Source organism: Puntigrus tetrazona, chromosome 2, assembly GCF_018831695.1.
Source record: "Puntigrus tetrazona isolate hp1 chromosome 2, ASM1883169v1, whole genome shotgun sequence".
NCBI classification, from domain to species: Eukaryota; Metazoa; Chordata; class Actinopteri; order Cypriniformes; family Cyprinidae; genus Puntigrus; species Puntigrus tetrazona.
The window spans coordinates 9,661,215-9,731,616 of NC_056700.1; the positions used below are offsets into that span (position 1 = coordinate 9,661,215).

A 70,402-nucleotide genomic window follows, 5' to 3' on the forward strand; every position below is an offset into this window, starting at 1 on the left:
GTGTGTGAAATAATGAGTGATAGCCCATTATTCGAGATGTTTTAATAAACACTACCACAAAGCCAAAGCAGCACACATTCCTTCTCTGACATTTAGAACTAAACCTTATTATCAGATTTTGGGCTTGCATCAATAAAGCAGTTCCCCTGTGAGCCACGGGATGATAATCTCTTTAATCTGAGTAGGTAATCCAGCATCAGTCCGCCACACATCCCCAGGGGGATTGTCCCATCCAGCCTCACCCCCTAATTCAGAAGAAGAACAGATACTCTCAGGCTCCAGCATAGTATGTCTGTTATCCTGAAAAGATAAACAAACAAATCAACTGACTGCAGTTTGTCAAAATTGGCCAAAACAGAAAAGCCTTTTTGGCAAACTGGTGGCTAATTTGTATCTCATTCGTACATTTTTATGCTTATATCTCAGTTCATACAAAATCATCACCTTGTAGTTTTGTAATTTTCTCACGTGATCAAGTTGCTAAAAGGTGTTTTGATTGATAAAATGATTTAGTTTTTTTAAACCTGCAGCAGCCTTGGAATGCTGTATATATGTCCAAGGCGAGGAGTGCAATCAAATTTTTCATTCATTTTTCTGCAAGGCCTTATTTAATGCTTATAAAACACAATGTTCTTTGTCCTTGAGTCAAAGTTTTAATATTTCGAGCTAGAAGTCAAGGGGTTTGGGTTAAAATACTATGAAGTAATCTCAGGCATTTTTAAAAATAACCTGAATTTCAGCCTATAGTTTTCAGCCTATTTCTCACTGGCTTTGTATTAGATGTATTTTCTTGATGATCACTCTCAAAGAGTCTTGTTTATTCCTTTTAGGTTAATTCAGTTTCTTTCGGCTCCTTAACATTATCTAGGTGACCTTCCGGTGTACTAAACACACTACATTATAAAGCACTAGGTTTAATTGTGGTAACGATACAATACAATAATACACTACATATTCGCATCCAGAATAACAATTAATCAGTGTTTCATGTGGTTTTACATGCAGCCATATGGTGTTTTGTGCTGTGCGTCAAATTGAATATTTGGATGATTGAGTCACTGTATTGATTTTCCATAATCCCAGGAAAGCAAATTATTGCTTATCATTCTGTCATAGAGATTTGCTGAATAATCAACAAACGATTACCCAGAATGATCCCACTTAAGCTGCTACTTCCATGAGAACATGTGCTCATGGATCTGTTTCTTGACTTGACGTAGAATTCTCTCTCACACTAGTTTTATGGAGACATTCCAAAGATTCCAATGTTTAAGGAGTGTTTTATTTTATACCGTTCAAACTGTATTTCATTTTTACCCATAAACCTACCAATCACACAAAGCTACAGGCATTTTCAGATTTTCCAAAAACTTTAAGCTAAACAAAAATGTCCCCAGAAGAACACAGATTGTGTATATTGACATCTGTAATGTAGGATAAAACTGAATATTACATATTATAGTGCGTTACAGTAAACCTAACATTTGAGTTTGGTAAGTTTTTTTTGAAGAAAACAAGGCCGCATTTATTTGAAAAAATGAATATAAATATAGCGCTGTCCAACACTGTATCCAAATAAACATTTCTGTTTACAGAATATATATGCGTGTACTGTGTGTACCTACATATGTATGTATGTATATATATATATATATATATATATATATATATATATATATATATATATATATAAACAAATTTATACATGTGTGTGTAATTATACAATAATATAAAAATACAGTATGAGTAATATTATGGAATATTTTTATTCATGAGACTTCTGTGAGCATTTTAATATGCTGACTTGATGCCCAAGAAACATTTCTTATTATCAGTGTTGAGAACATTTGTGTGATGATTAACATTTTTGTGACAAAATTGAAATTATTTTGTTAAAAAGTCTTTTCTGCCACTTTTGATTATTCTTGCACATTCTTGTCGAACAAACATTTGAACTGCATCTACAGTATATATACCGTATCACCATTTCACATACAAGGTAATATTGTTAAAAAAATAACTGCTTTATAACAATTGTCTGAAGCTAAAAGAAAAGTCTTAATTGTAACGTCCGTTTCATAACACGCAGCTTTGAACATGTCCAGGCTTTCTGAGGATAGATGTTCCTCCTGATTAAAATGTGACATTTAGAGGTCATTAATAGCTCAAGAATCCAGCCAGGGCACAGAGACCACTCTCCCCTAACACACTTGAGTAAGTGTGGGTGCTGAGGATAGCTTTTACGGTGTTCCCACTGGTCATGCAGGGCATTACAGGGCATGTCACGGTGACAGAGACATCTCAGTGCGAGGAACAGGAGGCATCACTACTGACACTCCTGGAAAGCCACCGTTCTATCATGCCTTTAAAATACACTGAGAGTGAGTCAAAATGCTTTATTGGGATGATCTGAACGAGTTTGTGCATGGGGCTGATTGTAGCATGAATTTGAGAACTAAAATGCATGTATTGTGAAGCTATGGAGGGCTTCTAAACTGCATGTCCTCTTTTTTTGTTGGTGAATGGCATATCGAGGGGGTAGTATTTAACCTGAAATTGCTGTTTTAAGAGTTAAAGCTTTAGCTGTGCAGTTTGTTGTTCGTGCTAGCATTTTAATCTAATGTCTAATTATTAGCGATAATGTAATGTAGTGACTCTAATTTCTATTAATGTCTGTTAGCTGACCAGTCAGGTTTTTCAAAGACCAGTGCATATTAATTGATATAATGTAATGAGCATGTGTACATTTAAGACCAATGAGCGAGAGAGCCGAACTTTGATGTGTGATGATCCATGAACGCTCGCAGTCACTGCTACTCACTTTTTGACCCCTACTACTGTGCAAATGCCACCAACCATTACTGCCCTCATTGACAGGGCCCCCAGATGTCTCACAGCATTTCTAGAAAGAAAATGTCAAACTGTCACAGTACATTATCTGTATTTGTGTAGTAGATGAGTATAGGAGATATTTGTGAAACGTTTGCTTGTCAACCATGTATTCATTCGTTAAAATCGTTAATGATTATTTAATGATTCATATTTTTTTTAGATTCATATTTTTAAGCCTGGACCATAAAACAAGTAATAAGGGTCATAAAAAAGATTTATATATCACCTGAAAGCTGACTAACCATATATGTTTGGTTTGTTATGATAGAAGAGAGGGTGCAAAAAATGTAAATACTGAAAAAATGTAAAAATTAAAAATTAAGTTTTGATATATTTAAAGTAGGTCATATACTAAATGGAACATAATGGAACATGACCTTGGTTTTTTACTTTTTGATTCACAAAACGTATATATAATGGATTTCTATCATATTAAATATAACAATCAATTAAATTATGAGATGTACAAATTGTTTTTATTCATTTCCAGCTGCATGTAGTTGTGGATACAGACTAATTCTCTATTTCTATTCTCAGGTTCTTCTTTGCAGGTAACACACGGCCACCTGAGCTCTCCTCCGTCCCAGCCTCCTCTCAGCTCCATGGTGTCCCACCATCACCCCTCCATCATCAACGGTCTAGGGTCGCCGTACTCAGTCATCACTTCCTCCTCTCTGGGCTCACCTTCAGCCTCCTTGCCCACCACATCCAACATGGGCTATGGAGCACTCAACAGTCCACAGGTACAGCACAGAGAAAAACATCCAGTCTGCATGTCACATGATCCTTCAGAAATAATTCTAACATGCTGATTTAGTTATTTATTTGTGGTGGCAAAACCATTGTAGTTCATTGGTTAAAAAGAGTGGGAACACTGAAGAATATAATTATGTATCATTTTATTTAGTGGTTACATTTTATACATTTACAGAAAGTAGGAGTGCTCATAGATTAAAATCACAATACTTGGACTGTAGAAGGCCTTTGAATATTATTGTGGACAATCAGGCGCCTTGGAGTCTAAAAGGCTGAGAATCACTGCTCTATGAGACATTGTAATAATTATATCGCTATTCTGAGCACAAATTCTGCAGATTTTAAAGCCATAGTTCACCTCAAAAATTACATTTTGCCATTAATTGCTCACCATCATGTCGTTCCATACCCAAAGATCTTTGTTCATGTTTGAAACAAAAAGATATTTTGCATCAAAATGAAATGTACACACATGCATTATGGTTGTTATTTTTTCAGTAGGCTATTTATTCAAAAATGATTCCTGAAGCTTCATAAAATTATGGTTAAACCACTAATCACTTGGGCTACATAACAACGCCCTTACTGTCTTTCTGGGCCATTAATGTGGTAGTTACGTTGCAGTTTATGAATGGTCAGAAAGCTCTCGGATTTCATCAAAAATATCTTCATTTGTGTTCCAAAGATGTGTACTCCATATAAACTTATAACAACTTGGTTAACAATCACAACCTTTTTCTTTGCTTTGCTTTGGATCATTTGTGCCGTCTCGCGAAAGAGATAGTGGGACATCCACGCTTCCGATCAGAGAAACTTCAGCTGCAAGAGCGAAGCAGCGGGAAAATGCAGAATGCTCTTTTAATGCATCTCTTCTTTCCTCTGCAGGGCCTCCCTCTAGCTCGAGGGAGAACAGCCCATTCTGTTTAGTCTAGCCTAAAAAGAGCTAATGTAGCGTGACGGACAGCCCTAGTATAACCTTGGCTCACATGGAGAGAGATATCATTGCGTTGAGGCTCCTCTACAGCGGGAGCAATATGCAACACTTCGGGGGAAAGCTGTGGAAACCCGCCACACTATTAGCTGTGAATGTGCATGCGTGAACGTCTCGCCTGTAAGCAGGGACGCCTCTATAGAGGAATGCTTCTTGTGAGCGGGGGCCAAGAGCTTTGAATAATATATGGGCTATAGGCAGCAGATTAAAGGGAGAGAACATGGTGGTGGCTGCTGTGTATCACCTTCCTAGCATCTTTCTGCCTCACTGAACGGCTCACCGTTTCAGGATAACGCTCGCACAAAACGTTTGAAAAAACACATTCGCGTGAGTGTGAATGCATTTTTTGCCTTTACTGCTTGAACTTGAAAATGAACATTTTTGCCTGTTAAAGTTGGCATCTGAATGTACTTTCTTAATGCATGTTTGTGGTCTTTACAAAAAACAATCTATTTATAATCTTTTTTTTCAGGAAGTCGTAGCTTGCTGTCACTTGGGCTGCTGTTTAGTCGTTGTGGTACCGTTTGTAGGAACAAATACAGAAATGATGTACTGAAAAAGTAATATGCTTGTATGAGAACTGGTTGTAGTAACTGCATGTTAGTTGCAATTACATGTAGTTTACAGTTATCAGCATGCTTTTGGGCACTCTTAAATATGACACAAGTATGTTATGTGTAATTCAATGGATTATGTACTGCCAAATCTTCTGACACGCATTAATGATAAAGTAAAATCAATGGGAGGTATTTCAGTATATTTAAAATAGTTTTTAGGGAAGGAAACATGCTGTTTGAGCAAAGTCGGTACATTTTACTCTAATGCAATGACATTAACTAGCATCTTCTGGAAAAAAAAAATGTGAATCATCTCCTTGTCAAAATGGCCAAATCACAACATGAAGGTTAAGTGATGCGAGTAAAACTTAGCGAGAAAAAGTGCACTTTAAATAACCAGGTGATGCATTTATTTCAGAGGAATATTTGACACAGTTGGGTGACAAAATAACCATTTAAACCTCATACACTAGATAGTTGAGCACATAGTGCATATACATAATCGTATACATATGCATGTACATAATCGTCTAAAGTCATAAAAGTACTCTCTTTGAAAATACCCAAGTAACTTTCAAGATTCTAAGTACACCACAAGCGCACATTCAGGACACTTTTTTTCACAAGGGTTAGCAAGTTTACATTCAAGTCTGACTCTGTTCTGCTCTGTGCTTTAACTCCCACAAGCTTGTTGAATTATCTAAAAATCCATTAATTATACAGCATTTTTGCAGCAGTAGCCGGTTTGTTGTTGTGTATCATGTTTGAAGTCTCAGATTAGTTCACTGCTGGGTCGAAAGCTAAATACCGCTTCTTTGCGAAGTTTAGGGAAAGACAAAAAATTGCATGAAATATGCATCAACAATTGCAGAGCTCCCAGCTTCATTAAAAATACATATCCCATCATTGTATTAGAAAAGTTCGGCTTTTTAAAAACACTGTTGACCCGCAGGGGTTTAGCTGGTTTGTTTTCAGTTTCCATTCCCTGACCTTTCTATCTCTCTCAGGGCATGTGTGTCTAATTCTATAACAGCCGCCTGACCTCTACTGAACATGATCTTGTTTCGCTCATAAAACTTGCCATGCCAAAGAGTGACCGTTTGCTGCCACCTACTGGCCAAGACAAACTTCACTTACCCTTACCCAACACTTCCATTGTAATGAATTGCTTTTATTTATCGTAGCACTTCAAATGATATGTTCCATAGTTAACGTATTTCACTAAACGTAGAGAAACCTCTGTATCTAATATGGCGCAAAGCCACCAGAAAGTGAACGCAAAAGGAGTCGTGTCACGTGATCTAAAGAGGAAGTGCTCGGGTAACAATTAGATTGTTTAGGTGTTGGGAAACCACACACAGACGCAAGCTCACTTTGTTGTTCTTTACCCTCTCCTTCCTTACAGATGAACTCCATGAACAGTGTTAGCAGCTCAGAAGACATTAAACCTCCTCCAGGACTGGCAGGACTGGGCAGTTACTCCTGCGGCAGCCCGGGGTCCCTCTCCAAACACATCTGTGCCATCTGTGGAGACCGATCCTCAGGTGCGTACCCTCATAAACGTGCATGTTTAGTCACGCAGAGTCGACCCTCTCTTTAGCTGGAGCATGACCGACTTCTCTCGAGCCTGACTGGGACAGTTCACATACAAAAGAAAAAACTGTCATCATTTACTCCTCTCGACCTTGAATTTCTTTCTTCTGTGGAACCTGAAAGAAAACATTTGGACGAATCTTTGTCACCAAACAGTTTGGGCCCCTGTTCACTTCCTTTGTATTATTTGTCCGTACTGTGGGATTCAGTGAGACCTGAAACTGTTTGGTTACAAGCATTCTTTATAAAAGTCTTCTTTCGTTTTCCAGACTAAAGAAAGCCATTAGGGGTTGGGAAGAATTGAGGGTGAGTAAGTGATGACAGAATTTTTGGGTGAACTATCACTTTAAAGATACGATACGATCATGTAAAGTATGTTATCTTTGTCTGCCTATAGGGAAACATTATGGTGTTTACAGCTGTGAAGGATGCAAGGGCTTCTTCAAGAGAACTATCCGGAAAGACCTCACGTACACGTGCCGAGACAATAAAGACTGCCAGATTGACAAACGCCAGCGTAACCGCTGCCAGTACTGCCGCTATCAGAAGTGTCTGGCCATGGGCATGAAGAGAGAAGGTGAGCGATTTTAATGAAAGGGAGGCATTTAGGTGTTGTTTGTTTGTGGATTAATAGAAATGTTCTGCGTGTGTAGCGGTGCAGGAAGAGAGGCAGCGGGGTCGGGAAAAGAGTGACAACGAGGTGGAGTGTAGCAGCAGCTTTAATGAAGAAATGCCAGTGGAGAAGATTTTGGACGCTGAGCTCGCAGTGGAACCCAAGACTGAGGCTTACATGGAGTCCAGCACGGGCAACTCGGTGAGACACCCTGTGAAGCTTTGTAAGAAGCAATGTCCAGTAATATTATGGAAAAAAAAAAAAAGATTTTTAAATGAATGGTGTTCTGTTTAATGAATGTTAAAAAAAATAGTATTTATCCCTGAGATAACGGAGCTGAATAATTCCAGTCACACGATCCTTCAGAAATCACTGCAATGTGCTGATTTGATGCTCAAAAACATCTCTGATTATCATCAGTCTTAAAAATAGTGGTGCTGCTTCATTTTGTATATGATTTTTTTTTAAGACAAGACGGTTTATATATCAAAGTTAAAAAAAAAACTGTATTTTTTTTTTAAATGATAATTTGTAACATCGTAAATGTTTTTACTTTTGATCAGTTTATTGAATTTTTGCTCAATTAAATATATTCATATTTTTTAAAGATTTTGTTGAAAATATAACATTTAAACGATAGTCTACCAATAACAATCAATGAGAATTAATTAGCTGTCATATTTTTATGTTTTAACTCTTTTTGTTATATAAAGTCAGTATATTATTTCTTTTATTTTTATTTTGCCAATTATAGTTTAAATTGATCTTGCTTTAAATAAGATAAAGAAACAAGATTACTTGCAGTGCCTTATTATGGTCTTTGTCAGTTTGTCAAGTTGCTCTAAATCTTCTCTAAATGCTGTCTAAAGCAACTATTGAGATATTAGAGATTTATTTCATTATTTATTGCTTAATAAAAGATTGAACTTTTATCAAAATGGAAGGATAAACATACATTTCTTACACTACTCCCAATCCCTAGTACAAAACTAAATGACACACTCAAAACAACCAAAAAGCCCTCAGTACATAATTATAGAGTGTATGTCAGTTATGTACAGAATGAACTATTCGTCAGAATTTAGGAACCAAAGAATACGGCAGCCTGTCAATCAAATCAAGCCACGATCATAAAATATTTCATTTCTAATTGTGTTATTCTTTCCTATGTTCAGTACTTTCATGTGTACATATTTCTGATTCCCAGACAAATGACCCAGTGACCAACATCTGCCAGGCAGCAGACAAGCAGCTCTTTACTCTTGTTGAGTGGGCTAAGAGAATCCCGCACTTCTCTGACCTTCCTCTGGATGACCAGGTCATCCTGCTGCGAGCGGGTCAGGATCCCTCTCTTTACATGTTCGGTGCGTGTCTAGAATGTGTGTGCCGCTCTCACTGCCGGTGTGTGTTTTCAGGTTGGAACGAGCTGCTCATCGCTTCGTTCTCCCACCGTTCTGTGACGGTTAAGGACGGGATCCTCCTGGCCACCGGCCTGCACGTCCACCGCAGCAGCGCTCACAGCGCAGGGGTCGGCTCTATATTTGACAGGTCGGGTCAAACTCACCCTAGATGAATGTACGCCCAAAAGTGATATAGACATTTAAGCCACACTTAAAATGTGCGAATAAAACATAAAATAATAACTGAGTAAGATATGTACTGATTTACCACTCACTGACCCCTCTGCATTTTCAAAAATCTATTGCTTTGATTTGGTTTTTACCCCATATACTACTGAATCCTTGTATGATAAAGTCATAAATACATAATCATTTTTGCAGGGTATTAACAGAGCTGGTCTCTAAGATGAAGGACATGCAGATGGACAAGACAGAGCTGGGCTGTTTAAGAGCTATCGTCCTCTTTAACCCTGGTAACCAAGAGTTATTTCGATAAATCCAATAAGAATTTAATATATATTTAATTGTTACAATTAATAGATTAAGGCTGTTGATTTGAAGTTTACATTTTGAGATGGATCTTTTTAACTTTTTTGGGGTTTCTTAGCAGTGGAAGTCATCATAATTGTGTTAATATGAAGAGCGGTAAATGGGAAGAGTACTTCAAAGATAGCAATAGAAATAGCAATAGAAAAACACCATGATAGTGTATTTATTAAACAGAAAAATTGAGTGACTGATAGCGGCAGTCAGAAGAGAGAACAATGTCAAATTGACTGTTCCTCCCATAGAAACACCCAACTAGTTGTTGTTTTTTTGATTTAATGCGGGTAATATAATACATAGAATAGCGTTATAAATGTGTATATAATTTTTTAAAATGTGAATATGAAAAACGTTTGAGGATTTATGCTACCTGGTCTCATGGCATAAACATACCTTGATGCACCAACAAGCACATATCACTGCAGTTTCCAAAAGAAATGATATAATTTTCACACTATTACTTGAAAAATATCATGAATAATAAAACTGGTGCTTTTGAATGTTAGCGTCACGCATACTGTACCCTGCTTCGTATCTATGTGTTCGTATAGATGGCAGGTTTGTTCGGTAGCTCACGGAGTACAGAAATGTACTTGAGAGGTGAGGAGCTCCATGTAACTACAGTTTAACAAAACAGTTCAGATTGAAATTAGTTCAGATTGACATCACAAATGCCTTTGTATATCGGTTTTGCATTTGTAGGGCATTAACTTTTAACTTTTTAATATGTTTTAGCGTGTTTCTTTTTCAAACTATATATATATATATATATATATATATATGGATATGGATATGGTCTCATAAAAATTCTGTTATATATATATGTATATATACATTGCAATACTTAATTTTGTAATACATCATATTTTACAATATTGTGCACTACCCACAAAAAAGTGGAGAAAAAGAGATAGTTTAAACCCCCCCAAAAATCATAATTTTCCCTCATGTTGTTCCTAAACTAGATTATATGTTGAACAGCTTATATGTTGTGTTCCAAAGATGAAAGAACGGTTTGGAATGACTTGAGGGTGAATAAATGATGACACAATTTCCGTTGTACCATGCCTTTATAATGTACTTCTTTTGAGGACCTTTTCAACAACGAACAGTTTTAACCCAAACAGTTTTGACAGTGCAAAATGGTCTAATTGCAAATAATGAGAATTTCCTGTTCGGACAGCAGCATTCAGTTTCCAGTCCGGACAACGAAACGCACGTTTTCTTATGTTTTATGTAACTGTTCCTGTTTTAGATGCAAAAGGATTGTCAAACCCATCAGAGGTCGAGGCATTACGGGAAAAAGTGTACGCTTCACTGGAGGGCTACACCAAACACAATTACCCCGATCAACCCGGCAGGTACTCTGATGTTTTATTGATGCCACAGCACTCCTGCTCTTCTTTATTTCATGACAGACTTCGGCTTGTTATTAGTGTGAACAGATACAGTATGTAGGTCATGCAGGTGTAACGTGGGAGCCTTCTCTCTCTTGTCACTCAGGTTTGCGAAGCTGCTCCTCCGTCTGCCCGCTCTGCGCTCCATAGGACTGAAGTGCCTGGAGCATCTGTTCTTCTTCAAACTCATAGGAGACACACCTATAGACACTTTCCTCATGGAGATGCTGGAAGCGCCGCATCAAATCACATGACACAAGTCTTACCGCGTGTAAATACCCCCCAGCGCACACTTAACCCCATTATAACAAAAAAAGTTCTTATTTTGTACCAAGCACAATGTGAAAAACAAACGAACACACAAACGATTTGTATCGGTATTTTCAAAGAAAGAGACACCGTTGACGTAAATTGTAAGAGTACTGTAAACCTTTATTTTGTACATAGATCTGTGATAGATGCAGAAACTAAATGTGAAAATATTTAATTCAAAGCAAATCTGTATAAACAGTCACCAGCGATGAGTTTAGAATTCTGTGAAAATTAAAAAAAAAAAAGAAAGAAATGTTTTGTTGTCATCTTATTTTGAAATCATTTTCAGTGGAAGAGAAGCAGGTGCCTTAAAGAACTATAGTTTCACAATCCTTTGTCACACATTCTCATAATTCTAACAGGTAAAGAGATATATCATCATCATACTGTTATTTAGTTCTCTTTATAATCTATTATTATATATATATATTTAATGCATGTATTTAATTATAAAAACATGAAATTAAACGAACGAGTGAATTAAATTGAATTAAATATATTTAATGAAAATATTTGATATACAGTACACTACCATTCAAAAGTTAGGTAAGTGTTTTAAATAAATAAATTAGTGCTTCTATTCAGCGCATCATTTGGGTAACACTTTAGAACAGCTAACACTGTTAACTATCAATTATTTCCCTCAATAAATTCTCAATCGGCTGCTTATTAATAGTTAGTAAAGTAATATTGAGTTTGGGCAGGATTAGGGATGTAGAACAGGCTTACGTAGAATAAGGCATTAATATATGCTTAATTGGCATTAATAAATGACAAATATTCCAGTAATATGTATGCTAATAAGCAACTAATAATTGTAACTGTAAAAAAAACGTATTATGGTTTACACAAAAATATTAATGAGCACTGTTTTCTACAATCATAATCAGAAATGCTTCTTGAGCCTCAAATAAGCGTATTAGAATAATTACTGAAGGATCATGTGACACTGAAGACTGGAGTAACGGCTGTATCACAGGAATTATTATTCGGTTCTAAACATATAGAAGACTTTTATATATCTAGTTATACAAAAAACAGATTGGTCCGCACTATAGAATCTTTCTTTATTTTAAAGTAGGGCATGAAAACACATTTCAGCTAGTCATTATTTCAATTTATTAAATTACAAAACTATTTACTAAACAAATGCTAATTATTTAATGTTACATTGTTGTATGTAAAAAACAATGTCTGCTGAGTTATATCATGAGCCCAAGTGAGGTGTCACAGTGTTATTCGGGGTCTGTCTGATTCTAAATCAATTAATCTCTGACTCACCGGATGGGAAACTACTTTTTTTCCCCTAAAATTAAAACGCACTTGTAAAATGTCTGGAGCGGGCAGGAAAGGAACACCATTAATGCGTTTCTCAGCAGGCATGAATGAAATGTGCTTCTTTCATCTGTCTCTGTTGTGTGTCTAGACTGATGGTATTTATGGACCTGAAAATGCACTTTATGTGTCCGTTTGTTTTGATAACAATGCCATAACAATACGTGGATAAATGATTTCTTTATTTAACAGGCATACCACAGACTTCACAAAATGGCAAACGTGTCTTGTTTTACTGGTGATATAGGTGATCTGATTCAGTCACATGACATTTCATGCTCAATTGGGGTGTCACGTTATTATAGATTTGAACAAATCTGAAATTCCTGGACATTTACATTATATTTAACTAACGATTCAGGTCTGTACATGGGTGCCACTTATATACTGACACTGTATGTGAAGACAGATAGTTTTTTGTTCTTTGCTAAACATCCGTTTATAACTATGCACTGCAAAATGTTGCAAATTGAAGAAACCTCATCATTATCTGTATCTCTATTACCCCTTCGTCTTCACTAAATAATTATTTACTATATTACTGGATATTCAAGTCATCTGTGTGTGTGTGCATATATATATATATATATATATATATATATATATATATAGAGAGAGAGAGAGAGAGAGAGAGAGAGAGAGAGAGAGATTTCTGTTTCAGTATATATAATCAGTAAATAATCGAAAATCTTTCATGAGCACCAAATCAGCAAATTACATTGATTTGTGATGGATCATGTAAGATCCTTAAAGGGTTAGTTCACTCAAAGATAAAAAAATTAGCCTGTGTTTTACTCATCTTCAAAGCACTAATCCATTATATTAAAAACTGAACAGGCCCTTCCAAACCTTTCAATGAGACAAAGTGGGTGTTTGCTGTATTCAGTTCGGAAGACATGAAATAAAGCAGTGCATCTGTCATAAAACATCCCTCACATGGCTGAATAAAGGCCTCCTGAAGCAAATCAAAGCATCTTTGTAAGACAAAATCCATATTTCAAACATAATAATCTTTTCTCACTTCTGCTTGCTGTAGTAAGTGGACAACCAATGACATAGGACTTATGTGTCACGCATTTGTTTCTGGGAAATGTAGGAGAAAAGGAAACATAGTTTACTTTAGCAAACGTAAACCAGTGTCTTGTTGGCTCGTATTGAACTCCTACTTGTACTTGTACTTGTACTTGGTGCTCGTGACTGGTGTTTTGTTTTGTTGTCTCTCTGCTCTCGTCACTAATCACTCATACATCTTACTACCGAAACTCCAGTTGACCGGAAGTGACAAAAAAGTGTTTATTATGTTTGAAATATGGATATGTATCTTACAAAAATGCATGGAGGCCTTTAGTCACCCCAGGGCCACGCGAGGGATGTTTTATCACGGATACGCAGTTAACTAACTCCATAAATTGTCTTTTTATAAACACTAAACAAAAACACAGCGAGAACACGATCTGCCTCGGAGGTTGTGCTTTGTTCATTTTCTCTAACTTTGTTCAGACTATTAACAACAATGCCTGAACAGAAAACCTATCGCCTTTGCTGTCGGGGACGCGAGGACTAACGCGTCTGAATGGTGGGTGTCCCTGAGGCAACGTTGACTTTTTTTTTTTTTTTTTTTGAAGCGCATGACCAAACCAGAAGATTGAAATAATCGCTGCAGTGTGTTTGGAGGTGTGGTGCGCTGTTTAACATCTGAAAGACATTACTTCAGAGCAAAAATCACTTCCCATAAAGAGGATGTTTTCTCTCTCACTTAAGTTTCTTTTTGCGGCGCTTGGACGCTTTATTGCGACAGGAACCGAGAAGAAAAGCCGAAACATTTATTACACGGCACATATAGTTTTTTTAATGACTACATTGTTGGACTGGGTTTGATTTTGGGTATTAGGAGGCCATTACGCCAATGTCCTTCTCAGTTGAGCTCATGAATCAGGTTTGGCGGCTATGCGAGACACGACCGTGACCTCCTACATGAAACCAACTTTTGGGCCTGATCGAGTGACTCAGATTAAAACGAAAGAAACCCGAGAGGCCTTTTGTCAATAGTGCAAGCTTCATTTTCATGACCACGTTAGAAAGGTCAGACACCATCTGTGTCAACTAAATAAAGTCTGGAAAAAGCGCAGGCCCTCTGCAGTGACATGTTTTGGTTTCTCTCAATTTGATTAAAAAGCTTCGTTTTGACCGCATTATGAACATTCGTGCACTGAAATCCGGTATCAGAACCACTGGACGCTGAGATTTTAATAGCCATAATAAAAACAAATCAAGCAATTGTGGAACATTGAGATCCAAGGACATTTTAACAGAGGTCACTGACACCTCTGTCAACATTGTGGACTCGTTGCCGCTGTTGTCTAGTGTGTGTGTGTGTGTGTGTGTGTGTGTGTGTGTGTGTGTAGGAGGTTAGTCTTTACATCATCATGCTTTAATTGGGCTGTGGTGGTTAATTAAAGTTTCTAGCCAACAGGAGAAATCCAGCTGCCATACGGTATAAAAGAGACAAAGCGCTCAAGGACAGAACAAGGTGAGTGGAGAAAGAAGCTTCTCTTTGGTAAGTCCCTCTCCGCGAGCGGTCGACTTTGACGGCGACAGACTAACTTCGGCGTTTTGTGATCTATTTTTCAGACATACAGGTGTTTTTATCAACCCGGGCTGCTCTGTTGAGGGTTATCATGACTGGATCTGCTCTGGTTTCGTTTCTCCTGGCGCTGGCCTGTGTCCTTCTGCCGCTTTGCGCTGCTCAAGGTGAGTCGGGTCAGTTCTGGGTCTTTCCGTCTCGGTTCTGGTGGGCTTTCGGTTGGATTCAGCCCGTGTTGGTGTTTGCAGGCAGCTGTTTGGGGAGATGTGGCGAGCCGTTCACCCGGGGACAGGTCTGTAGCTGTGACTACAGTTGTTTCGTCCACGGCGAGTGCTGCAAGGATTTTGACGGTGTCTGCACTGTCGGTGAGACCCTCATCTCCCAATGACCCTTCTGCTGTATTACTAATCTACTTGTTTTTGAAATTTGAATAATAGTGAAATAATGAAAATAATTAAACTATGTAAGGACCAAAAAGTTTTTTTATTTTTATTTTAGAAATATAGTAAAATAACAGTAAATTAATCCAAAGTATGAATTTATGAAATGATTTAAAGATATATTTCATTTTTTGTAATTTAATAAAATCAAAATAATCCAAACTATTGATACATGTAGCGATCAAAAATATTGTAATTACACCATTGTAATCAATTGTAATTCATTATTAGAACCAAAGTAAAATGATATGAAAATAAAATAAATAAAATGATAAAAAAAAATTAAACTATGAATTTATGCTAATAAAAAAAAAAAAAAATATATATATATATATATATATATATATATATATATATATATATATATAGTAAAATGTTAAATACTTATTAATGCATCTGCTCAACTACCTAGTCTAATTAATATGTTTTATTTTATTTTTTAAAATTACTATAACAATTGCATGTGTTTTTATAAACATAATTATTCCATGTTATTTAAAAATAATCCAAACTATTGATACATGTAGCGATCAAAAATATTGTAATTACACCATTGTAATCAATTGTAATTCATTTTAAAATATATTTTTGAATTAGAACCAAAGTAAAATGATATGAAAATAAAATAAATAAAATGATAAAAAAATTAAACTATGAATTTAGAACCAAAGTAAAATGATATGAAAATAAAATAAATAAAATGATAAAAAAAAATTAAACTATGAATTTATGCTAATAAAAAAAAAAAAAAAATATATATATATATATATATATATATATATATATATATATATATATATATATATATATATATATATAGTAAAATGTTAAATACTTATTAATGCATCTGCTCAACTACCTAGTCTAATTAATGTTTTATTTTATTTTTTAAAATTACTATAACAATTGCATGTGTTTTTATAAACATAATTATTCCATGTTATTTATTCAAACAAAAGCAAATATTTTTAAAGTGGGTCCAAACTTTTACAGTCACTGCAGTGTATTACTGCAAACAGTTTCTTTGTGTATTTACATTTTATGCCTTATTTTTAAATATAATTTCTAAAACGCACTTTTTAATTTTTAAGCCTCATGATATTATTTATTTTTTACGCCTACATTTTATTTAAAAATAACAACTTTTTTTACTTCCTTTATTATATTATTTTATTTTATTATTTCTATTTTGTATTATTTTGTTGATCAGAAGTAGTTTTAATTATGAGGGCAAAACGTAAAGCAAAGCAACACAATGAGTCAAGACGTATAAATGAACGTGATTTTTTTCTTATTTATTGAACGTATTTATTTTGCGCTTAAGTTTGACCATGTTGTTAATTTCGAGGCTTTAGAAAAGCACGTATGAAACCGTCCGCCGCGTGTCATTGGCAGGTGGCTCCTGCAGGGGTCGCTGTGGCGAGGCGTTCCGGCGCGGGAGGCAGTGCCAGTGTGACTCAGACTGCGCTCTGCACGGCTCCTGCTGCCCGGACTACAGCGCGCAGTGCGGTGAGACGCGGCGCGGTCCGTCACAACTCTCAACAACGCAATAAATATTACGAAAGATGTATAGGCTGTACAATCTAAGTTTTTATTGCTGTAATGTCGTAATAATTCTTGTCTTCCTCAGATGTTTTCTCCCAACTGCAAGCTGCAAGAAGCTCAAAACCTAACACACCAACAGGTAGTAGCCTATGTTAATACATATTCATATACATAATACATATTTCATGTCTATTTTTGTATGGTTTGAACGTCTTAGCTGTTTTACCTGTTTGAGAAGCCTTTTTGGATATATATATACACACACAACAATATTAATTTATATATATATAGGGACCAAATAGTTTTGAGTCCCTCCAAAAGTGCATGACAGTGAGTGAGTGTGTATTTGCTGTGTTGTTTTAGATTATACTGAGGAGTGTATGGCGGCATGTCTCGCAGCACAGCAAAACCCAGATCTCATGAGAGATGGTAAGCTACAGTCATTTCACATTTACAGACTTACATTTATGGTAGATTATATGTAAAGTCCCTTATGCCTATCAAGGCTGCATTTGTTTAATGAAATGTACCGTAAAGCAATAATAGCGTTGAAAACCACTGCTATTTAAAACAACTTAGTGTCTAAACGTAATTCATTCCTTTGATGGAAAAGCTTAATTTTCAGCTTTAGTGCTTATTAAATATCTCTTACTATTATCAATGTTTAAAAGAGTTTTAAAGAGAAATAAGATGTTAAGATTAGCTAAAATATTAGATGAACTGGACAGCATTTATTTGAAATAGAAATAATTGTCAACATTATAAATGCTGTTACTGTCACCTTTGAAGTATTAAAAAAAAAAAAAATTATTATATATATATATATATATATATATATATATATATATATATATATATATATATATATATATATATATATATATTTTTTTTTTTTAGTAGCAGAATGAATAACTTTATGGCTCCCTCTGATGCCACATCACTTCCTGCTGGTGGCCCTCCGCCCCAGGACGTCTTTTCTCCTCTGACACCCTCTGATATATCCGGTAACAGCTTAAAAAGAAGGAACTTGTTTATAATATAACAGAAAGTTAGATGTGAGCTGATAATCAAAATCAAACCAAACGACATATATGCTCTCGCAGGCATCGGATTCAACCCGTCCGGGGGCCCTCTGCCAGGCTCCGGCCCTGCTCCTGCAGCGGGACCTTCCTCTGACGGTCCCCTGGCCATCCCTGTGCAGGTGTCCCTCTCGGTCAGCGGACAAGGAGACAGACCCAGCTCTCTGGCAGACATCGCTCAGGCCATGGCAGCCAGCAGCCCTGCAGCACCAGGTATAGACCTTCAAGACCATCTGGATGACAACCTTTCATGCTAAATACAACTGTTTAATTGATTTATTTACATACACAGAAATCTTTTACACAGCATGCATTTACTGGGTTAAAAATACAGCAATATTGTGATACGTTACAATATATATCAACCTTTAATTCTAAATGTTAAAATGCAATGTATTCATGTGACGGCAAAGGTAGATTTACACGAGGTGGTGCACAATTATTATTTATTACTGGTGCTTAATTATTAATATTGGCTTCAATCAGTGTTTTTAATATGAATAAAATGTTTTTACTGCTTAAATTTGTGAAAACTGAAACATTTATTAACATTACAAATAGAAAGTTAAATCTATAATAATAATCAGACCAAATGTTTTTTAACTTTATAAAACGGTCACTTGATCAGTTTAGCAATAAATAATAATCATAAATCATTTTAATCATTCCTTAAAATAGCAGTGTACCACAAAATAACTGCTTCCTAAAAATGGCACTGATAAGAGAAAATAATTTTTGATCCAATCAGCATATTAATGATTTCTGAAGGATCACGTGACGCTGAAGACTTTTAAATCTTCAAATTTAATATCTCTGTTTTAATGTCTCAAAAAAATACAAGGTTGATCAAGTGACTTCTTTCAAAAATGTTATCTTGATTATTATTTAAACTTTTGACCAAAAGAGTAAACTAGATATATTTGGGTTTTTTTTTAAGATGCCGACTCGAACCCTAATCTGTGCAGTGGCCCTGCCATCGATGGAATGGCAGTCCTCCCCAACAACTCCATCATGGTTTTCAGAGGTACAGCTTCTGTGCATATAGTGCAAATGTACATCACCACCAACATCACCAATTAAGAAAAGTGCTATCTCTCTCAGGTCACTTTTTTTGGGTGCTGAACCCCAAAACTAAAAGAGCTGGCCCTGCTCGTAGAATCACCGAGGAGCTGGGCGTCCCGTCTCCCGTCGACACGGCCTTCACACGCTGCAACTGCCAGGGCAAGACCATCATCATCAAGGTACTGAAGAGCACGGAAAACTGTCACGTGTTCGCAGCCCTTAAAAATACACTGAACTGTTGGTTTTCTCTCACTAAGGGCAACAACTACTGGAGTTTGGAGAATGGTGTTGTGGAAGCCGGGTATCCCAGATCTGTGTCCCAGGACTTCGGTGGGCTCACCGGTGAGATCACCGCTGCTTTGCCAGTCCCAGCCACCAGAAAGAGACCCGAGTCTGTGTACTTCTTCAAGAAAGGTGGAGCTCTCAGTGTCCTACATTTGGTTTGAATAATTAGAGGTTGCCAAAATGAGAAAATTCACCATAATTTGTGTTTTCTAATCAGGAGGCACAGTTCAGAAATTGACTTTTCCTGCCGGAAGTGCGCCAACTTGCAGCGGAAAGAGATCCAAAAACCCAGACAAAGTTCCAAAAAATGGCAAACAAGCAGGTAATCTGAATTTTTCAATACTATATTGGAGTACTTTAAGAAATCTCTTATAATGCATTGCAGTTATATAATTTCAGTATTATTTAAACGTGACCCTGAACCACAAACCCAGTCTTATGTAGCACAAATATATTTGTAGCTGTAACCGATAATACAATTTTATAAATGATATATTTTTCTTTTATGCCAAAAATCATTAGGCTATTTAGATCATTTCATGAAAATATTTCGTAGATGTCCTACCAAAAATATCAAAATGTAGTTTTTGATTCGTAACGTTTTTGGACCTTCAGATTTTCATATAGTTGCGTCTCATCCAAATATTGTCCTATCCTAACAAACAGTTCATCAATGGAAAGCTCATTTATTCAGATAAAGTATAGATCTCCATTTAAAAATAAATGTAATAATTAATAATGAATGCTTAAATAATTCATTAATATTTATTTTTTTTAGTTTGAATATTTACTATAACTTACTTTAGTAATTTTAATACTTCAACATTGTATCGCATTTAATTAGCAAAGCAACATTTCTAATATTTGTATTTTATTCCAGCTTTATTTCAAATGGAAAACATGAATAGTATTCATTTTAGTTCATTTCAACGCTGCAACAAAAAGAGATTAAAAGATACAAAAGTTATTTCATTTCATTCTAATTTGACAGCGATCCAGTTGTCAGGGGAGATCAACATCAACCTCAAAATGAAGGGCTTCCCGGCCCCTGTGACATCAGCCTTGTCCATGCCCAACCCCAGGAAGTCGGAGGGCTTCGATTACTTTGTTCTCTCTTGGCGTGAGTGACATTTTATCTTGCTACACTACACGTGTAATTAAACGAGAAGATCCAAATCTAAAAATGTCACCGATGTGAATCACATTTAAAGCAATCTCTGATTTACAGCTAAAGTCCTAAACGTGAAGGTTAGCGGTGATCTGCCCGCTTTGACGGCCCCTGCCAGCCACTCGTCCCAGCAGAACGACATCGGCAAGTGGCTCAACTGTGCCTGAAAGAGCAGCGTGAATCAAACGGCACCAGCAGCTGCATGGCGAGAAAGATTCTCCATTTATTAGCAAAAATCGTCGAACGTAGCGTCAGCATGAATACTCACAAAATATAAAACATATCTAAGCCACGTTTTAAAGCACATTGGAACGAAACATTAAAGAAAGTAAATGAGCAGTAGGTTGATTCTGGGTTCTTTGAAGAGTCGTGATCGGTGTTTCTGCTGGGCAGACGCTGTGAAGGTGGATGGATTTAGATAGGAGTGCCTCTGTTGAGTCCTCGACCCCGACCTCCGCGAGAGAAAACACCACCTACAGGACAAGACCCAGACAGACCAAATCAAATTTCATCAAAAGGTCTTTATAGACATCCAAATTCCTGAACAGTTTCTATAAAGCAGACCCCCAAAACGCAATCAAGCACAAACTGAGCGACGAAAAGCTTCTGTATGCACCTCAAGTTATCTTTGCTTTAATAAAAACGGAAAAGTTTTAAAATCCAGTCTGTTTTGTTGCTTTTCGTGAGAGTATGTGGGACTAATGAGATTATGAATGGATGGATGTAGAAACCGAGGAGTGAGAAATGTGCTCCAGACCTCTCCTGATGATCTGGTTCCTCCGGGGCGGCTGGTGCTGAGGAAAGAGCCGGCTTGCGGGTTTGGCCTGACCTGTGCTGCTGCTCGTGTCTAAAAAGAGGAAGAGAAAAAAAAAAAAGTGTCAATGATAAAGATCAAGTACTCTTTGTATTATGTTAGTATGTGTATATAAAAAAAAAAGTTAAAATGCATTACAAAATTAGTTTTATGATAAAATCTAAAAACTCAAATGTAAAATTAGAATAATTTTATTTTAAATAGTTTTTAAAGTGCCTAAATGCTTCATATACCTATACAGCCCTTTAATTTTGTAAAATATAACTGAAATTAAAATAACATTTTTCTGCTTAGATATAGTTTTGAAATATAATTCATTCCTGTGAAGAAAAACTGAACTTTTTTTGCATCCATTACACCAGTCTTCAGTGTCTCATGACCCTACAGAAATCATACTGATTTATCAATTTTGGCAACAATTTTACAGTTTAATATTTTTTGGGATCTAGGGATTTTTTTTAGGATTCTTTGACAAATTAAAAAAAAAAAAAAAAAAAAAAAAAAAAAGCTAAAAAAAAAAGCTAAAAAAGGTCTTTATTCAAGATAGACATTTTGTCACAATATAGACTATTTAAAAGTTTGGGGTGTGTGTGTATAAAAAAAAAAAAAAATTCCAATTATCAATACTGAGGTTTTATATACTTTGGGAAAAATTGCTTCAAAAATATGAACTAAACATTCTTTTATTCATTCATTTTAGACTTTATACCCCAATAAAATAAGAAAATGAATTTCAATTTAGACCAAATTGGGTCAAATGTCATTTTTAAACCCATTTTAAACCTATAAAACCTATTTTTAAAAAAGGAAACAAATCAAAGTGGTAAGTCTATGAGCGGTGTGCACCTGCGGAGCTGGACGTGGGCTCTTGACTAGTGGAGGGCAGACTGGCATCATCGGTCGGCTGCGTGGATTCCAGCTCCGGTTGTCCCTCCAGACATGCTTCACTGCTCGTCCTGCACACACACACACACACACACACACACCACGCAATCACTACAGACCCGCTGACAAAACCAAACCGCTCTGAAGTCAAGCATGAAACTGTCACAAGCCCTCACCCTTCACTCTCAGCCTCCCCCACAAAGACGTCATCTCCATCGTCTCCTGGGACAGCTTCTCCTGGTGCGGTCAGACCGGCGGTGGACGTGCTGACCATGGGAACCGACTGAGAGGCTGTCTCTGACACATCAGAGGGGTGGCTTTCAGTGAAAACGGTCACTGTCGACACAAATAAAGAGTTAGATTTGACTAAAAGAATCAAGAACCAAGCAAACTCGACCAGACGTCCTGCAGCTGGTCACCTGGAGCAGCCACTTGTAGAGGAGTGGTGGGGACACTCCTGCCTCCAGACTCTTCATCATGAGTGGGCAGGAACAGAGGACTTTCATACATGCCCAATCCTGAAAAAATTCAGGAACACTGTCAGGAATTATGCTATGTTTATTCATAGTAATTATAAGACTTAAGAAAATATTACAATTTATTCAATTAATTCTCAATAAAAGAAAAGTTGGAAATTCTGAATTTTATGAAAGCTGAACTGACCATCTAAAATGCAAAATTCACCAATTTAATATATTGTGAAAATGTACAGATTATTTAATTTTGCATACTCATTTTTTCCCATTTCCATCTTTTTGACAATGCTTATGCTACTTAAAAAAGCCCCAACATGAATAGGGATAGTTTTTGTTTTTAGAGTGGTTTTAAACAATTTTTTATCAAAAAAAATGTAGCCTTAGTGAGATTTTTTTTTTTTTAATTAATTTCAAAACTTTAAAAGCAGCTCATTACTAAATGATAAATTATATAGTAATAAATACTGTAAAAATATTGACCAGTGTTGCCAAAGAAACTAATGCTTGCATATAAAGGACATAAATGGCTCTAGGTCGCCATGAATTAATCAAGGTCATTCGGTATCAATGTGAAAGCGGCATTACGGAGTCGTGCTTGTACTCGCCTCCGTGTGTGGCCAGATGGCTCAAGTCAGAGTGAGAGGAGCTGGCCTGGGGCATCATATCCTCAGGAGGACCGAAACGGAAGCGAGGAACTCCGGCCACCTGAGGGGAACTGAGATGGAGGGATGCATCAATAATCAAGGTCTTTAATGATGTATCCCTTCATGCTATAAAAGATTAAAAGCTGCTGTGACTCACTGAATGGCCTCTGCGAAGCCATCTGTACGGTGTGGTACGACGAGGGTGGGAGTGCTGGGGACCATTCTGTCGTCGTCGTCAAAGAAGTGTTGCTGAAGGAACCACGGTACTCTCGTCAGAAATGAAGCACTAAAAATGCAGCACGTTTGTATCGGTTAAGCAAAAAACTAGTTCCCTCACCATGCTTCCGATTCCAGGCGTGAGCTGCGGTGCACGGCTCATCGAGGGTCGTCTGCTCTGTCCTGACTGCCTCTGTCCAGAAAAGTATGTGTTACACAGAAATGGAAGTATTTATGTAGAAACACTCAGAATTCGACGTGGTCCACATACCTGCATGATAGGGGGTCCGAGCTCAGGGACGGGGTGGATGTTGAGGCGTGGGGGTGGGGTGTGATGTGGTCTCCGTGGGGAATGGGGAAGACGTGGGCCCAGGGTGGTGGAGGAGGAGGAGGAGGAGGAGGTGGTGGTGGTGCTGGGGACTGGCTGTTGCTCTCTCACAGGCTCAGCGGGGAAGGCCTCCAGGGTGCTGACACTAGCTTCACCTGTGAACATGCAAGAAACTTATTCAGATTCATTATTCATAGATTTGTCACTTATTCCAACAGCAAAGGTGCCATAATGCACACTTTCATAGTCCAGACATCAGTGTTTAACCTCTTTTTGTCCCTGAGGTCTGGGCGAACTGAACAGGGAAACTGTGTTGGAGTATACAGTACTATTCAAATATTTGTGCCAATAGGATTTTATCTTTATTTATTTTTTTACATGAAATGAACAGTTTTAGTTTAAACATTTTTAAAGCTAGAATGTTAAAAAACAGCTTATACAAATAGAAACAGCTAAAAAGTAGCTAATTTAGTAAAATCAGCTGGTTGTCTAGTCTGATAAAAGTAACCGGTTTAAGCTTGTTTGGGTTTTTTTTTTAACAGGTCTCCCAGTCTGACCAGCTAAGCAGCTAAAACCCCTTTAAAACCAGCCTGATAACAAATATTTTCAACGCAGTCTGAAGGTCTGACCCCAGTGGATGTAGCCTTAAAGAGGAGGATATACTAGCTGCATTTTCAACATTAATAATCAGAAATGTTTCTTCAGCAATGGAGACTTAAGTAACATATTAAAACAGCCTTTTGCAAACTGATTTTGAACCAATTAATGCAGCCTTGCTGAGACTTTCAAAAACATTATAAAACCTATTTTTCAAATCAAAAACAAGTCATAGTGACCCCAGACTTATTTATTTATTTTGGATTGGCAGTGTATTGCAGCATTAGCATACAATCGTATGTTTTTTTATACCACTCTGAGAGTCTGCTTGCTTCTGGATGGAATCAGATGCTTCTTGACTCTCTTCATTGTCAATGCCTGGATCGGCCGCTCCATCGCCCTGCCAGCAACAACAAAAATCACATCAAAACACCCAGAAAAAAGGTCAACAGCCAAAGGATCACAATCAGCTCACAGAAACTTAACTCAAACTAACTCAAATCTTAACTTGACAATGTTCGCAGAGACAATAGAGCAACTTGTTCTCTGGTAACCAAATGGCTTTCGTTACAAAAGCAGCTTGCTAGAAAAGTAGGGGTCACCTCTGCCTCGTCTCCCTCGTAGGCCTCATTGGCATCTGCACTCCCGCTGCCTTCATTACTCTCCTCCGCTGCTTCCGCCATCCCTCCTTCACCATCTTCGTCATCATCATCATCTTCTGCATCATCGTCTTCGTACTGCAGAAAGGAGGGAGGTAAATATGCTAGAAATTACATACTTTCCACTTCTGAGAGAAACAGACCGACCTGTCCAGGCTCCTCCTGCTCCTCCTCTTCCTCCTCCGTGCCGCTATCGGTCTCGATGACTATGACATCATGCTTGTACTCCTCGGATGAGTCCTGTCCGCTAATTTGAGACTCTGAGGGTTGGGACTCGCTCACCTGATCCATCGGGACAGACTGAGACAAAGATTCTTCATCTCCCTCTCCTAACACGGGATACGCTTCCTGTGAGAGATGAACAGACAAGATCAGCTCACTGGTTGTTCACTGTCGGGATAAGTGGCTGTAGGGATAAGGGATAAAGTCGTGGTACCTCACTGGCATCAGGAGGCTGCTGGACTTCTCCTGTAGAGTCACCCATAGCATCGTTACTCTCCTCAGTGCCAGAAGCATCCTGCAAAAAGAGTGGGATGATGTATAACAGTCTTTTTTTAACAGCCAATGTTATAACCACCGTGAATGTTTCCTGCACCTCAAGTGCAGCATCTACAACAGACATTGTACATGCATTGAGTTTGTAAAAGCTGGAAAATTAGTGCTATCAGTGTATCCGATTTACAAACAAATGAAACGATTCCTTTTCCCTTTCAAAGCATTCTAGAACTGCAGTCAATGACAATTTTGTGTAAAGTTCAACAAACCACATTGTATCTGATCACTGTAACTTCTCAATGAGTGAATGCAAAATGTATTATCTTTTCTTTTTTCAAAAGTTCATGTTCATTCAACAATATTTGCTCTTAACTCTATATTTCTCAATATTTAAGAAAACAGTCTAACTGTTAGAGAATAACCAGCATTTAATTAATTTAAAACCCACATTAATTGTCCAACAAAAACAAACATGCAATGTTTTCGAACAAAATATTTTTCAAATTTAGAATATTTGGTTTTTGATAATTAACTCTACAATCCTAAGGATTGCAGTTCATTTGTTTAGTTTATTGATTATATCAGTAACATCATTTGGTTGTTTATACTGTTTTGTGCATGCATATTTATATTCACACATTTACATTCTGTTAAAAGTGTATGTGTAAGATACAAAGAAGAGGCTATTTGTGTTAATACATGAAATATATTTTATAAATGTATTGTAAGTATTTGAGAAATCTAACCTAAGTTTCAGAATGTATAATTTGTTTTAAAAAGTTCTTACAACTCTCTGAAACAAATGTGCATTTTGATAGTCTTATTCCAAAGTTCTGTTTTTTTAATGTTTCCATATTAAAACTACACTAAGAATAAACTGTGGATATATATATTTAAATGTAACTCTTCACAGTCAAAATTTCTTAAAAATAAAAAGCCACTCCCACAAGATGACAGGAGCACATGTACGTACACTGCTCACCTCCAGGCCCACTCTTCTTATGATGCGGAGCTTCTTAGTGATGGGTGGGTGTGTGGGGTCATCCTGTGTGGTGTCCGTCACCTCGGTGGAGCTCTCCTGCTCTTCCTCTCGCACTCGCTTAGGCAAAGATGAGCCTGCTGTTGCTGACACTGACAGAAGAACAACATGTTATACCTCATATTACTGCAGGGAGGGAGGGGCCAATGAAAAATATCCCATAGGTGTCTTTAATATCACAGTTACCATTTTCTTCTAAAATACTTTTATCATCCACTTGGCTAGTTATTGCTGACCTAAGTCAAAAATCAACTTGATTAAATATTTATTCTATCGATTTATATAAATCAAGTAAGACCAAGGACAGGTGTGAGTGTAAATAGTTATGATTTCTTCACACCTGTACCAAACACAGCAGTGGAAGTGGACGGCCTCTCCATCTGTGAGCTATGAACTGCCTCCATCATAGTGGTTGCTGGTTCCTGACTGGTCTGCTGCTGAGTGGGCTGGACGAAGGCGGTGGCTTGGCTCTGCTGCAGACTGAGGATTGGCTGTGTGGTCTGTATGTTAGGGCTGGTGGAGCGCACTGTGCCGCTGGTGCTGCCGAAGACCGTCACGTGCTCCACGGGACCCTCTGTGGACTGGAGAGCTGGTGGAACAAACCAATGCCAATGTACAACTTGTGTACTAAAATAGATCCTATCGGATGGCAAAGCTTAAACTCCGCCCATACCTTCCTGCGTTTCCACCTGTGTTGTGGGCATGACGGTGGCTGTGGGTGTGGGCGTAGTCACGGGAGCGGGTGTAATCATTGGCCGGATGCTTGCCCTAGGGGTGGACTTGCTCCCTGCGATTGGTGAAGGCTTGCTGGGGGCGGCAGCAACTGGCGTGGGCTTGATGTTAGCTGTGGGTGGCTCAGATGTGCTGGCACTGTTAGCAGATGGAATATACAGACAACATTTGACACGGCTAGTATAAAAAGATGCACAGCTGTCTTAAGCAGTTCAAAATCAGGTGGATGTAAAGCATTACCTTCCTCTGTCGGCAGCAGGTGTGGGTTTGAGAGTGATCTGGCGAGCATCTGATGACCTCTGTGCCTCCTGAACCTAGAAAAGATCAAAAGTACTTGATGAGCATTCATTTACTTAAATACTTAAAAACAAATAAAGCCTCGTCACGTAGGGCTAGGAGATATATATTTAAAGCATAACAGCAAATCCCATGAATTTGAATAAAGTCATATAGTACTCATACATAAGTTTCTACATACATAACGCATAGTATTTCTGTATAAATGTGTACAGAGGGCATTTGTGGTGCTGTACCTTGCTCTGGCCTGGCTCCTGAGCTTCATCTTTCTGATCTCCGTGTCTCTCCTGTTGCTCACGGAGCTCCCTCAGCTCTCTCTCCTGTCGGCTCAACCGACCTTCATACTGGGACTTGAGCGCACTCATCCTCACCTCCAACTCCTCTCTCTGCTGCTTCAGCTCCTCGTTTTCTTTTCGCTAACTGCTCCTTCGCACCTAAAACAAATTGGATAAAGGGATGTAGCTAAAAACCAATAGCCTCAAAACCAAGATTTGCTACTTGCTAGAAAGCGGTATGTGGCATTAAGCGGAAAGATATTTGCATCCTAAAGAGCACTTTACAGGGCAAAATTTTGCATATGCTGTTTTGCAAGGAGGAGCCTTTATCACACAAACGAAATATTGTAAATATGACCGTTTTTATTTTTTAGAAGTACTCTAACATATATGGAACATAAACCACTCCATTTATATATAAAAAAAGGAAATTAATTAAAATGCAACTTTTTTTTTTTTTTTGAAATCCCAGAGCTTTCTGACCCTGAATAGACAGCAACAGAATTAACATGTTCAAGGCCCAGAAAAGCAGCAAGGACATAAAATAGTCCATGTAACATGAGTTTAACCTTACTTTTACAGGTATACTATAGCTACAGGAATACTTTTTTTGAGCAAAATGTGCTTGTCACATGTTCTTGTTTACTAACTGTTGAGCTGGTTGATCTTCTGCTTGGCACCCATGAAGGCTTTCTTGGTCTTCTCCTCTTTATCAGCGATCTGCTGGCGGAGCTGCTCCTCCAGGTTATTCTTCTCCTGTAGCTCTGTTCTCAGACGGCTGAGCTCCGGCTGCACCTGTGCGAGCTGCTCCTGCAGGCTCTTCACTTCAGCTTCACGCTCCTGCACCGTCTGCACACCCAAACATCACCACATGTGTTTTGAATGCACTGCCGACAATCACGTTGCATTAGTTCATCACTTTTATGAAGTCAACAAACACTTCATAAGCAACCATGAAGGAGGACCAGGGAAAAAAACCAAAAAAACAAAACTCTTAAACTCTTTTCCAAAAAAGCCCAGTAAAGCCCAACATAACATTTGTCTCACTCCATCAAACTAACTTCACACCTCACTGTCTCAATAATAAATGAAAAAACAACACTCCATTACTCTCTCACTTCCTGGATTAAACACTTTTATTACAGTTATATAACATGGGCCAAACCAGAGAGAAGCCTACAACGGCAATGTTTTTCACTGTGTGCTGTGTACTTTTACAGCACAAAACCGGACGTCCCAGTGCTTTGAGGGATTATACAACTGTGGCTCTGTAAAAGCAATCATTGTGAGGAAGCATTAACTGTTTTAATATTTTAAAACCTTTATTCTAACGCAGACTCAAAGGATTAGTTCACCCAAAAATTAAAGATTAAATTTAGCCATTTATTCACATATAAATGTTTAAAAACGACCACCATAGCATAGATCAAATATGGTAAATAGAAGCTCAAACTAAGCTTTGTTCTTGTGTATCCCACAAGCACGTTTAAGCTTTCACAAGTACCCGAAAAGTTTATTCATGGTTGATCTTAACGGTTTTGAATGCGTCACATCTAATGAAGTCAAAACTTACAGTAAGTATAACCTGTGTGAACCTGAGTTCATGCATTTTTAAAGCATGAATGCATAGCAAATCCTATTTGATCCAGTTGAGGGATTCCCATTTTTTTTTATTTTCTGGGCACTTATGCAAGAAGGGATTGAGGATAGCCTTGTTTGTCAGAGCAGCACACGAATCCATAATGTACCTTCTGAATGTTGTCCAGCTGAGTTTCCAGTTCTGAGGTTCTGTTCTGTGTCTGACTCAGTGAGTTCTTCAGGTTTTGAATCTCCTGCACTGAGGCCTGACGGTCTTCCTGCTCCTGTGCTGGCTTAGAAGCAGCCTCTGCCACCATCTGTCAGCGAGATGAGACAAACTCATTCAATACCTTTTCATTAGTTAAACTGAGAAAAACTAAAATAATAAAAAATAAAAAAATACAAAAAGGAGAACCCCCATATGTTGCTGTGTACCTTATCATGCTGTTCTTTGAGCTCTTCGTACTGGGTTTTGTAGCGACGGCCAATCTTCTTGACTTGTGTGATGGTTTTGAGTTTTTCCTGGATGTCCATGGTCTTTACCTCCAGCTCCTTCTTCAGATTGTCCCTTTCAGTGGTGACCTTCCCAAGGCTATCCTGCAGGTTCTGCACCTGACTCTGAGCTGTGGTGATTGAAGCTTGGCTCCTGTTGTTTGGTAGGCAGGGAATGAAGCTTGTTCTCTTAAAACCAAACAAGAAAATCTCACATTTTAAAATGTTACATGATTCAAACTAGCTGCACACTGACCTGGCCAACTCATTCTTGAGTTTGCCCGTGTCCTCTATGAGCTGCTGGATGCGTTTGATATGGGCCTCCCTCTCAGAATGAAGCTTCTTAGTTTCCTCCTGATCGCTGTCCTTCTGCTGACTAAGCAGTTGCTGCATGACCAGTTAAACCAATGCATTAGACACTGACAACTAGACAACTGCCTGAATTAAACTGATCTTAAGATAAAATTAATATAAGATTCTACATATTACATTCAAGGTACAAAAATTTACAGGTGAGCAGTGAGATTTTAAAAACCTGTGTTCGAGTCTTCAAGCGCTTGACGTCCTCCTCGAGGAGTCTCTTCTCAGCCTGTAACATGCCACTCTTCTCACTCAGCTCAGCATTGGAGTCCTGCAGGGGCTTGATGTCAGTTTCCAGTTTGCGCACCTACAACATCATAAAAATCTCAGTCTCTTAAATCTGAAGAAATCCATGTCTGAAGCAAATATACAATCTATGCATCACAAAATGTTTGATCTGATGATGTATAATGGTTGATGCACACCGTGTGCTCTTCAAATCTTACCTTTGCTTGAGTCTGTTGCAGTTCATGCTCCAGTCTGTTCTTCTCATTCTTCAACATCTTGTTGGTCTCAGTTAGAGCACTCATACTCTCCACCCGTTTCATCATGTCTTCCTGCTGTGCCAAAGTCTTCGTTGCAACCTGTATATTTGAGATGTTAACCAATTTTTGAAAATCAATGAACGTTTAACACCCTGATGTTAAATACTTTCTCTTTATAAAACCTAAATATGCAGTAGCAACAAAATCTTTGAATAAAAATAAAAAAAATAGCATTGGCATGAATTTTGACAGAGCTATCCATTTTTGCCACTCAATAGAATATGCAGCAAAAAACTGTCTGAAAACTCTTAGGACCTGTAGTTTTTCTCTCTCTGCATTCAGGCTGTCCTGCAGTTCCTTCAATTCTCCCTCAAGGTAATCCATGCGCTGTTTATAGCGTAGGGTCTCAACCTCAGCCACTTCCAGCCGGGTCTCTGCTATCTCCTTCTCCCGCCGTACAAACCTTTTCAGAAAGAAAGGCAACATGACTGTTAGACCTTTCTTATTTACTATTGTAAGGCATTTTAACAGCATGTCATTCACTGAAAGGGTTGCGCTGTTGAGGGTTTTACCTGAGAATGTCCAGGATCTGTTCATGAGATTTGCCTTCCTCGTTCAAAGAGATGTTCAGACAGCTCTCTCTAGTGGTCTGCTGTTGGGTGGAGGCGGTTATCTTGCTGCTCAGGTTCTCCATCTGCTCATGGAGCATGGTGTTCTGCTTCTGGAGCTCCTCAGCTCTCTTTTGCTCTTTAGAAAGTTCTTCCTGTGGAGAAAAAGTGTCTCAGTCAAGTAATAGCTCAACAAAGACTATTAGGTGAAAGGCATAGTCCAATAAGTGATAACAGGATTTTTTTTTTTTTTTTTGGGTGAAGTCATTCTAAACCTGTATGACTTTTAGTTCTGTTGAACAACCAAAAAGACATTTTGAAGAATGTCACTAACTCTGCAGTCTCGGTTCCAACTTGTATAGACAAAAAAAAAGTAAATGGAAACCAAAACTGACATTAAATTTATGATGATCTCTAAGACTCTCTAACATATGTATGCATCAGCTGGTTCTAATTTGCCAACCACAAGATTTTACCTTTAGCCTCTTTTCTTGCTGTTCCCAGTCAACGCGGCCCTGACGCAGCTCAGATGCAGCTTTCTGAGCTTTCTCTTCAAGCTGCCTCGTGGTCTGTACTGACTGCTGTCCCTGTTTCTTGGCAGCCTGTAAGGCTTCCACATCAGCAGCATGCAGCATGAGCTCTCGCTCATATTTATTCTGAGCCTCTGCAGCCAGCTTAGCCTGAAACCCGAAATAAGACAGAAAAATCAGTTGTTGTGTGGAAAAGCAATTTAGTTGACCTGATCCAGAAGTATCACGCCCACCTGTAATTTGCTATCTTGTGTCGCTCTCTGTTCCTGAGTCACCGCTTCAGCAGCTCTCTGGAGGGCATCCTGTAACTCTGTCTGCATGTTGGTCATGCTCGTTTTCAGTTCCTTCACCTACACAATTGATTTCAATCTTCAGAACTTTCCTATTCAGACTAACTACAAAAAGAATGGAAGTGCCATCCGTGAGTTCCATACCCGTTCTTCAACGCTCTCCACAGCTTTCATCTTCTCCTCCTGGAGCTCCAGCTTTTCCTTTTCTGCCTCTACCAGCCGAGCTTCCAGCTGCTGGTTCAACTCCCGTGCTGACTTCAGCTGGGTGTCAGTGGAGGTGCGTGCCTGCTCAGCCAACTGTAAGTGAAACACAAGACAATTTTTTTTTTGTACTGCAGTGACTTATAACTTGCATTACAAACAACTGAACAGGCTGAAGTACATTAATACCTGCTTCTCTTTGTTCACAGACTCCTCCAAGCTGAGCACCACTGATCTGTACTGCTCTAGGTTGGTGGTGGTGTTCTTCAAACGCTCCTTCAGGTCAGAGTTTTGTTCTTCGGCCTGCTGTAGACGTGCTCGGAGCTCATCCACTTCTTGTTGAGGAACACCAGGAGCTGAAACTGCACATAACATGACCTTGAGTTACGCAGCGACTGACAATGACGCTCTATTTCAAATTTCAATCTCTGGGTGTACCTCTGGGTAACGTCCTAACAGGCTGTTTAGGCGCTGTGCTCTGGTTTTCGTTGTTGTTCAGTTGTTGTCTCATAGAGGTAACCTGCTGTTCAGCAGTTCTTAGCAGCTCTTTAGTCTTCTGATGTAGTGTTGACTGTGTCTCCAACTGCTTCTTAGCCTGCAGCAGCTGAACCTAGTCGACAGAAATGAGAGAAATGAGTTTTACCAACTAGTGGACCATTGTAACTCATCCCTACTAAAAAGGAAGTGGATTTTACAAGCTTACATCTTGGTTGCGTTCCAGTGCATGTCTCTGTTCCACTTCCTGCTCTAGTTTCTTCTTAATCTGAATGATCTCTTTCTCCAAACGTTGAATCTGGTTGTTGTAGCGCTGTTTGGTCTCAGTCTCAGAGCGCTCCATGGTAAGCTGTAACATAATGAGGAAGTTAAGAGAAAAAAAAAGCCCAAAGAGAAGAGTGCTCTGACAAAGTTGTTTGGGATACGTAGGCAAACTGTACCTGAATTGACTTGAGGTTGGTAAGCAGGAGGCTCTGGCCGCGCTGCTCAGTCAGGATGGACTCTTTCTCCTGGGTCAGTCTGTTCTCCACCTGCTTCAAAATGTCTTTTTCCTTACGAATGTTCTCAACACGCAACTGCAGAGAAAGGAAAAAGCTATATCAATGAATCTGAATACCTGATAATCTGAATAATATTTAATTCATTGTACTTTCTTCATACCTCGGCCATGGCTAGTTTCTCATTGGCTTCCCTTAGATCTTGAGTCATTGTGTGAATGATTTGCTCGTGTCTCTGATGAGTGGCAGTCATCTTCTGATTCTTCTCACGGAGTGCTTCAGTCTCTCGTCGAAAGGCATTCACATTCTCCTGAAGCATCTCATACCTGCCATGGACCATTTTAGTTTAATTAAGTCAACTTCAATGGATATTATATTTTGCTGAAGCAAATGCTGTGAAAAAGCTGCACATGTTTGAGCTCCAATTGGTCAAACATAAGTTGTTTAGAACACGCCTCCTTTACATACAATGACGACGCAGTGTTTTTTATTGTTGTGTAACCTTATATACACAAGAAAATCAGGACTATGTTGATTCTCCATTTCAGAAGTTAATTAGAATTCTATTTAGAATTACGGAAAGCCAACGCACATATGTTGTGTGTTTGAAATGTTGGCAAAAAAAGAAAGAAAACACACATGACAGCAACAGCCTACAACAAAGTGTACACTTATAGCTGTGGCTTTAGCTTGTTTTGCTCAAAATAAACTGAGGTTAAAACCTCAAAATGCAACTTAGGTTTCGATTGTAATATTGATATTTCAGGCAAATTGTGCTTACCGTTTGAAGGCAAACTCCAGCTGTGATGAAAGTTTAGCCTTCTGTGAGAGCAGATCAGACACTTGGCCACGGAGCCTCTCAATCTGTTCATTCAGAAGCTTGTCGTTTTCTGCCTTCTCCTTTTTATATGTTGTAAACGAATCATTAAGCTGTGAGAAGAAAACATTCAGTTTAATGCTTAATACTGAACGTTGAAATAAGAAAGGAGCATTTCACCCAAAAATGAAAGTAGTAATATTTTAGTTGAATTTGTCATTCTAAACCTGTAAGGATTACTTCCACAGAACACAAAAAGATTAATCGAGCACAATGTTTATGCTCCTCTTTTCCATTCAACAAAAGCATACAGGTTTTGAATTGAAATTATTTTATTTTAAGCTCATGGTCCGGTACAAGGTCATGTTCTTCTTATAGTAATTACATTAACAAGTTTACCTTTCTCTTTTAAGTATTACAAGCATAAATAAGATTCCTAAACCCACTAAGGCTTCAAATCCAGAGATTTTCTGACTTGTACACACCATCCTAAAATGGCTTGTTTAAACACCCCCCCCCACTTCTCTATATCACAAAAGTGGGTTTGTTTTCATAACACCACCCAAATCTTTACGCAAAGAAGGCGGAGCTATTATTCTAACTTTGCTTCTAACTGCTGCAACATGTTCTGGGGATGCTGCTTCCAAAAGAGGACACAACTAGAAATCAGTGATTAAACAGCATTTACAACACGGTTTCAGAACAGTTTAACCCAAATATTATAATAAGTTTATCACATTTACGACAAACGGATTCCTGAACCTGCAGAGCAGCCTATGCCGGCTGTGCAAAGAGGCTATAAAGTGAGACAATTCCTGCTTGCTACTCACACCCTTTAAGGTACAATGCAATGCAATGCATAAAAAAAAAAAAAAAAAAAAAAAAAAAAAAAGTACTAAATCATTATAATCAGCCTCATTTGTAATGGATTTTATTGTTTTTGTGTCATAGTGCTGGAACATAGCATCACGCAATATTTCCATCACATGCTTGAGGTATTTGGCCAATCGCAACACACTGGACAGCTACAGAAAGACTTTAGCTTAAGCTTTTAAAAGAGAACCAAAGCAAGTCAATATGTCTAACCTGTTTAAGAGCTGCTTTAGCCTGAATTGCCTGGACAGATTCTGCAGCTGCAGCCCTCAGAGGTGTTGATCTGGTGGCCATAGCTCCTGGCCTGCTGGGAGTGGTGGATTGAGACCCAGCCTCTGAACCTGAACACAACCACAGGAAACTGAGCTACTATATATACACTGTATATATTTACACACAGGATACATTTTGAATATTTATGTGTATTCATTGTTATATATATTAATATAAAACCAATTAAATAGTTTGACAGCACTAGTTAAAAGCCATAAAAAGAGAGCCCGTTTCGTCTAAAGAATAAATTTTTTACCATGTGGTGGAAGCTCAACTCCGGCTGTCTGCAACAGGATACGGTACATGTCTCGTTGACGGGTGGCAGAGTCAGCCAGCTGTTTCTGATGGTTTAGCTGTTCCTTGATCTGTTCCAGCTCCTTCTGAACCTTCTCTAGACTCTGCTCCAACTCTGTTTGCCTGAGAGAGCAGATCCTGTTTTTGTTGTTGTTTTTACTGATTTTGTACTTTACTGAAGTATGTGATAGAAGACCCTCTCTAAGATCAGCACTAACGTAAAGTAGATGGTCAGTACCTGGCAGTCTTAGCCTGGTTCTGGTCCCTCTCTCTCTGCTCTTCCAGATCTCTGATCTGGGCCAGCAGGTTCTGGTTCTGCTGCTGAAGTTCTTGGACGCTGCGGAAAGCCACCTGCCGTGAGCCCTGGACCTCAGAGCTGCTACTCACAGCTGAGCTCACGTCCTCACGCACCACCTGATTACCACGTGCTTCCTCCACCTCCACCAACAGCACGCGTACCTGATTCATGAAAAAAAAAAAGGGGAAATATGTAGATTGTCATAAGAATTACAGTGCTTTCTTAAGTTAAGACTAGGTGTTAATAGGGGATATTAAACAATATTGTGACTAAAACATAAAATCACAATATTCACACATTTTTAATCATACTGACATTTAAGAAAACAGCACACTTGATTGTGTGATATTGTCATGTAGAAACAGAAACAACATTTTTGCTTCCATATATTGAATTATTGCATGATGAATTGTAATAGGCTATATGAAACGATTCACAACAACAATTCCAATATTATTGTAGATACATATTGCAAACCCCCAAGTGTTACATCTAAATGTTTATTGCAACTAGGGCTGCACAATTAATTGCATTTACAATAATGGATGACAATTATGTAATCATTCAAAGCAGCAAATAATCATTCAAAATCCATGTAATTCTGCTTAAGATAAGTTCTTTTCTTAAGGGTTTTAATTTTAGTTTAAGTATAGAATTATAATACCTTGAATATTTTTATTTATTATATAAAGAAGAAACCACTTCAATGCGTAGCTCACATCTGAGACTTGATACCGTAGAAAAGTGATACAATTTTCTGTTGCGTTTAGTTTATTTTGATCAAAAAATATGACATGGTTGCTTCAAGAAACGGTATAAAAATTATTCAATATAAACTGTGATGATCGTAATAAAAAAAAAAAAAAAAAAAAAAAAAAAAAAAAAAAAAAAAATCGCAATTATAATTTCAAAGAAATAACTGACAATTAAGATTTTTGTCATATTCGTGGCTTACCTGTTCAGACATGTCTGTTAACTGTCTTTCTGATCTCTGCTTATCTCTCTCCAGCCCTAAAGCTCTCTTATTGGCTTCATCCGTCTCCTTCTGCAGCCGATGGACCTCCTGATACGCAAGAGAAAAGATACAGATTAATGTCACAGCAAATCACCATGTTTTTTTCTCCTCTTCCATCTACTTCAAATATGCATAAACCTTCATAGCTTGCTCCAGCTTGGCACAAAGGCTGCTCATGGACTTTTGCATGTTTTCATATTCTTCCCTCTGGCGTTTCAAGATGGGAGCTTTGGTCTCCACCTCCAAAACAATCTCATCCAGGACCTTGTGCACACGCTTGTTCTCCAGCTTCTCCAGATGCAGTTGGTCTTGCGCCTCCACAAAGGCATTATATAGCTGGAAGCAAATGTAGAAACGTTACTTATAATGAACACACAAAATTTGCTAGTTTGTGATAATCATCTTTTATACCTCCATTAGCTTCATGCCTGGCTTAACAATCTTGGCCACTGCAGCTGCAGTTGGAGAGAGGTTTGTCAGCTCCTCTTCTGTGAGAGCTGGAACGCCTGTTGAAGTACAATAATCAAAAAAAAAAAAAAAAAAAAAAAAAAAAAAAAAGTCTTGCACAATGAGATGGCATGAAATGTAATGAAAAGATTCTTCAGCCCAAAACAAAGACAAAGTGCTCGTTACCTCTCCGCTTAAAGTCTACAAGCCGTGTATTGGCGTTCTCCAGCTCCTTCTCTAGATGCCCAACCTTTTCATGTAGATCAGACTCTGCTCTCTCCCTCACATTCTGCAGCTCTGACAGCTTCTTCTCTGTACCTTTACTGGCTGTGGATAAGAAACAGAATATCAACCTTTTAGCATCTTAACTATTTTTTAAAATGAGAAAAAAAGGATTAATTAGAAATTTGTGCAGAATTGGATAATATTGAATGAAATAGAAATGAACAGATATATAAATACAATTACAAACAGTTCACTCAAGTCCCTAGCAATTGAACCCATGACACTGATAGTGCCATTCTCTAATGTCTAGGCTACAGAAATGAAATAAAATAAAATAAAAACAAACCAAAAAAAGTTTTAATTTTCGAACCTTCCACTGCCTCCTTCAACAGTTTGTTGAGCTCTTCAACTGCTCTGTTCAATTCAGCGTTCTTAGCTTCAGAGTCTGCTGCTGCATTCTGTCAACACATAATGTGTAGTATTAGTAAAATCATTTTAACACTGGGCCCTGCACAACACAATGTCGACTTTAACTGACCTTGTACAAATTACAGAGTTTAAGGTTAGCATTCAGCTCATTGCGATACTTTTCCTCCATGGAGGCCCGCTGGTCTTTAGCCTATAAACAGAAGACAAACAATGCCACCTTCATTTAAATTCTCTTTCATGTGAAATGTTAAACTAAATAAGAGGAAAGTGATATCAAACCTCTTTCAGCTTGTTCATCATATCTTCAGTACTCTTCTGCATGTTGTCATTGTTATTCTTGACCGTGTTCACTTGGTCCTGAAGTCTAGATACCTGATTATGACATACAACATGTAAGGCCGTTGCAAATAAGAGTTCTAAGAGGAATATAGCTCAACTGATAAATATGCATCTCAAAAATTCCTCACACCTCCTCCTTCTTGCTCTCTAATAAGCACTTGAGCTCCAGGATCTCTTTGCCCTTGTCTCTGGATATCGTGTACAGCTCGTCTGTCTTACTCTTCAGCTCTGAATTCAGCCATGTGTTCTGGTTCTGAAGGAGCTCCTTTTCTTGTTCCATTCGCTTCTCACGATACTGATGAGAAAAACCCAAATCAAAGCATGGACTCAACGCTCAGATTATTTCACTGTAGAGACAGAATGACAGCTAAATGGGAGTCAATATTCACCTGAATGGAAACCTCTGATGACTGAAGTTCATCTAATTTAAGCTGGAGCTCCATCTTGATTGTGTTGGTCTCCACAAGTTTGTCATTGAGACGTTTAAGTTCCTCTGTATAATGAAGATAACATACATTCTAGCAATTATGGATGACAAAAGCATTGATAGTTTAGAATTAAGTAACTGCTCAGCTGTACATATGAGCATATCAGTTCAGTTTCTGAATAGCTGTTTGCTTGACTTTAACTAATATTAACTTACAAATACCTATTGGCTACACTCCACTGTTTTAATTGTATTGACTAATATTTAAACCAAGTTTATTTGATATTAAATAATTTAAAAAAAATGCTGTTCTTCTAAACGTTCCATTCATCAGTGAATCCTGGAAAGAAATTATAAGAATGATTTCTGAAGGATCCTGTGACTGATAACTGAAGCAATCATTACTAAAAAAAAACATTACATTTATAAATTATAAAATATAACCCTATAGAAAACTATCAATTTTTTGTAAAATAAGTATTTGTGTTTCAAGAATATTTAAAAAAAATAAATCTAAATAATCTGAAAAAAAAGACTTACAAAAAGCTACAAAAAAAAAAAAAACCACTTACTGACCCAAACTACTGAATAGAGTATATAAGTAATTAATTTTTTAATACAAAAACAAATTCAAAGCAGTTTTTCTAAGGTACTAAGAATTGTAAAAATTCTAATCAATTTGGACTTATTTTGGTGACCCAAAAGTGCTTAAAATGTTAAGTATGTAATACAATCAATCATATTTGGTTAATGCCATTAAACTCCAAAGTCAATGGCAAGTGCAATCCTTCATGTAAACGCCAGTGACATAAAAACACATACCGCTGAGGTTTTCCACTTCTTGAGATCGTTTCTCAAGCATCCGTGAGAGCTCTCTGTTTTCTGCCTCGATTTCATATTTGGCTCTTGTTGGCTTACTCTGAAATGCAAAAACATTGGGATATTTTCATCATTTTAACTGCTCGATTTTGAAGGTACATATGAAGCATGACAGGTGAGAGACTCGAAGTTACCTCTTGCGTCCCCCTGTTCTTCCTCTATCTCTTTTAGCTTCTTAAGTTCCTCGGCTTTAAGGAAGAACAATCACTTACATTATACAGCAATGCCGCATCAATACAACCATCATATTAAAAAAAAAGAAATTACGGACAGAACTTACCAAGACGGCTGTTTTCTTCCTTAATACTGTGATGCTCTTTACTTTGGGACAAGAACTGCTCCTGACTCTCAGCTAGCTTCTTTTCAAGATTAAAGTACTGTTGCTCTGTTTATTAAAAAAAAAAAAAAAAAAAAAGTAACATTTTATTGGAACAATTTATACTGACAGTTCCTTTGAAAATTCATGAAAATGCATTTATGATTTGATTAAGATTTGGAGAGAAATTGTAACTATTATTGTAACTAATAATGCATTAATGATGATTTACATGTTAACAAGGAAGGTGCTTATATATATATATATATATATATATATATATATATATATATATATAACTCATCACTTTATAAGGTCCAAGGATAAAATATGACAAAACAGACAAACACGAACACTTTCTTTGGTTTGCCACTACATCCCTGAATGATCTTATACCACGAATTTTGCAGAAGGCACAACCTGGTAGCTCATCTGTGCGGAACAAACAAGCTTTTACAAAACAATTTACCAGACGCCTTCTTCTTTAAGGTCACGAATCAGCACACATGCATTTGTGATGCCTATAGATGCTGTCTAGTGAGAAAGCACACTAGTATGTTAAAACACACAGCTGTTGAATGACTCTCCGGCCCGCCTTACTCACCGCAGTCTGCTTTATATCGCTCGTGCTGGGATTTCAGAGAGTCTACCTCCGTCTGCTGCTCTGACAGAACTTTCTCGAGCTTGTTCTGGATTGCTTTCGGTAGTTTGTTGATCTCGGCTCTCTCCAGCGCCTGCTGAAGAAGTGCCGCCATCTCTCCGGCACACCGCGACAGTTAGCATTAGCAGCTAGCTGCCCTTACGTCATATTTGAGCGATGTAAACTCAAGCCGCAAAGCAGCGCGGGCCTGCAGGAGTGTCGTCCAATCAGGTCTCTCGAACTGAGGAGCGTGTATGAGATGCGACGACGTGTCACACGTAGTGGGTCCACTGAGAAGTCATCAGCTGTCTGAAGAAGTGTGCGTGATCTGAAGGCAGGTTTGAAGACTTTATTTGCGGTGTTTTGTGGGACGCTGTTGTTACATTGCATGCTTCCTAAATTATCATTTTTTTTGTGCTTAAAAAAATAGGTTTCCCTTGCTTGTAGTGCTTTGATTTCATTTACAGGGCGACGTTCAGCCGCATCTAGTCTTGAACTTGTGCTGTAGAAACATAGCTCGAAATAAAATCTAATATTCACTTTTCACACTGTACGTTATGATATGTTATTCAGAATTTTACTTTCAAAGCATTTATTTTTATTTTTTATTTGATATTATTATTGTCAGCCATAATATGATAATGTTTGTCGTGATCAAAAGGCTGATTAAAAACATTTTTCCAGTTATTCACTGTCATTGAGACTAATACTGATTTAAATGCTCATATGCACTTCACAAAAATTGATGATAACGATAATAATACGACTTAACGTGATAACTGCCCAAATCACAATATTTTGTCAGTGAAAACACAATTTAAAAGTATTTTAACATTATTCCACATCCAATTTAAAAGTGTAGCATATATTTGAGGGTTATTTTACGCTTGCGAGCAGGTTAATATGGCGCAATATGAAATTTGTGTTGTTTTTTCGTATGTTTAGAAAATGGGTAGGAGTTATTTTGTAGATGAAGCTGTGGAGGAATATCTTGGTGGGCTTCAGGCAGCTCCTGGATCATGTGTGACCGGACTCCTGGCTGGTCAAGTAAGAAAACCGAACCCATTTATATCTATTAATAAGTACACGCAACTTTTTTTCCTAACTTTTTTTTTCTGTAGTCGTCTCCTCAGAGAGATTTCGTGGTGCTGGCTGTGCAGACTCCTCAAAGGGAGAGCGAGGGGCGGCCCAAGGCTTCGAAAGGGGTCAGCCCACTGGATGACATTGATGTGGAGTGGGTCACAGAACACGCCAAGCAGGTGTTTAGCCTGATGTCTTAGCGCTTGCGCGGTGGCTTTTAAATATTTTACCCTCTAGTTTTACAGTAAAGGGTTTTGCATTCTCTTATTGTAGGTGTCCCGCATGCTACCGGGAGGTCTTTGCATTCTTGGTCTGTTTTTAGTGACCCCACCTGAACTCTCCAAAGACGCCCAAAATGCATTAAAAAGGGTATTGGTGTATTATGTATTAATTTTTTTAATTTCCTTCATTTAATATTCTTATTAAGTTTAATTAAACACATTATAGTAATAATTTAGAAACGGACTGCATCACCTTTCAGTTTGTTTTATCAAAGGTGGTTTAGTAGGCCATCATCACTTAATCACTTATTTGTGTGCTGGTCTCTTTTCATAGCTTATATTTGCCATGGATAAATACATAACTAAAGGAAGATTGTGGGAACTGTCAGAGGAGGATGTGACTGATCGAGTAACCCTGCATATCTGCTCCAAAACAAAGAAGTATCCTGTTCATTACCTCCAGCTATCACTTCATACAAATAACCACACAGCCTAAGTTTGCATGATCCTTGACCTAAAGTGTACAGACTTGTCTGCAAAACATTTGATGTAAAAGATCCAAAGGTAAGAGATGCTTTTTTTTTTGTCTTAAAACTTGGAGTTGTTTGGCAGATATGTTTTATTTACTCTTGAATGTGTAGAGTTCATCCAAGCCAGCAGACTGGAAGTATCAAGCAGGCATCTCATCATCTTGGCCCATGCTGACCTGCTCTGTTGAGGTGGATCTGCTCATCCCTGTGACAGGATCTTCTTCTGATAACACAGACAAGTGCATGAAGGTGAGATATATATATATATATATATATATATATATATATATATATATATATATATATGTGTTTTCTTTATTGCCCTTTTGGATAAATGGTGTTTTCCTTGTGAAGATGTGAAAAAGCTAATAGGCAGGGTAAGTTGACAGATTGTGAATTTAACCTTTTTGTTCAGGATGGTCTTAGGAGGTGGGCTAAACAGATCGAGGCTGCTTACTGTCTCATAAATGGCAGACAGGCGTTAGATGACTCTGAACTTCTATCAGGACAGGTAAAAGCTCTGTCATTCCTCTGTAATGTCTACATTTAGTCACTTTTAAATCCAGACTCAAAACTCATCTGTTTAGTTGTGCATTTACAGAATGAGCACTGTGCTGCGTCCGAACTGTGCTACTTTGCTTCTTTTATTTTAAACTGTTTTAAATCAATCTCTTTTTGCTTTAAATTCAATTTATCTTAAATCAGTGTTTTTATTTTATTTTAATTTCTTTTATTGTTATTTAAATCTTGTAATTATTTTATTTCCTCTTTTGTAAAGCACTTTGAATTACCATTGTGTATGAAATAAACTTGCCTTGCCTTGCCTTGCCTTACATTTGAGCTGAGGCACACGTTTTTTGCTTTTCAGAAAAAGAACCTAAAAACATCCCATCGTCAGTCACTGCCAGCACGGATCTTTGTCTCAGATGTGAGTGTCTTATCTTATAATAGTGCCTTCATATCACTGGGACATGTAATGTGTATGTGTATATGTATATGTATATGTATATGTGTTTGTGTTGTCAAATGTTGAATAGGTTTATCAATGTCACAGGAACAATCAGAGCTGGATGAGCGGAGCAGTGCTCTGGTTCAGGTGTGTAGCAGCTCAATGAGGGTTCGAGGGGTGGTTCACTGCAGGGCCTACATCCACAACAACAAACCCAAAGCCAGACATGCAGCACAGGTCATTAATCCCTACTATATTTATAGAAATATATAGGATATAATTGAGTTTTTGCATTTAACATTTTTAATATGCAAATCATGAAGTAAATTTTTATACAGTACATAATAATATTGTATTTCCTGAATTTATTTGTAGCATGTAAAAACATTTATTTTAATATTTTACAATTAATTTATTTAGACAAAATGTCTTTAATAATAGGCATTTATTTTTTTACCAGCCGTAGCACGAAAAATTATTTCACGCAATATTTGTTATAAGAAAGCTGCCTTTTTCTTATTTGCCTGTTATTTAGCGTCTATGAGGGTTAAGTACTGATGTAAATTCTCTTTTGTACTGGTAGGCCATTAAGAGGGACATCATAAACACAGTTTGCTCCAGAGTGGAGATGCTTCTGGAAGATCTTTTAATGAATGAAGGGAGTCAAAAAGGTACAGTAGCCTATCTTCTCTCATATGTGCTATAGAAAGGGATAGTTCACCCAAAAATTACAATTCTGTCATCAGTTACTCTCATGTCATTCCAAATGTTATAAATGTGTGCATAAATGATGTATTAAAGAATTTAAATAAACTTTTTTTGCAATGGTTATTCAAAAATTAAATTTTGGAAGGATTATGATAACTCAATCTTCCATTTTTGGGTGTACTATCCCACAACTAACTTTGCAAGCACAAATCTTTCCACTAGATGGCAGTAGGTTGCCACAATGTTCTTCATCGGCCCGCAGCTTTTGCATGTAGCACAAAAATAAATGCATTCATAATTCAAGTTTCCATATTGTTTCTCTAGGTTTATGCAGTGGGCAGCAGGCCCTTCCTCGGCGAGTGTTTGCACCAATACCCATCTCCGGTCTGTCTGTGTGTGACTACATGTTCCCAGACGAAGGCACAGCTGATGTGGCCGAACGTCTCAAAGAGATGCTGGACTGCGAAACATCAGAAGAGGACATAGATACTAGTTTGGAGAACAATCAGCGTAGGTTTTCATATTTCAGTCGGAGACTTATTATAGTTAATTATCTCACTTTATTTGAGTGTCTCCTGTTATATACCATGGCTTATTTGAATAATGAAACATCAGTACTTATGGAATCGCGATATTGTAATGGTTTACAAGTTTTTGAAAGGCTTTTCTAAGTGGCCCTCAAGTGTGGCCCTAGGGCATTGTGCAATGTGGAGCAAGTCCTTGCAAAGCCGTTAGGATTTAGGGATCACTGGACTCGAGTATTATAGGAGCTTTATGGTTCAAGAATGTGTAGAGGTGTGTGACTATAGAATACAAAGGAAAACCTTGTCAAAAATGTGTGCATAGTATACAGACCTCTTGTGACACACCCTCATTTCTCCTCCAAAATAATAGCCAGCTACACCTTTCCTCTTGTTCAAACCAGTTTAGGTTTGCCCACAGTTTCCAAGTATGGTTAGAAAGAAAAATGTGGAAGAGGTAATATGACTAGCCACAGGCTATAGAATATTTTAATAACAAGCCCTTTGGATTATCTTCTCTATGACAACACAACCTCCACCTTGGAAAGAGGAGATTATTCTCCTTTTATTTCTTGTGTTATTTCTTTATCTTGAGCAGTACAAGCCTACCATACCTAATAATTACATTTTTTACACGTTTGTGTTTTTTTTTTATTAGTATTTTCTGCTGTTTCTGGACCTGAGGTAACAGACAGCCATGATGAGCATATCATCTCAGAAATCCAAGATGAAAACCCCCAAATTCAGAAAGCCACTCAGTATTATGCTGGTAAGTTATTCAAAATTATTAATGTTATAATAGATCACACTTTTTATGTGTGCAACGAATTTATTAATAAAATAATAAATCATTCTCTTTCCATTATGGCATTAACTGGGGATCAATCCAAAAATGAAAAAAAAACAGATTTTTTTTTTACAGTGGCTGCAGGAGACTGTAGTTGAAGTGAATATAGCAAAATTAACTGTGACATATTACATCCCAAAATCGAAAGTAGCATATTTTACTTAAGTGTGTTTTTTTTTTCTTTAATTGCTAATGCCACCAAATTAAGCATTGCTTGGTAATTGATTGACCTGAATGGTATTATCTAATTGTGGACTTATATTTAACACCTTTTCAACTTAATTCATTACGTACATTTCTGCCAAAGTTATGTTTTCTAATGCTTGAGTTCATATTTTATTGCCATTTTCTGTGATAATGTGAAAAACGCTGAAGGTGTCTAAAATAAATTTTGGTAACGATAACAATAGGTCGCATAATGACGCCCATGTTTTTAGTTGGGCTGATGTGACCATATTTTTGTTAGCGTGATTCCTCTACTTCCACCTCCTGATGACTGATTGTCTCTCTCTCTCTTTCTCTCTTGAACACGCAGGTGTGGCCGTAGCAGCAGCCGTTGCTCTCCTTGCCACAGCCACATCTTTACTGTATTTCAGTTAATGACAATGCAAATAGCAAAAATGTTTGGTGTGTATGATCTTAAATATGATTTCAAATATAATTTTCAAATTTGAACTATTATAGGGTTATGTAAAATACAATATAAGGGTTCACATGGCTTCATTTTGTTTTTAAAGGAATAGTTCACCCAAAAATGAAAATTACCCCATGTTTTACTCCCCTCGAAGCCTTCCTAGGTGTATATAACTTCCTTCTTTCAGTCAGTTTTTAAAAAACATCATCCTGGTAATGCAGGTGGATAGCGGACAATATTTTGAAGCTCCTTAAATCGGATATATCCGGAAGTACTGTGACGTAAAACTAACCTATACATCCTTTGAAGCAGATCAATGGGTTTATGTGACAAAAATATTTCAAATTTAAATTTCTGGTAATAAAAAACTAACAGACTTCTTGGCCGACATCCCGACTCGACGTGCGGAGTAAGCTGTGTCATACGTCGAGTCATAGGTCAGCCAAGAACTTGGAAATAACATGAGTCAATTATTTACGTTACAATTTTACAAATAGAAATGTTTTTCTAACAAAAAAAACATTGAAAGGTGTCCCGAAGGCGTATAGTTTAGTTTTACGTCATAGTACTTGCAGATATATTTGATTTACGGAGCTTCAAAATAATGGCAGCTATCCAACCAAGCTTGGAAGAGCCATGATACATTTAGTTGGTATGAAAGAAAGTAAGTCATACACCTAGAATGGATTCGGAGTGAGTAAAACATGGGGTCATTTTCATTTTTTGGTGAGCTATTCCTTTAAATGAAATGTTCTTTGAGAAACGCTAAACAAATTGAAGCTGAAATCAGTGGAATAGACAAAGCCGTTTATTCAAAGAGGACATTCTCACATGTTTGGCCATCAAAATATATATTTCAAACCTGATAATTGAGTAGTAATCTACTGGTTACTTAAGTGTGAATTACATTTGTGTGTTTCGATTAGTTTTTTTAGATTGCGTACTAGTGGCACGTTTGCACTCACTCAGCCTGAATGGATCAAAAGGAAAAAGTTAATTATCATCATCCTGTGTGCGTTCTTACAGAATATTTGTGGCTTCCCTCACTATGTTGTCATTGGGCCATTTGTCATGTCATTATCAAACCAGTTTCTTTTGGCTTCTGTAGCAGTGCAGCATTAAAGGTATAAGGGAACGGTTGTATTAAGTTTAACTTAATGGAAAAATGCCTTTGGCATGAAATAGTGCTGCAAGCTATTTTTGTGACGATGGAACGGGTAAATACTCTACTTCCTTCTGAATCATTGATATTGATTTTGATTATTTTTCAGACCTTGGAGCCGTTGTTGATGTATTCTTTACCATTTCTACATTGCAAATTGTTCACATTTAAATGTGGGAACTGAAACATGTAGAGGTACTTTAGAGGTTCTTAGTTAATACTTTTTTATCTTTCCTTTTTTTTTTTTTTTTTTGTAGTTTTCCCTTTTAAAGACCCCTGTTCTAAGGAACTAGTTTTAACAATGGTGCGCGGATCTAAAACCACCTTCAGATGGGCACTTACACATGAATACTCTCTCATACACAGTAATCCTGGGGTTTGCATATGTTTTAGCCGTGATTTAGTTGGGGACGTGTCAGGGCATGTATTACCTGGAATGTAGCTTGAAACTAGTCATGAAGACATAAAGGAACGAGGAGTGTCTTTGGCCTTTCTTGTGTTTTATTGAAGTAAGTCACCCTGATGCAATGTAGCGCAGCATGACTCCATGTGAAATCACATTATTTTGTTGTTTTTTTTTTTATTCATTAAGCAGATAGCGGCTCGATACACAATGGATGACAAGTACAGTGTCACACTGTGAGAGTTTGACTTTCACGTAGCAAGCCTAAGCATGCTTAAATAAGACGGCTACTCTCATTCTCTGCAAATCAGAGTTCCCATATTCACAGAAAACCAGGCAGTTGTATAAGATTTCAGGAAACAAGTCCAACAAGTTATGAACGTGCACTGCTGTTAAAACGTTTGAGGTCAGGATATTTTGAAAGATGTTTCTGTTGATCCAAAATACAGTACAAATTAAAATTATTATTATAAGATCTTTAAGACATCATTGAAATATTATGTTTTACTGGTCACAAGATATTATTTCTCAATGTCAGTTTTGAAATATATATATATATATATATATATATATATATAGCTTTACAATTAATTTTGATGAGTTAAATGAATTCTTGATGAATAAAGGTATTACCTTTTTTTTTTTTTTTTTTTTTTTTTTTTTTTTTTTTTTTTTTTTGGAAAAACACAAAACAAAAAACTACTGCCCCACAAACCTGGTGTACATTTCATCTCCATAATAAATCAGCTTTGCAATCCATAATAAAGTTCAATTTGTGGGTGAATTTCTTTCCTCTTCCTAATATTTTTGAGCTTTTTTTCTTAAATAGTCATATGTGACCCTGGACCACAGCAATAGCCACCAATACATTGCATGGGTCAAAATGCAAAATTTTTCTATGCAAAAAAAATATTAGGATATTAAGTACCGATCATAAATTTACTATCCTAAATATATCATAACTAAATTTTTTGATCAGTAATATGTATTGCTAAGAACTTAATTTGGACAATTATAAAAGCAGTTTTCACAATATTTAGATTTTTTTTTCTGCACCCACAGATTTCGTATTTACGAATAGTGGTCTCTCAGCCAAATATTGTCCTATCCTAACAAATACATGAATAATGCATTCCATACGTGAATGGAAACTTTATTTATACAGCTTTCAGTATGCATGAATTTGCGGTCCAGGTTCAAACATTAATCTTTTATGAGAGGCAAGGGAAAGTGTTTGGAAAAGGATATCAAGTCAGCACTCAAACTTGAGTCGACAAAAGCACTGCATCGTGAGAATTTCTTTATGGATCTGACGTCTCGTTCTTGCGAGTCTTTTCAGTTTCACTTACTAAACTGCTTCATAAATCGGTCAGCATGACTTGTTGACCGATTTATGACTAAATAAAAAAATCTAAATTTGAATGGTTTTAAAAAAAGATCCTTATCCATGCATCACAAACTAAAGGGCATGGAAAGGTCACGGAAACTCATTAGTCTTGTGGGAACCCTGGAAAATGAAACGAGCGTGACCGTGTGCCTTTGATAACACTATAAAGAATTCAGCCGCTGTAAATCACGTGTTAGCAAATGCTTCGAGGTGTGCGTGTTTGATGAAGTCACGGCCCAGTCAGAGCGTCATTACCCAATCTATCACTGAAACAAGTCTGACAGGTTGACTAATATTATTCACTTCCACCCTTCAGTTTTCCTCAGTTATTCCACGTCGGCGTTCTCTTCCTCGACGGGACAGGCCGCGAAATCTTTCTCCGGCAGCAGGCCGTACTCGTTTAGGAAGTTCTCCACGTCCGTCGCGAAGAACTCCTCGTTCAGATGCTTCGTAAAGCGCATAAAGTTGCCCAGCAGCTCTCCAGCCTTGTACACCAGCAGGGCGGGCAGAACGTCGCCTGAAAAACGCTCGCCCGCTCCTGTGGCAGAGCCTCGTATCCGGCAGAATTTGACGGCGGAGTACTCTGCTGCCAGGCAAGTCAGGCAGTTGTTGAGAGCGTCGCATCCCGTGACCCCGTCATCATAGATGTGCACAACCACCAGGGTCAGAGGGTGCTCTTTCTCTATGACATCCAAGAAGGCCTCCCCACTATCCAACTCATACACAGCATCGAATTTAGGCCCAAAACTCAGGCGCTCGTGCATCTCCTGCATGCACTGCCTGCGATACTTACGCAGACATCTTTCGTCCTCTTCTTGGATCATTTCGTACTCCTGGACGCTCATCTGCATGAGGTCAGACACGGCAATTTCAGTAAACATGCAAAGCAACTCCTACAGTGCCATTATGCATACTACACACATTTAATTAAAATGATTTTGATTATCTTAAAAACAAGTTAATTCGGTGTTAAATACTTGAGGGGTTCAAGCAAGTAGCACCAAAACCTTATTGTAATTGTTTAAAATGGCTCGCATTGTCTTTCTAAAACTTATTTTATTATTGAGCAGCAAGGGTGTTTTCGTCATTGATAACAAATATTTCGTCAGCATCAAATTATGATTTCTGAAGGATCATGAGGCACCTGCAGTAATGACTGCTGGAAATACAGCTTTGCCATCACAGAAATATATTCCTGATCAAATAAATGCATCTTTGTTGAGCATAAGATGTGCGTTTCACAAACATTTATTCAAAAATCTTACCAATCCCAGTTTTTGAAATAGTAATGATTTACACATTTTTTAAAAAAGACCGTGATTACCTCATGCACATTTACTCAACATTTTTTAATATTTGCATAATTTGATGTTATTTCAAAGGTTTTATGCCTTTACTATCATTTTAAAATGTGGAAAATGTGAATTATACAGAATCATTAGCTACGCATAAGCTGGTAAGCTATGGGATATATTTGAAATGAAAATGTTGAATTTTATTGTACTTGTTATACGTAGAGGGAATTTTTTACTGCTACCTTGCGATTGATTTTTTCCCGGGTGTCATCATTACTGGTTTTGGGGTTGGACATCTGTCTGAGGAGCTCTCTCTTGTTTGGAGGAATGCTTTCGTGGTCCTCACTCTCAAGTTTAAACTTCCTCCAGTCATGGATCACGCCTTTGGGCCCTGGGATGCAAAGGTGTTTCGTCAGTTAAGATCTGAACAGTTTGAAAAATAGTCAGTTTCAAGATATACAGTATAATGCAGCCTTTAATCGCAGATAATCATGGGTGTATCAAAAGGAGGAAAATCTCCGGTATTGCCTCATCATTACTGTAAATAAGGAATAACTAGCAGGATGCTTTCTGCAATCAGTGTGGTATTCTAGAACGTAGCTCTGATATCTGTAAATAAATCTTTTTTTTTACCTGTTTGTGTTGCTGGTAGTTCCTCACTCTCAGGTGAACCTGACATGATGAATCTTCTAAGGAAACCTAACGACACAAATCACAGTTCCGTTTTTTTTTTTGTCTTTAATTATTTGTTTTTACATGTGGTTTCAGTTTAAATAATAGTAAGTAGTTGCTCCATTTGAATATGCCCTGTTTTTGCAACGTTTTCTAAGACATGACCTGAGGTGGTTGACATTTCCTCATTCCGATTGATATTTCCAGAAAATACGGGATAAACAAACAGATGGAAAGTTTTACGTTATGATGAGTTACTGTAAAGCGGTTAGTAGGTTTTATTTCTTTTGCGTGAGCTCTTGACAATGTCAGAGTATGTTACATTTATCCAGGTTGAGGTGGAATTAGCAGATTACTTTCTTGTAGGTGTTGGATTAGAATTAGAATCAGATTATACTCGTGTGAGTAATGTTTTCTTGCGTCTAAAAGTGTTGTGCTAATGCTACACAAACATAAAGTTTAATAAGGAAATGCTGAGCATCTCAGTGTAAACAAAACACTTTTTTATTTATATGGTTTTCTCAAAATCAGCTATAACACCAGATACTATGAACAACACATACTCTGTTCAGTAATACTCTGTTAATCTTGTTCAGTCCAGCTCGCACAGACTGCTTTGTCATCCCTCTCTTTTACCTCAGATTTTCACTCATTAGCAAAAGTTGCATTTGTGGTCTATCGAAGGTCTAAGCAGGATTTTCATATTTTTCATTGCATTATTATATACCTAAACATCAAAACATTTTGTCTTGCATAATTAAACATTATTAGTTTAAATATATTGTTCACCACGTTTAAAATATTTATTTTAAGCAGAGTGTGCTGTCTGAACAAGGCCTTAGCGGATTTCGAAAAAGCACAATGTTTTTTTGTATCGCTTGAGTCCTGCATGTTCAGTGATAGTGATGATAATGATGTGATCATTAACCATTTCATTATTTCAGTTATAATAAAGAACAGAATAGGCAGAAAATGTCATTCTTACCTGTACCTTACCTGTGAGCACCTGTCTCTGCTGTGTACTGTCTCAGATAATAACGCTATGGACATCATGGTTACATCTTGGTAATAATATGGTGTGATGTAACAGGATTACAGTAGAGGAATTAAGCCAGGCTGTCACAGAGAGAAACAAACGTGCAAAACATAGCCTGCCACTTACAGTGTAACACACACACACACCGTAACACTGTATTTACCTGTAAAGTGGACAGTTTGAGTTTCTTTTATTGCAACTAACACTGAGCATGGATGCTGGAGAAGCACTGGCCTGGAGGGAATACCCATAATCCATTGCGCTTGAATAATTTAATTTTGTATTGTTAGTCAAAACAATAGTCAAAACGTGGGGAATTATAATGATCTGTACATTCAAATGTCTTTTATAATGAAAGAATGAAACGTTTATTTAGTGTTTTGTTGTTTTTGTCACCATTAGTGTGATTAGTGTGATTTGGTGAGGTTTGTTCAATTGAGTGTGTGTAAACTGAACTAAATTATTTTGAGAATAGTGGGCTTCAGAAACTTGTAGCTATGGAAAATGTTTAAACTTTTATTTTAAACCCCCCTATATTTAACAAATTGTCCTACTTAATGTTTTACCGTACTGATTGCAGATGAAGGTTGATTTAATAAAATACCCTGCAACTGTACTTTATACAGTATACAGTGTCTGGGGGTGATGGAAAGGTTACGACCTTTGCACAGCATTTCTTGACATGCATTGCCTGGCAACATTTTCAATACCACACAAGTTGTGACAAGGTTCAGGTTGTGGGAATGAGGAAATGAGGGTACATATGTAACCGAGATGTTTTTCATCATCATAAACTTTTTTTTTATTAAAGTTGCTGCCAATTACATCTGTAATAGCTGGTGTTACCTTTATGTGTCACCTTAGGTACTCTTAGGCTAGATGTACAGACTGCTATCCCCTCTTGCCCTGCCCTCACATGACTTCAGGTGATTCTAACATGTTGTTCCATGTCCTTATCTCATCTCTGCTTACTTTACATACTCTAGGACAGAAGAGAAATATATTTGTAAAGAAAAGGAAACATCTTTCAAAACTGATGTGTGAGTGGCAAGCAGTGAGACTCATGCTTTATCTGAGAAGGGCAATCTGCCAATCAGCTGTCACTTCTCTGGCATATTTCTGGGCCTTTAACGCACAGCCTTTCTGACACACTTTGTAGGACCTGTGCATTGTTTAACTTTTTCGTCTGATCCTTTGATAAATCTACAATTATACACTATACAGATACCTCAGCATTCTCTTCTATGACCTACATCAATCACAGCTCTGCACACTCGATTCTATTGTAAGCTCATCTTCATGAGGTGCATGCTGGGATACTTTTTAAACTGTACTGAAGAATATGGTAAACACTTGTTTACTTAAATTCAAACATTTAAGTATAAGTGAATCCAAGTGTTTTCAGGCCCATTTGAAGCATAAATTCAGTGCAAAAATGAAGCAAAAATGTGTCCAGACTTTAGTAATGTGTGTATGAAAACCAAACATGTTAATGTTAATTTACTCTGTCAAAAATTTCAACAAGCATTTCTAGTCCTTAGACCATATTATGAAATTGAATAATGTTACATAACAAACAATGTAAACTACACAAATCTGCTTTACACCTTAAAATGTATAAACACCACGGTAATGTATTTTTTTAAATCTAGTTTTATTTACAGAAATTAATATTCTACCATCACAGGAAAAAAATTAAATATGTTCAAATAGAATTTTTTTTTTTTAATTACTTAAATAGTTTTAATGCTTAACTATATTGCTGTTTTTGTTGTATTTTTAACAGCCTTGGTGAGCATAAGAGACTTTCACAAAATTACCTCAGACTTTTGAACGGTATAGACTAGTATTGAAGTTCACCTGAAGCTGACCTTTCTGAAAGTGAAGCACTACCCTCCCCACAGTAGCGTGGCAGAACCTGGCACGGCACAGCTAAAGTAATCGGACTGTTGTGTAATAAATGAAAGTTTTCAGTTTGAGGAAGCTTGAATCTCCGCTCTTACGACAGACCCACCAAAAAAAAACTTAATCTACACTGAACCGACGACACATGTGAGTGTTTCCCAGGCTGACCTCATATGGTTTTATCATAACCTGCACCGGAAATGACCGTCTAAACAGACCTCAGTTCTGGATTGTGCTGGATTGTAAAAACAATCTTCACCCGTCAGGAATGCTTACTTCCGTATGAGTTACTAACCACTCTGACTCTATATTCCCTTGCCAATCTTCAATGTTTTAGATGCATAATGGATTGTACTGATCTTGTTACATTGTTTTGTGAGATTGTTGAAATGTAAAAGAAAAATATTTAAATAGTTAAGATCTCCAATTTAAAAATGGTTAAAACAACCTCTAAACAACAGCATGAGTTTATAGATGAGACTACATGCAATTTGAATAAATGGTTGTTCTGTTTCATTCCTCCTGACCAACAGAGGCAGTGCAAAATGCTACTGGATAATCACAGCTCCAGCTAGATACTATAGGTTCAGAAAAATGTCAACAAGGTCAGCTCATGATGCAAACCGAGCCACAAGCATATAAGCCATAGTAGCTCTGAGCTTTTTCACTTCTCGCTTGTGATCAATTTATTCACGCTCTTATGTATAGCTCACTTGACCCTTTGCAAAGAGTTGATCGACAGGTGATCAAACCAATCATACGTTCTTTCTGTCTGGTCTACTGTTTATGGGGCATCTGACTTGGGAGTTTGGAACACTTTCTAGCAGCTCGGTGCCAGGTGGCTTGCTCAAAGCAAAATTGCTGAGGGAGGAGCCAATTGTGACAGGATATCTTTTTGACTTCAATGTGTCAAAAAATGATTTGTACACCCTCTTTTAGGATCCACCAACTTCAGCATGAAGTACCAGTTCAGAGTTCTGTCTTGGTCCAACAACACATTGACAATGTTTATTTTAAATTCCGAGGACAGGACCAGGACCTTCGCATAATTGTACAGCAAACGTACAAGAAGTTTCAATGTCGTCTTGCCTCGTTAATAGCAGTTCATCTCCCAGGATCAGGCAATCAAGTGGCAGATGTTTTGTCCAGGGATCTGTTTCCTCCGGGGGGAATGTAGATTTCACCCAGATGTTGTACAGCTGCTTTGGCTGTAGTTTGGCAAGACAGAGGTTGACTTGTGTGACTCAGAGCTCACCACTCCACTGGGTCCAGTACAGTTTCTCCATTGGGATCAGGAGGCGTTTAGACGACGTGTTGTACACATTCCAACTTTTTTCACTGGTGTGGAAGACTTGACATATAATATTCCTATGAGTAACTTACTGAGTGCTTCTGGTGGCGCCTCAATGGCCAGGCAGCCAGCATATGCCGGTTAGGTAGGTTTTTGAAGCTGGGATGCTAGTTTAAGATGATCACATGCTGGTCCTTTGCTGGTTTAAGCTGGTCTACCAATGCTTAATCAATTTTCATTTTGGGTGAACAAAAACGTTTTGTGAGCATGTCTGAGTTACACAAGGCTTAAAGTTTTCTGGCACTGTGTCAGATCTTTGGCGTGCAGCATTTGGCTGCAGGAAAAATAATCATACATTTAAAAAAAAAAACTATTTTACAAAAGCGATATCACAGTCAATGACTTTGCCTACCAATGGTATGAGAGGAGCACAGCTTCTGATGAATGGAGAAGCGTGTTTATATTGAAAAACGAATTAAAAAGCACATTAGCACAAGTACATTACTTGATTTCCAAAATAATCATGTTACAGGCCTAGATTCGATACTGCATTGTTTAACTTTTTATAATTAAAAGACAAATATTTTGTCATTGAATATGTCTTAATAATTGTATTAGAACTTCTTCTAGTGAACCAAGTATCTGTATTTTGTCTCATCTCATGTTGGCACAATAGTGTCAATAAGCAGTGATATAACCCGTAAATTTCCACATTTTTGTTTTATTTTTATTGAACCATATATTCATGAAAAAAATTACTTTACCATAGTATTCTTTGTTAAAGATACCACAGTCATTGCATGCTTTCTGTGTGCTGCACCCATTTCCCCCATTCAGGTTCAGGATTTTTTTTTTTTTGCTTTAACTCCTGGTTACAGTTTTTAAGAGAATCAAAGCTTGTGCTTGTTAAATCCATCTAGCACCTTTTATAAAAGGTGTGAATTAATTACCATTAAACCTCTCTGTTTGGATGCAGTCAAGGAATCCAATGATCAGGTGTGAACATGCCCGGTTGTCTGTTATTATTTTTGTTGGACATAATCTTGCCATGGAAACATAGTTTGAAAAATATTGCATAGCCAGAATTAAAAAAATAAATGTGAACAAGCAGGTGTTGTGTGTCTGTGCCTGAATGTTTGTGATTATATAACCAGCTCATACCTGAGCCAAGATGGCTTCCATTAGGATGTTAGTCTGTGCGGTTGTTTAATTTCCTGAAAGATTCTCCAACACTGAAGTTATCAGCAGTGATGCACATTTTTTAAATGCTGAAATATGAATCGCGACAGCGAGTGTGAATACAAAGCTCTGTTTGTTACTTCACCCCTCAAATGGGGTGCTGGAATCAGTTTAATGTCTTTGCTGCCAAATTGGGCTGGCTCTGTGTTTAATCTCTACAGGATGCATTTGTTCTTACGGCATTACTGAAAAAGGAACTAGCCTGGACATGGAAAGCCAGAAAAAACACAATTTCATTTACTTTTGTTGGATGACGACCAGAGCTTTCCCAGAAATGCTGTAAGGATCACGACATGAGCAACTCTCTTATATAATACAAATATAATACGAAGAGCTTTGTCCACTACGCCCTCATTAGTGTATACTGGCATACTAACACTGTTATGTCTTAATGTTCACTCGCAGAACAGATCTGATTGCATCTTCAAAGAATAAAAGCTTATAAATCGGTGGCACATGAGTAACTGTAAACAAAATGTAAAAATGACATGAAAAAACAACATCTATATGTTTCTGCACAACTTGCAAATAAAACTTGAAATATGATCACATGCAGAATAGGCCTAAATAAAATTAGCTTTGAGAATGATATAGATAATTGTACTCATATTTTTGGTAGCACTTTAATTATAACACTTTTTTCTCATTTTAAGGTGTCCTTCTCCTATGCTACATGTAATTACTATTATAATGACAATTAACTGTGCATAATTATTGGCAGGGTAACCCTAACCCAAATAAGTATATGTAGTTCATTAATATCACTCAGTAGATGTATAGTTACACTAAGAAGACCTTAACCTCTTAAGACGCTGCGTCATATGAGGACATTTTCTTCTTCTTTTTCTTCCGCTTATCCGGGGCTGGGTCGCTGGGGCAACAGTCTAAGCAGGGACGCCCAGACTTCCCTCTCCCCAGACACCAGCTCTTCCTCCAGCTCTTCCAGGGGAACACCGAGGCGCTCCCAGGCCAGCCGAGAGACATAGTCCCTCCAGCGTGTCCTAGATCTTCCCCGGGGCCTCCTTCCGGTGGGACATGCCCGGAACACCTCCATTGGGAGGCATCCGGAACAGATGCCCGAGCCACCTCAGCTGGCCTCTCTCGATGTGGAAGAGCAGCGGGTCTACTCCGAGCTCCTCCCGAGTGACTGAACTCCTCACCCTATCTCTAAGGGAGCGCCCAGCCACCCTACGGAGGAAATTCATTTCGACCGCTTGTATCCGGGATCTCATCCTTTCGGTCATGACCCAATGCTGAGGACATTATATTTTAGTGAATTTATATATTTATAATATATTTTAGAGACTGGATGTCCTGGATGTACTGTAAAGAGCACATTCAAGGTTTTTCAGAGATCTTTTTCAAAAATGTCTGAAATTAATTTAGCAACACTATTATGGAAATATGATAGTATTTTGTGATTATAATTCAAATCTGTCTAATTTTTAAACTGTGTTTCATAAATCAACATTTCAGGAAAATGTTACGGGGTTTCAAATCAAAATATGTCTTTCTGTTACAAAACAGGATGTTGATTTCATACATGTTCTCATATGAGGACACCGGGACTAAAAGCATGATTATTATTCATTTTGGAAGGCATAACAAATGAATAGGGAAATAAATTATATTTCAGTATTTTATGAAATATTATATATTATAAAAATTATTCAATTATTATTTCCATCATTACGCTTCTTTTTTCATGATTTGTTGCCCAAAAAGCACATTAATATGCAAATTAGTTTAGATCCACTGAATATAATGACCATTTTACACACATTTTGCCAAAAGAAAAGCATGTAATTAATAATTTTGTTATAACATAGTTTATCATCTTTATGCAAAATAATTTTTCAACAAGTTTTCAAAAGTTTAAACCATTTAAATATGAATTATTGTGCCTTAATCACTCCTGACTCATCCTCATACTCAGAAATGTAGCATTACACCGCCAGTTCCCCTCTGCACTAAATGGGTTCAAACAGCTGATAAAAACATCACAAAAATCCACAAGTAATCCAAAGAACTCCAGGGCACCATTTAACAAAGTGAAAAGCCTCATGTTTGTAAGAAACTAATCCGTCAAACCATTTTATCTTTGAAAGGTCACTTCTGGCCAAAATACCAGAGATTATCTTACTCTGACGGCACCCATTTACTGCAGCTAAATTTCTCCAGATCATTTAAGATGAAGAAGCAAACTCATCTTCCGTAGCCTAAGGTCTTAATTTTATTTTTGGTTGAACTTTTAACTTTAAGAGTTAAAAAAATACAATTCATCAGTTTGATTTAATTCCCTTTTTTTGTTGTGATAACCTCTATATTGTCATATGATGACTGTGCATAATCATCCCCTCTACTAAGGTGGTCTAAACTCTCACTTTCAGCTACAGACGTTTTCCATTCCCAGTCTTGTGCCAGATGCCTGGTGTGCATCTAGGCAAAGCGTCAGCCCCAGAAATGCGTAGACAGAGACAAAACCCCGATTCAGAAATCCCTGCTCCAAACACACACACAGAACGGCAGGTTTAGTGAATCATGCTGTCTTCGGCAGATATATGGCATTACAAAACCAACAAATACAGTTATCAAAGCGGCTACAATCCGGTTTACAGCAAAGCCTGAGTCAGTGGGAGAAATGTGTTTGAGGGTGATTCTCTTTGTTTTCTTTGCAGAGAAAACAGTCGGTGTAATAAAGCAGATTTGCAGCATTCCCAGACACCTCATTCATACAAAACTGTAAAGCAAAAGATCACTTTGAGCTGAGTATTGGCAGTGTGAGCTGATATCATCAGTGAAAGAAATCCCGCTCAAAACAAATCAACAGACCTGTGTCCTTAGCAACAGGCCTTACCTAAGAGATTTGAAAAAAAAAAAAAAAGTTCCGGTTGTTAGTTTAAGAGAAGTGACGACACACTTAACTTCTAACCTTAAAAGTCCAACACATCCGGTCAAGACACTCAAACACACACGACCACTGTGTCTGCTTTACTTCAGACGTTTAAACGTCTCATATATTTAAAACATATTACATAAAGGCTTTTTTTTATGATTCGGGCCAGAAAAAAATGCTCATAATAAACTGAAAATGGAGAGTAATGGGAATAACCTGAAAAGAGCTGTTATATGACATTATATGACATTGTAACTGTTTTCAGTTCGTTAAGAGGATGTATATAAACAGATAAAAGATGTGTACACAGGTGCAGAGGTCTTTGACCGCTTCATTTTTTGTTTTGCGTCACTCTGTATATTTGGTTATAAACAGTGTTTAAAATATGAACTTTTTTGCCCTTCGACGCACAACGACTCTTAACTGGTAATGGTATAGCAATGTCGCTAACAGAAAATATTGAGTAATTCTTTGTGTTGAGAGAAAAAACTGTCTAGTCTGTTGTCATTCTGACCTCATACAATGGGTGATGCTCATCAGATAAAATCTGCTGGGGAAGTGAAACGTGTATAAACTCAGATATATTCGCTAGAAAAAAAAAGTATATGGTAATGTCGTCTTAATACTGAATGAATGTGTGCCAGACCTATCAAATGTTGTATTGACATTTTATCTAGCGTTAATCATGAGTTTGCCATAGTTGTGGTCCAGTGATGCCAGATGAAAAACAGTACATTTTCACCTGTGATACTTTACACAATCAGAGTCAGAGTGAGTGATGATCATGTTGAAATCTGGGTGATCTGTATGTGATAATGACTGCACTGTCACTGCCTGGAATGATTTATTGATTCTGGGGCACATTAATCATCGCTCTGTCACACAGTAGGAGTTGTTATCTTACATCAGTGTACTTACCTGTGAACATTTTTAGAAGTTTGTGGAATGGTTTTCAGGTGAAATTTGTCTAAACTTGAATTGTAACTTGAACGTAAATGTCTGGGGTGTACGTATATGTTGCAAAATCCTGCTGTGCTAATCATCATAGTGTCAGCATGTTTGTGGCTGTATAACCTGTTTAGCTTTATATATATATATATATATATATATATATATATATATATATATATATATATATATAAGCTATTGAACACCCCAAAAGCTTTTAATACTGTTGTAATAGCAGTTTAAAGTTGAAAAGTTTGAAATGCCAATTTGTATTAATAAAGTTTAAAGAGATAGTTTATTATTAATTAAGATATTTTTGATGAAATCTGAGAGCTTTTTGACCCTTCAGACAGCAACACAATTCCCACATTTAAGCCCTAGAAAGGTAAGGACATTGTTCAAATAGTCGTTGGTAATTCTGAGCTTTCTTACATTTCCATTGATTCCGTGTGTCGATCTTTTGGGCTGTTTATCATGTTTCTGATTGTTTGCTGCCTGACTTCTGACCCCTCACCTGTGTGCCTCGACCTTGATCGTAGCTGCCTGCCTCGACCCTCGCTCGACCCTGTTCACGACTCTGCCATTGCCTCTGATATTCCTGTCTCTGTTGCTGATTTCCTGCCCGTCTGGCTATTCTTATTAAAGAGCTAGCAAACGGATCCGACCGTCTCTGACTCTTCATTACACTGGCCTTCGGGAGCGAAGAAGAATTTCAGAGGAAGCCAGAAGAATTCCCTGCACTTTTTTTTATGTTGTTGTTGTTATTTTAGTTGCCTGCCGAATGTAATAAATGATTCTTTTCGAATTCCCCATTCAGGAATAAAACTATAATAAATCATGACCGGTTAACTGGCAACCCCTTTTTTCTTTAAGCATTAAACTACTAGCAAATGTTAACAGTAGCACTCAATTAATCTGTCAATTACTTCAAAATTACCAAAAAGCTATAATTTCTATTGTAAATTGAAATTAAGCAGGCAAATATTCACACTGTTTTACAGGTTTAGAGGGAGCCAGACAAGGCAGACAAAAAACATGGTGACTCTATGAACTCTATGAAGCCTAGTATTTGCAGTAAAACAGATGCAAATGGCATGGTTATTATATATTCAAGATTTTACTTTTGAAAGATTTTACAAGATTTAGCACAATGCAATGCTTAATCTTTTTTTTATAAAATAAATGAATACTGTGTGCAAACAAATTATAATGAGGTGATTGTTTTGCAACAAGATGGAGACGCGTTGATAAAAAAAATGACAGGTACAAGAAAATTAGTAGGCTAAATAAAAGTAAATATGGGACAGAGAGATGTCAGGGGAAATAAAAGACTTAGGAATAATTATAATGATATGAAAAGTCATGTCCGTTAATAGGTTTTCTTATTTATAGATTTATGTATATACATGTATATTTTATCAGGTAGAAATTGTGAGTATTTTGAAAAATAGTTAATACTTAAAACCCTAATATTGTTGTTACCAATGGTTTTAAAAACAGACAGAGAACCGCTGCTCGAGATGAGTTACAGCCTTCCTATTATAGTTTAATATCTATATGTTAATATCTGTATGTTATGTTAACAGTTCTCACTATTTACTAATTATTAACTATGACTTTGTCTCAGTAAACTTACTTAAAACGTTAGTTGTTAGATTTAGGTATAAGTAGGATAAGGGGATCTAAAATAAGACCATGTGGAATAAGACATGTGGAATCTATGGGATTTATGAGTGCTAATAAACAGCTGGTTTGCTGGTAATCTGCACGCTAACAAGCAACTAGTTCACAGCGAGAAAGTTACAGTCTTACAACTTTTGATCATCATTGTCTGTGTTTAGTGCATTTTCCAACCTCTCTTCACAACAGGACAAAAGACAGTAGAAGACACTCAGAAATAAAGGTACAATAAGCTGTCACTGGGGCGGTACATTTTCAAAACGGTACATTTTTGTACCTTTTAGGTTCAAATATGTGCGCTTTTAGTATACCTTTAAGGTACCAAAAGGTCCCCATCGACTTCCATAGTATTTTTTCCAAAGTTTAGTTTCTTTTATCTTGCACATAAAAAAGAAACTCAAGAAACACAACTTTTAAACAGGTTTGGGATGAGTAAATGATGACAGCGTTTAAATTTATGGGCGAACTATCCCTTTAATTACTTTTTTTTTTACTTAGTTAAATAAATAAACACAATGGAGATTAGTTGCTAAGATAAGTCATGAGCCTAGTTTGTTGTTGTTTTTTTGATTAGGGCTGGCCAATAACTTTTTTGCAAGTGCACTGAACGTGGTTTTCATAACCTAAGTTGCGTCATGGATTTGTAACCAATTTGAACCTTTGTGTGTAATGAACAGAGAGCAGCATAAATCCAAGCCTTTGTGATTTCAGCTCTTCCTTTAGCCTAGACTAAACATCCATTTCACTTTCCTCTGTTAGTTGGGTGGTTTGACTTGACATTTTTCAGCTGGTTTACTTTGGCGTGTTGGTACCTGTACAGCATTAACAGGTTCCTGTGCAACACCCAAACAACTGTCTCATCAAAATTACCCAGTTTCTCCAATTCCTTTCTCTGATTTACAGCATTTAATTCTTTTAGTTATGCTTGGCCGACACACATTTATTGCAGTGCACTGGGCCAATGTTTTGCCTCTATTTTATTAATTTTCCCAGCTAGCATAAATATTATAGTAAAAAAAAGTCATATTATTATAAACTAAAGATTATAATTAAACTTGCACATTTCACAATTCACATTTCTTAATACTAAGCCTAAAAGCATTTCAATGACAGTATTAATAAGGATTATATTATCTCTCTATCAGTATTTAAATGCAATATATTTAAAGTGTACCTACTTGTACAGTAAAAGTTCATTATGTACAAAATTACTTGCAGACTTCACCAGGTTAAGATAAAGTACAGATGCAGGGTATTCATATTAAGTACATAATTATGTGAATTTATGTGTAGCACTTAGCATGAAATATATGTATTTTACCTATAAATATGTCAAACAAATGTGAATTTTCACCTGGCTATATTCTGAAAATTCAGCTTTGCTATCACAGAAATAAATTGCATTTTAAAATATATTAACAACATTGGCAAGCTGTTTTAAATAATAATAGTATACTACAATATTGCTCTTTTTACTGACTTTTGGTCAAATATTGCAGACTTCAAACCTTACAAATCAAAAAAACAAAACTTACAAATCTTTCCAACCCCTAACTGAACAGCATTGTATCTAAAAATGTTTTACAAATTTTGTCCAACCTCCAAAATGTATTTTTATTTTATTATGTGTATAATAATAATACATGTATTGTGTATTTTAAATTACGAATATGTATACGGTATGTATTAAGTCTTACATGCATTCTGCTGAAATAGCAGAATCATTATAAGTTATTGTTTTACTGTTCTCTGATTCTTTGGATTGTGCTGAAGTTATGTGTCATTTACTGTATACATATTAGTATATTTATTTATATTGGTAAATACCTTTTTCCCTAAAGAAGCTTTTCAGTCAATATTCTATATTTAAGTACCCTAAACTAACCACCGTATTTTTGCACACTTGCTGTATATGCTTAATCGTCATAATAAAAATGAATCTTTCCTCCGCAAAGAGAACCTGCAATCTTCTGCATTTGAACTTTGCCTGTCGTCTGGGAAAAGCAAATCTTCTCTCTAATTTTGTCTTCCATTTAGCACATTGTAGGCACTAAACCACTTTCCCAGAACGGTTGCCATGGCTGAATTTCCCTGCCTCTCTACAAAAGATACACATTCCCGCCCGTCATTGTGCACAGCTTGCTGTGTATTTTTCCAGCTTGATAATTATGGAGCTTAACAGTGTGTGTTGACTCAAGTCAGTCCAGTGGTGTTATTTTGTCTGGGTTCATTTCAGACAGTATGCATCACATCATGTAAAATCATGAGGAAGTTGGTTCTACTGGAATCGCTGTTGGATCGAGAGCGCCACTTTCTTCTCTCTTTTTTTTTGCAGCCTAATTTTGGCAGGCGTAGTGCTTTGCAAGTTCAGCAAGTTCAGCTGTTTCACCCAAAAGTCATAAATCACGTACAAAAAAAATTGAAGTTACAGCAATTAAAGGGCCAAGTGCACAGTATATGATACGGAACCAAAGAATCAGAGAAGAGTAAAACAATTATTTTAGTCTAGTCTGACTGATTTCATTTCAGACTTAATGCATACTGTATACATGTGCATCATTTAAAATACACAATACATGTATTATTATTATACACATAATAAATGTTGTTGTCCAGTTTTGGAGGTTGGACAAAGTTTGTAAGACATTTTTAAATACAATGCTGTTCAGTTATGGGTTGGAAAGATTTGTAAAATTGGTTTGAAGTATGCAATATTAGGTCAAAATACAGTAAAAATGGCAACATTTTAGCATACTATGAGTTTTTAAAACAACTGCTTGCCATGTTAATGTATTTTAAAATGTAAATTATTTATTTGATGGGAAAGCTGAATTTTTAGTATAACCTGCTGAAAAATTATATATATATATATATATATATATATATATAAATGTCTCTTACTTAATTCATTTTTGATAAATACAAGTGGAAAAATCTTTGTGACCCCAATAGCTAGAATATAAGAAATTAAAATGCTTTCAGTCAATATGTTAATATATTTTAGTTACCTTTTTACCTTTATATTCTTAATCTATGCACTAAAAATGAATCTTTACACATCACAGAACCCAGACATTTCTGAGTACTGTAAATAAATATTGTATATGAAACTTAAAAAAAAAAAAAAAAATTGTTTTCATTTGTGGATTATGCTGAGTAATTGTTTGAAGAAGAACAATTCACAAATTTAAATGACACAAAACGTATATTAACGAAAGATCAAAATGTTTTTATTTAAGAAATGCACATAATTAAAAACAGTTGCACTTGAAATGTGGATTTCCAGTTTTCTGAAACGGCTACATTCATTATTTGTTATAAAAAATATGTCTTTGAGTGCTCACGGAGAAAACCTCACGTAACGTTTTTTCAAGTAAATGTAAAAAAATTAAGTAATAAAACAAATGTTGCATGTCAATAGCAATACAATAACCCCTCAATAAATACAGACATAAATTACATAAATAAATAAATAAACAAATAAATAACAAGTATGACATCAAGTATCCTGGTGAAAGCAATGAGGCCTTCAAAATCTTTTACAGCTCTGAGCTTCGCTCGTTCAAGACAACCGTGGGGTTAATATGATTTTCTGTGGAGTGCACTGAGCTTAAATTCATGTTTTCTGAACTCTGATATTTCACATCAGGCACCTGAAAGGACACCATCGGACAAGGTCCCTTGATATTCATGCACACCAGGTTCTTCAATGAGGCTGTGTTAACAATGTCAAATCCCACTTTCCCACCAAATGTGCTAGGCATCCAGTATTCAGGAGAACAAATAGCATTTCCCATGAGGCCTTTGAGGGAGTAAGGCGCTCCCATCTCCACCATAGTCTCTCCAAACACAGCGTTGGGTCGAGGTTTCTCCACAAGGACACCGGTATACAGCTCAACCGCGTCTATGTGTCCGTACAGCTGCTTCATTTCGGCTGCCAGCTCCTTGTCTCCTGCAGATAACAATAATATGATGAGTTTTTTCACAAACGTCCCATTCCTCTACCTGTGTACCTTTTGTTCTTTTACATTTTTGTAGGATCTTACCCGTCATGTCCTCAAAAGACGAGTAGGGCTTCATGTTGAAGCGTTTCCTGTACGCGTTTAAGGACTGGTAGCGCATCTGTCTTGAATGCTCTAGGACTTTAGCAGCCACTCCTTGAACTGTAGCAGGCAGGTTACGTCCACCAGCAACCTGTTCATGTAAAAAATACAGACATTAGCAAAGACAGGGGTTGTTCACCAAAAAATAAACACTCATCCTCATGTTGTTCCAAAACTGTATAACTGTGGAAGAGATTTTGAAGAACTTTGTTTGTCTAGGGTCAACACTGGACTCCAATAACTATGAAAATAACTAACTCCACAGAACAGAGAAAGTCATTTGGACATGAAATTTCTGTTTATACTGAAACTCACCCTTCCAGCCCTCTGCTTGGTGAAGGACTCCACCATGTTGTGGATGCCGTGTTGGGTCAAAATAGAGTTGTTAAACACAAACTGGTGGTAGCCGTAGACCTGGTCCTGGATCTGAAAGTTGTCGGGCATCAGCGGGTGCCAGTGATACAGAGTGTTGAATTCAGACGCGATGCGGTTTTGGTACTGGAAGCCCTCATTGAAGAGGAGCTCCGGGTCAAACTTGAGCTTGAAGTGGTAGCCACTCAAGTGCTGAACATAGTCCTCAATCACGATTTTGATGGTCTCACCTGGGAGAAAAAAAAGCATATTTAGACCCTCCGTGAAGTTGTGAAGTTTAGGAGGGTTTGGGATGATAGGACCAAGACTCACCAATGAGGATGAGGCGAGCGGTTTGGAAGATTCTCTCGTCGTCCCAGTCGGGATGCTCTTGTTTCATGATATCACAGACGCGGTTGTGTTCACGAAGCCAGATGGTGGCGTACATCATCAAGCCTGGAACCAAACCGAAAGCCTCGTGGCCCACAGCAAACCTCTGCTCTTCTGGGACGTGAGGAGGATAGTGCATCTCCACCTGGACATCCTTCACCAACGGAGGATACACCTCACCATCCACAACCTAACAATCAAAATATTTTACATTTAAACATACAGGCAATAATATAAATCCATTTTAACAGTATAGTTCAACATACAAGCAATAATTCGCCATCATTTATTTACCCTCAAGTCATACCGAATTTGGACCTTTTTCTTCAACGTTAAAAGATATTGTGAAAATTGGCTTTCAATAGGATACAATGGGGAGTTGTTTTAGTCCCTACTGACTGTAATTGTATGAACTCCACAAAAGAATGAGTCAAAGAGCGATTTTTTAATGTTTTTTTAACCATTTTAACGTTCACAAACCTTATACTTTAGTTTTCCGTCTTTGAAAAGCCGAAGTTTGCGTTGTTTCTCCAGTGTCTCTCCATAAATATGCCCCAAATCCACCTAAAACGTAAGAGAAGCTTTAGAAATTGCATTGCGGTTCCTTATTCCTGATAAACTTTGGAAGGGATGTGAAATTTTGCCGAGTGAAATGGTTAATCGATGCCACTTACTCCGTGGCCCGGGGCTTTGGTGAAGGCTGGTCCTTTTTTAAAGTCTGACTTGAAGAACTGGTGAGTGAAATGCTGGGCGAAGAAAGCAAACATGAGACTGGTCCTCTGTGGATCAGGGATGAACTGTTTCCTCACCAGCACCTTCTCCACCACCTGCTTTGGGTTTGGGAGATCGGGCATAGGGCAGTTCTGGGGGATTGGGGCAAGGGTGCGGGTGTAATAGGACAAGTTAGAATAGGCTTCCCAGCTTTTGTAGTTATAGTCTGCGTTGTATGTCGGTGGACTGTTGACCAAATGGGACCTTGCTGTAAAACAAGAAGTAGAAAATTTTTTATTTACCACGTTTTTTTTATTATTATGTTAAATTGTTTAATGAATTCCCAGTTAACTTACATGTCAGGACATATCTCATTATGGCATCTCTCAGGAAGGAGATGTTGTTGATGATGTCCCAGATCCATTTATAATGGGTTAAAATATAATGCACTATGTTTGGACTCGGCTTCAGAGTTGATTTGATACGCGTGAGAAGTTCGGCTGTAAGGCAAGAAAAAACAGTGTTGGGTGCACACACTTTTTTTATGTAAAATTTTTGTTTATCAAAAAAACAATCTATGGCCAGACTTACGGGTAGAGCAGTTTTCACCATAATATCCTGTCCTGGTACAGTCACAATCATAGGCATCAGCCCCCTTAGATAAACACACACCCTGGTTTTGGCAAGGCTGTGCACAGCAAGGGTCGTCTGCAGGAATCAGACACAAAGAAAAAGGCACGATTAGACCGCATTTGGGTAGAAACAATCAAGCAAGTACTTCTGATGATAGTTAAAGTTGAGTTAACTTACATCCTTCACCGGGAAAGATCCAAAAGCTCGAAAGTAAGACCAGGCAAATCAGTTTATTCATTCCAGTAGCTGTATCTAGAGTACTACTTCGAAGCAGAAGCGCGCAGGAGCGTTCTCTGTCAGAGCGCGTGGAACATGAGCGTCTGGACGCGCTCCCGCGCCTTTTAACTGCTGGAGACGCTTGCGCAATTTTCCAGAAAAAAAAAAAAAAGAAAAAGAAAAGAAAAGTAAACGTCAGAAGCCTGGATTTTTTTATGTTGCACGTTTTACGCATTTACGGAAATGATAGGTTATTTATTTATAAAAGCGTGCGAACACGTTTACAATGGAAAATGTATGATAAACGATGAACCTAATAAAAGGATATCTGAGCGGAATTTAGCCAGGTTTGTTAGTCGAGAAGTATAGGCTATAGCCTATTTAGACTATAGGCCTGTAGCATATACAGCATTTATTAGTAGCCTACTTTATATGTGTTCCTCCAAAATATGCTATTAAGTAATAAAATATATAAATGTATTACATGTGTGACCCTGTCGCACAAAATATATATTTATACATACTTTTATTTATTTATAAAAACTGAATATGACGATGAAAAAATAAGCTTTTCGTTCATGTATCGTTTGGGTCGCTGTGGTTTTGCCAGGTAAGACGTGATCCTGAATCAACATTTTTGAATTAACATTAATGTCCAAAACTATCAATTTATACCAATCCCTACCCCTAAACCTAACCCTACCCCAAATTTATTCCTAAAATCTGTGGTAAATGATAGCTGATTTAATAAGCGCCTAACCCTGATCATAAGCCTAAAAAATATATTTCCTGAGAAATTATCCCTCAGATCTGATTGGTTGATTGGAAAGTTGCTCCATGAATATCGTGTACTTGGTGAAATCACGTTCACCGTATGGTTTGCTGTTTATTTGACAATACTTGGTCTTGATACAACCATTAGAATATCTGGGATCGGAGGCATGACTTTAAATTGAACAAAGGCTAGAATTACCAGACATGACCTGGCAAAGAAAACGTTTCAAGACATTCCAGTGACTCTGATCGCATTACTTCGACTCATGCGCGCCACCTTGTGGCAGGAAAAAGTCTATTATAACATCAGTCTAAATGGTTTCTGGGTTTCTTTTTATGCCTTATAATTTCATTACTCTGTCATAATCTTAAATGAGATATTTGATTACATTTTCCATGGAGCCTACAGAACATGCTTATAAATATTAACATAGCGCTAAAAATTATTTTACTACTTCAGTCCTATGGTGAAATTTGAAGCGCCGGGGCGGGGGAAGCGTTCTGCGTCCGCCCCGAAATCGACTGATTTCACCGAATCGATTCGTTTGAATGAATCATTTCAACGAACTTGTTCACAAAAAATTCAGTCGTCGGTTTAACGATTTCTGTTTCAGTCATCGCTGATGTTTTCGATTACGTTTATATTTGTTGTATTTATCGTACATTTTGGTGGTCCAATTTGGTAAAGTCAGTCTAATTAAAACATTGCCGGCCCTGCATTTTGGCAGATGCATTTTCTCAGTAGTTTTGTCAAAAGTAAAATTGTCAGTAAAATTGTCAAAAGTCGCAATGTATATAGTCCCAACCCATCAAATGTCTCATATAGGTTTGTTTTTACTTGTGAACTATGTTCTCTTAGATTTACAAACGTTGCGCCTGTCGGTTCGTTTGAATCATTGTAAAGAACCGTCTCAACAAACGGTTCGTTTGAATCGCACATCTTTAGACCGCCCAGTAGTGCGATATGCGCATTCCTTTTGGCTTCCTGAAGTGACTTTTT

General features: G+C 37.3%; 7 protein-coding genes across 8 annotated transcripts in view; 4 read left to right on the forward strand and 3 right to left on the reverse strand.

Annotated features, from left to right (window-relative positions):
- The window catches only part of rxrga (retinoid x receptor, gamma a), a 14,132-nt gene extending 2,829 nt beyond the window's left edge, over positions 1-11,303 (forward strand). Inside the window, exons 2-10 of the mRNA XM_043224115.1 lie at positions 3,430-3,635; positions 6,602-6,740; positions 7,187-7,366; positions 7,443-7,603; positions 8,610-8,739; positions 8,818-8,950; positions 9,184-9,275; positions 10,604-10,709; positions 10,852-11,303. Of these exons, the coding sequence (XP_043080050.1) occupies positions 3,430-3,635; positions 6,602-6,740; positions 7,187-7,366; positions 7,443-7,603; positions 8,610-8,739; positions 8,818-8,950; positions 9,184-9,275; positions 10,604-10,709; positions 10,852-10,999 (1,295 nt within the window). The 3' untranslated portion in view covers positions 11,000-11,303. The remainder of the gene's footprint in view (positions 1-3,429; positions 3,636-6,601; positions 6,741-7,186; positions 7,367-7,442; positions 7,604-8,609; positions 8,740-8,817; positions 8,951-9,183; positions 9,276-10,603; positions 10,710-10,851) is intronic.
- A 3,737-nt stretch (positions 11,304-15,040) lies between these two features.
- prg4a (proteoglycan 4a) lies at positions 15,041-20,755 on the forward strand. Of its 2 annotated transcripts, none has more exons than XM_043261023.1 (13): positions 15,041-15,143; positions 15,225-15,341; positions 16,812-16,940; positions 17,047-17,100; positions 17,325-17,394; positions 17,862-17,965; positions 18,065-18,253; positions 18,978-19,064; positions 19,142-19,281; positions 19,360-19,516; positions 19,605-19,709; positions 20,379-20,507; positions 20,616-20,755. In XM_043261023.1, the coding sequence occupies exons 1-13, from the start codon at positions 15,071-15,073 to the stop codon at positions 20,720-20,722; spliced, it is 1,461 nt and encodes a 486-aa protein (XP_043116958.1). In that variant the 5' UTR covers positions 15,041-15,070; the 3' UTR covers positions 20,723-20,755. The 2 variants fall into 2 exon arrangements, with proteins under 2 accessions (XP_043116958.1, XP_043116969.1); XM_043261034.1 differs by having other exon boundaries at positions 16,812-16,925.
- A 3-nt stretch (positions 20,756-20,758) lies between these two features.
- tpra (translocated promoter region a, nuclear basket protein) lies at positions 20,759-40,993 on the reverse strand. Its single transcript, XM_043261085.1, is given in 52 exon segments — positions 20,759-21,028; positions 21,313-21,402; positions 22,216-22,325; positions 22,431-22,590; positions 22,674-22,772; positions 23,336-23,445; positions 23,532-23,623; positions 23,712-23,783; positions 23,862-24,073; positions 24,828-24,915; positions 25,118-25,252; positions 25,322-25,522; positions 25,611-25,691; positions 26,652-26,800; positions 27,049-27,297; positions 27,382-27,578; positions 27,681-27,754; positions 27,974-28,150; positions 28,152-28,171; positions 28,663-28,861; positions 29,761-29,907; positions 30,026-30,236; positions 30,339-30,469; positions 30,618-30,749; positions 30,889-31,026; positions 31,243-31,390; positions 31,500-31,690; positions 32,012-32,215; positions 32,299-32,415; positions 32,500-32,652; positions 32,746-32,918; positions 32,995-33,166; positions 33,260-33,400; positions 33,492-33,626; positions 33,712-33,874; positions 34,330-34,478; positions 35,452-35,579; positions 35,768-35,928; positions 36,044-36,264; positions 37,059-37,166; positions 37,257-37,454; positions 37,530-37,624; positions 37,752-37,892; positions 38,161-38,248; positions 38,329-38,409; positions 38,499-38,591; positions 38,689-38,853; positions 38,948-39,051; positions 39,808-39,906; positions 39,999-40,052; positions 40,145-40,249; positions 40,785-40,993. Coding segments are annotated over 52 exon segments (7,071 nt in total). The 5' UTR covers positions 40,936-40,993; the 3' UTR covers positions 20,759-20,969.
- A 30-nt stretch (positions 40,994-41,023) lies between these two features.
- odr4 (odr-4 GPCR localization factor homolog) lies at positions 41,024-48,637 on the forward strand. Its single transcript, XM_043261048.1, has 14 exons — positions 41,024-41,154; positions 41,766-41,867; positions 41,942-42,079; positions 42,174-42,269; positions 42,456-42,562; positions 42,649-42,685; positions 42,763-42,900; positions 43,067-43,162; positions 43,520-43,579; positions 43,706-43,837; positions 44,184-44,271; positions 44,633-44,818; positions 45,488-45,598; positions 46,212-48,637. Exons 2-14 carry the CDS (start codon positions 41,769-41,771, stop codon positions 46,274-46,276), a joined length of 1,353 nt encoding a protein of 450 aa, XP_043116983.1. The 5' UTR covers positions 41,024-41,154; positions 41,766-41,768; the 3' UTR covers positions 46,277-48,637.
- Positions 48,638-49,578: 941 nt separating this feature from the next.
- pdca (phosducin a) lies at positions 49,579-52,346 on the reverse strand. Its single transcript, XM_043261060.1, has 4 exons — positions 52,215-52,346; positions 51,191-51,256; positions 50,800-50,948; positions 49,579-50,107 (listed from the first exon to the last, which is right to left on the reverse strand). The coding sequence occupies exons 2-4, from the start codon at positions 51,234-51,236 to the stop codon at positions 49,589-49,591; spliced, it is 714 nt and encodes a 237-aa protein (XP_043116995.1). The 5' UTR covers positions 51,237-51,256; positions 52,215-52,346; the 3' UTR covers positions 49,579-49,588.
- A 13,086-nt stretch (positions 52,347-65,432) lies between these two features.
- Positions 65,433-68,726, reverse strand: ptgs2a (prostaglandin-endoperoxide synthase 2a). The gene is made up of 9 exons (XM_043261012.1): positions 68,590-68,726; positions 68,371-68,487; positions 68,136-68,279; positions 67,743-68,047; positions 67,549-67,632; positions 67,012-67,258; positions 66,643-66,929; positions 66,271-66,418; positions 65,433-66,176 (listed from the first exon to the last, which is right to left on the reverse strand). Exons 1-9 carry the CDS (start codon positions 68,648-68,650, stop codon positions 65,764-65,766), a joined length of 1,806 nt encoding a protein of 601 aa, XP_043116947.1. The 5' UTR covers positions 68,651-68,726; the 3' UTR covers positions 65,433-65,763.
- Positions 68,727-70,314: 1,588 nt separating this feature from the next.
- The window catches only part of pla2g4aa (phospholipase A2, group IVAa (cytosolic, calcium-dependent)), a 13,580-nt gene continuing 13,492 nt past the window's right edge, over positions 70,315-70,402 (forward strand). The window contains exon 1 of the mRNA XM_043261000.1: positions 70,315-70,402. This exon is cut by the window's right edge and continues 42 nt beyond it. The gene's annotated coding sequence lies outside the window, so the exon portion shown is untranslated.

Bases quoted from the DNA above. Each gene is read 5' to 3' on its own strand.
- prg4a (XM_043261023.1), top strand. From the start codon at position 15,071: ATGACTGGATCTGCTCTGGTTTCGTTTCTCCTGGCGCTGGCCTGTGTC. The intron at 16,941-17,046 runs GTCCGTCACAAC...TGTCTTCCTCAG, and splicing joins GTGCGGTGAGACGCGGCGCG to ATGTTTTCTCCCAACTGCAA. The intron at 17,101-17,324 runs GTAGTAGCCTAT...GTGTTGTTTTAG, and splicing joins AAAACCTAACACACCAACAG to ATTATACTGAGGAGTGTATG.
- odr4 (XM_043261048.1), top strand. From the start codon at position 41,769: ATGGGTAGGAGTTATTTTGTAGATGAAGCTGTGGAGGAATATCTTGGT. The intron at 44,272-44,632 runs GTACAGTAGCCT...TTGTTTCTCTAG, and splicing joins GAATGAAGGGAGTCAAAAAG to GTTTATGCAGTGGGCAGCAG. The intron at 45,599-46,211 runs GTAAGTTATTCA...TTGAACACGCAG, and splicing joins AGCCACTCAGTATTATGCTG to GTGTGGCCGTAGCAGCAGCC.
- pdca (XM_043261060.1), bottom strand. From the start codon at position 51,236: ATGTCAGGTTCACCTGAGAGTGAGGAACTACCAGCAACACAAACAG. The intron at 50,949-51,190 runs GTAAAAAAAAAG...TTTGCATCCCAG, and splicing joins ACTACCAGCAACACAAACAG to GGCCCAAAGGCGTGATCCAT. The intron at 50,108-50,799 runs GTAGCAGTAAAA...GACCTCATGCAG, and splicing joins GGGAAAAAATCAATCGCAAG to ATGAGCGTCCAGGAGTACGA.
- ptgs2a (XM_043261012.1), bottom strand. From the start codon at position 68,650: ATGAATAAACTGATTTGCCTGGTCTTACTTTCGAGCTTTTGGATCTTT. The intron at 68,280-68,370 runs GTAAGTCTGGCC...CTTGCCTTACAG, and splicing joins TGGTGAAAACTGCTCTACCC to CCGAACTTCTCACGCGTATC. The intron at 66,930-67,011 runs GTGAGTCTTGGT...TTTTTCTCCCAG, and splicing joins CGCTCGCCTCATCCTCATTG to GTGAGACCATCAAAATCGTG.